General features: G+C 41.0%; 1 protein-coding gene across 1 annotated transcript; it reads right to left on the bottom strand.

The window, feature by feature from the left end:
• Positions 1-19,289: 19,289 nt before the first annotated feature.
• Positions 19,290-58,143, bottom strand: RAD23B (RAD23 homolog B, nucleotide excision repair protein; the record flags this gene model as incomplete). Its single annotated transcript, XM_084238597.1, has 10 exons — positions 19,290-19,403; positions 22,715-22,885; positions 23,652-23,779; positions 25,344-25,476; positions 28,202-28,329; positions 33,019-33,074; positions 37,054-37,328; positions 39,967-40,046; positions 42,176-42,257; positions 58,078-58,143. 10 exons carry the CDS (start codon positions 58,141-58,143, stop codon positions 19,290-19,292), a joined length of 1,233 nt encoding a protein of 410 aa, XP_084094723.1.
• Positions 58,144-72,089: the final 13,946 nt, after the last annotated feature.

Genomic DNA, 72,089 nt, shown 5'->3' with positions numbered 1-72,089 from the left:
CCACACCTGTCAGCCCGGCTCCCCCCAACCAGATGCAGGGGAGCAGGGGCAGCAAGGGCTCTGCTAATTCCTGCTGATCCTAAACACTGGCTGTGCCGCCTGCTTGGGTGCAGGCGCTGGATGGACTGAGTTCTCCACACTTAACCCTCCCAGCAGCCCAGGAGGGCACGAATCAGCAAGGACTGTTTCAGGCCACTTGGGACAAAATGAGACTGTTAGTGCAGGAAGAGCCTTAGCTTCAGGCACAGCGGGATTCAGGATGTAGGTGAAGGTCATCAAAACATTTTTTCTCCAGTTAACCGCAAGCTCCATTCACAAGTCCTGCAGGCAGGCTTGGCCCCTCCAGCTCTGCTCTCCCCAGTTCTCCATGGGTGTTGGTGGGGAGCCCAAGGCCATGACCAGAGCTCTGACAGTCACTCCGTAGGACTGCCTTGGGCATGAGATCGCTGACACCATCTCTGTGGCCAGGGACAATGATTCAGTCCAGGTCACCTGCCCTCCCCTCCCCAAGATGACACAGACCAAGGGCAGGGGAGCAGTGCATCTCCCCCAAACTGGATGAAATGGAGTCAAATACATTTACATGACATTGAGGGACTTTGTCCACATTGAAAAGCCTGCTTGCAGGGCTTTTTGACAAAACTGAGACCTCAAGCCAGCGGTTCTGGGCTCACCCAGACGGAAAGTGCAGAAGCCGACGTATGAACCCAGATCTACATCTGCTAAGCATTTGCTGTGTCCTCTAAGGTACTGCTGTGCCTTGAACCCCAAAAGTCAGGAAGAAAGGTCATCTAAGGTCATTAGTTGGTGGGGCAGGGCCAGCTGCACAGACATGTACAGGGCCCTGTGCTGAATTTAATGTCTGACTATCACTGTCCTGAAATTCATGATAATTTTGAACAATGGGTCTGGCACCAACAGTTTGCACTGGGTCCTGTAAATTGTATAGCTATTCCCAGATGGGGGTTTAGGTAGATTTCTGCTGCTTCTAAGTAGCTGGAGTTTCTGGGGTATAAGAGTTCTGGGAGACACTGTGGACTCCAAGCCTTATTCTTCTACACCTTGCCCCCTGGCCCCGTGGGTTGGATCCTTGCCTGGTTTCTCTGTGAAACTTTCGGCTCCTCAGATGCGATCTGAATTTTAACCTGAAACCTTTCCAGAGAACTTCTAGGTTTCAGCCCTGCTCCTTCCTCCAGGATCCAGAATCCAGATCCCTTTCCCAGCAACCTGAGGCTGCTGAGAATAAACACAGCCAAACCTCCCATGCCGAGGGCAGCGGCTCACCTCCTGGGACTCCTCCCACCGCAGCTGCTGGCCATCAGCCTGTGCCTCAGAAGTGAATTCATGACCCAGAGTTCTACCCTTCTCCATCTAACCTCATCACTGCCCCAAGGATTTCTGGCAGTCTCCAAAGCTCCTCTCACAGACAATAAGCAGCCTCAGCCAGTCACTGCATAACATCCACCCTGTGGCCGCTCTCCCACTGCGGGGAGTGCCCCAGGGGAGCCTCTACTCTCCCAAGACTTCTGAGACCTTCACCAAGAGCACTGCCTTGGAGTCTTCCAGGGGTCAGTGAAGGGTCAGCTTCCATGTAAAGAGGGAAGGGCCTATTCGATATGTCAGCAGATTCCCAAGCAGCCACACAACAGCCGAGAGTCCTGGGGAGACTTGCTGAAACACACTCCTTTAATCTTCCTGCAGCTCTTCAACACCCATCTACACCCAGGAACATACAAAATTTGATGTCGGGGCCCAGCCCAAGCCTTCAATATAGAAACTGATATTCTTATTTGTTCCATTAGTTATGTATCCAATCCACATGTGATGGTTCTCTGTTCCAGGCACTGGCCTACATACTAATTACAAAGGAAGCAGACCCAGGAAGGGGTTAATAACTATCTTAGTCAACTCTGGCCCCATAACAAAATACCATAGGCCAGGTGGCTTAAACAACAGACTTTTGTTTTGGAGACTGGGAAGTCAAGATCAAGTTAAGATTCAGTTTCAGATGGATACCCTCTTGCCACATCTTGACATGGCAGATAACAAGCACCTGCCAGTCTCTTTTCCCCATTGAGGACCCTAATCTCATCATGAGGTGCCATCCTCATGATCTCATCTAAACTAAAGATGAAGCCCTACCTCCAAATACCATCATACTGGGGGTAGGGCTTCAACACATGAATCTGACACAGGCATGACCATTCAGTCCAGAGAAATGACTGTCAGCTTCTGGAGTCAGACTTCCTGGGTTCAAATTGCAGCCTGACCTTATAGGACCTTGAGCAATTGTGTCTCAACATCATCTTCTAAAGTGGGATATATTGTATTAGTGTTCTCCAGAGGAACAGGACCAGCGCTCCATCGACTGATCAATATACAAATAGAGATGTATGAGTGGGGTTATGGGGACAGATAGAAATTGATTCATTTAAAGAACTTGGTTCACAAGATTGTGGAAGTCAAGTCCAAAATCTGCAAATTCAGCTGTTAAGAAGTTACAAGCCCAACTTCAAGAGTTGTCTGCTAATTCCTTCTCGCTGTGTGGAGCTCAGTTTTTGTTTTATCCAGTTCTTTAACTGATTGGATAAGGCCCACCCACGTAATGGAGATGACCTGCCTTACTCAAAGCCCACCAATTTAAATGTTAAATTCATCCAAAACATGCCATCACAGAAATTTCCAGAATAATGTTTAACCAATTATTTAGACATCATAACCCAGTCAAATTGACACATAAAATGAACTATCATAGGTGGGATAATAATACCTATATCCTGTAGGTCTTCCTGCAGGCAGACCCAGCATTATTGGGTTCCGCTGTGTCCAAAAAAAAAAAGATAATGAAATCCTAAAACTTTCCCCTACCCCCATACCTGTGAATGTGAGTTTATTTGGAATAGTCTTTGCAGATGATCAAGATGAGATCTTGATGTATCCTCCTAAAAGGGAAATTTGAACGTGGAGACAACACAGGGAGAAGGGCAGGTGGAGATGAGGACACATGCAAGCCAAGCAACACCAAAGACTGCAGCAAAGCACCAGTAGCTGGGGAGAGGCCTGGAACAAGTCCTCCCGCCTCCCTCAAGAGACCCCACCCTGCCAACACTTTGATCTTGGACTTCTGGCCTCTAAAACTGGGAGATAACACATTTAAGTTATGAAACCACCCACTTTATGCTACTTTGTTACAGCGGCTCTAGTAAATGAATATACTTAGTCTCTAGAAAGAGCACTCGCCTGAAAGAAGGCCTGAAAGAGGTGTTTTGCTGGGATTTCGGTGGCCCCTTGGGCCCTCAAGTTCCAGACACACAGATAACAGCTGCAGTTACAGCCCTGAGCCTTGCCGTTGGACCCTAATGGCTGGAGAGAGACCCCAGTGGACACAGGCACTCCAGGGGCATCAGCAACTGGCTGAGTCGCACTGTGCTGTCAGTGACGGGAGTCCCTGTGGCAGAAAAACCATGGTGCATGTTGTTGTTTCTGATTAGTGTAGGAAAAACACTGTCACCAGGAGTAACTTGCTCCCTGAGTCCTGCCCAGTTTCCTGGCTCCTGTGTCCAGGTGCGTCTCCTGGCGGCCTGGCACTCCCCACCTGGGGGTGCTCCTCAGCCTCCCCTCTGCTGCTCTGCTCACTCGTAGCTTCTGCCCAAAGTTGTTTTCACTTATTTGCTCTAAACTCAGGGCCGCACCAAGTTCCTCCTTGCACCTCCTCCCCACTCCAGACCCCAGTACCTACCACCAACCCTTGTTAGAACTAACAGGCCCCCAAAACTCAGCCACCCCTCCTTCCATCCCCTTATCCCCTAAGCTCTTTTTATGGTATTAAATAGAGTTATGCAGGTGCAAGTCTCGTCCCCTTTTCCCCCTATGCCTTGAAGGCACCAAGTTCATTCCCAGTTCAGAGTGTCTGTGTTTTTTGCTTCGTATTTACACTTCCCACAGGTCTTCAGGGAGCTGCCTCCTTCTCGTGTTCCAGAGACGCCCTCCCTCCCCTGATCATGCCAGCTGAAAGTGCCCCACCCCAGCTGATCATCATCAAAGAACCCGCCATTATCTGAGATGATCGTATTCGCTATGGTACCAGTTGTGATCCAGCAGGAGAATAAAGCCACTTCCAGTGGTGCAAGAGAACTTAGAAGGAAACCAGTAACAAGGTGTTAGAAGAGCAAAGTGGAAATGGAGCCACCCAGGAAACTGCAATCAGAGTCCGCTGGGAGAAGCTGGGACCAAGGCGGTGGGGAAGAGGTGCCGTCCCACAGAAGCAAAAGCTCTGGAGGAGACATAGACACTGCCTAGGATACCAGTCAAAGCAGAGAGACCAGGGCAGGGTGGGGGGCATTTTTGCGCAACCATCCCAAGCCCGTTAGTTTCATTGTTCTTTCTCACAGACAAAAGAGGATTTTGGGGCCTCCCTGGTGGCCTACAGGTTGAGTCTCAGCCCTGTCACCGCTATGGCTTGAGTTCGATTCCCAGCCAGGGAGATAACCCACATATGGGGCAGCAGACCCCTCCTGTCTCACCCGCTGCTCCCCTCAGTAGTGTATTTCAGTAGATCCCCGTGTTCTACTCCCCACTCTGTCTCTGGTGAATCATCTCACCCCCTGCCCCTCCGGCCTATACCCCAGATTTACGTAAAAAAAAAAAAGGGAAAGAAGACTTTGGAGACTTCAGTAATTTTACAGGCCCTTAATGCTGAATCAGGGGACAGAGCAGGGGCGGGAGACAGCAAAGAGGAACTCCTAGCTCAGAGTAATGCCACTCACCACCAGTGCAGAGGAGCTCCTTTTCTGCCCCCTGCTAGACACAGGTGTCTGCATTGACATATGCGCATGCCCTGTGCTCTCTGGGCACAGGTGGCCACAATCATAGGCAAAGGAGGCCACTCCCCTTGCCTCTCAGGCCAGGCATCCGGAACCTAGGAGGCTTGCAAGACCACAGGTGCCAGCCAGAGAGGCCAGTGGCAGGAGGGTGGAAGAAAGCCTGAAAACTATTTTCCCTACAGGCATGGAAAAAGGAGGAGGGATACCCCCATTTTCCCCCTCCTTTACTCATTCTGGAACCTCCCTTGGGCAAACCAACTAGGTAAGAGAGCCTTGCAAAAGTAACTTTGAAGGGAAGCCCTCTGTGATACAGAATGGAGCAAGAGAAGGATCTGAGAGCAGACAGGCAATTGACAAGCACCTCCCTTCCCAGGTTCATTCACTGAACTTGCTGCTAAAATGCAGATTCCTTTAGGGAGGGACCCATCATATTTACTCCCCCCCCCCACACAGAAGTGTCTGAACATAGGAGCTTTCAATAAATATTGACTGATCGGGGCTGATTCCTATTTCTTGAAGAACAGAGCATATTCGCAGCTTAGTTTAGACAGTCATTAAATATGAATAAAAAGAGTCAACCCAGTTTGCAAAGATTAAATGAGAAAACATTAAGTACACAGGCTAAAATTATAGGCAGCACATAACAAGGGTTCCACAAAGGATTGCAGGCACCATGAACTCATTTGTTTTCCAGTTGTACTTGGCCATAGTGTTCAGACAGACCATGATTTCCTATGGACGAGTTGTGACACCCAACACAATAGTTTTTAGAAATAATCATAGTAAAGCATGCTTTGCCACGCCAGTGCACGTTTACTGTGGTGATATTTGATTCTTGCTCAATATCCATGTGAATTAGAAAAAAACCAGGATGAATTGAGAGCTCATACATTCCAGGAACTGTTCCTTCCCGTCGTCTTTACAAGTCCCCTATGAAGTGGATGTTATTCTCCCCACGTTGCAGAGGAGGAAACGGAGTCGCAGAGAGGTTATGTACCATGCCAGTGGTCACACAGCTGGCAAAAGGTAGGACCCGAATCACCTGGCTTCAGCCCGCAAGCTAACCCCTGAACATGAAGCTGCTTGGGTTGGTTCTGTAACCACACCAGGCTTGGAATGATGCAGGGCTCTCGAGTAGTAGGTGGCAAAGCTGGGGAAGGGGTACAATAAACTGTATCTTTTCCACATCCCAGCCCACAAAGTTGGCTCTCCCCTCATGCTGTAGTACGAAGGCATTGAGCTCAGAGCTCCGGCTTTCAGTGGGCAGCTGCCCACAGGACTCAGCACAGCAGGCACTTAGGACTTCCATAAGGTAGCTGAGTGGCATGGGAGCAAGAATGGGGATCCCCTACTTACATCATCTTTGCTTGGAGTCAGACCTGCCAGGCCAGTGAGTCAGGGTGAGGGGTGGGCGAGGGGGCAGGAGCATGCCCGCCGGTCGCTCCTGGAGAGCAGGGCATCAGCTTGTCTGGCTTTCATTAAAGCCACAGCAGAGACCCGGAAACGCCAATAGCCCAAATCAAAACAAGCACGTTATGAGCCAGTCCCACACGCCAGCACGGAGGAGCCTCTCCGAGAAAACAGTGAGGTAGTCAGCTCACCACTTTCTGGAACTGCCCACACACACCTGGGGTGGCGAGCGGCACCTGAATGATTTACAGCCCCCAAACCTTTGTGGGAACACAGGCAGTAAGGCAGATGGGTCAGAAGTTCACATCTGAAAGGCCTAACCTCTGGTAGGATCTTGGATTTGACTTTGGAGCAGGGAAAGGACATTAGTGGAAATCCACATAAGCTCTGTGGTTTAGTGAATAGCAAGGTGCCGCTACTAACGTGTCACTGTGTCATCGTTATGTGAGATGTTACTGTCTGAGGACCCTGGGCCTAGACACCGGCCTAGAGGAGGTTGCTGCCTTAACTTTATCTAAAAATGTAAAGTCATTCCAAAGTTTTATTAATTTTTTTAAAGATTTATTTTTTTATTTGTACAAGAGCCAGGGTATAGGCCAGAGACAGAGCGGGGAACAGAACAGGCAGACTGACTGAAATACACTGCTGAGGGGAGCAGCGGGCGAGGCAGGCGAGGTCGGAGAGGTCTGCCACGCCTTGTGGGTTGCTCTGAGGCCAGCGGGGATCGAACCGGCACTGCAGAGGCTGCGGACAGCTTCACAGCTCTGCGCTCGACCGCCTGCGCCACCAGGGAGGCCCAGTTTTATTAATTTTTAAAAAAATTCTCCAAATGGACTCCCAAATCCATCACGTGCTACGCAGTCTTGACTAAGTCTTGCAGCCGTTGGTGCCCCGGTTTCCAGTATGCCAAACAGGGAAGGAATAAGGACTGCCTTAGAGGATGAACGGCATGCAGTCCCACTCAGGTGGTAATTATTCAATAAATGTTGGTTGTTATTATCTGCGTAGTCCACACTGCGATCTTGGGGTGTGATAGACTGGGAACAGTGCCCAAGTCCCCACCTGCAGAGAGCCGCCTAGCCTGAGGCTGTGACCTCAGTGACACAGGTGTTGGGAGGTGGCATCTAGGTCAACCAAATGTGGGCCTGTTCTGCCAGCCACACTTGCTCCAGCCCCCCTCACCTCCCCCCTCCCCCCCCCAAGACTGAAGAGGCTTTCTCAGATCTGCCTTAGTGCTGACTTCTTCCTCCACCCCATTCCTTACAGGATTTGATCCCTAATAAGCATCTTGCCCCCTGAGCTCTAACTCAGCACTTCCTGAGAACCTCCCCTGCCAGGGCTGGGAGTGGTCTGAGAAAGCAGGTGGTGGCTTGGGGTGCAGACGCTACTGCACCCCCTCAGCTGGCAGTGGCAATGGCCGTTGAAGCACAGGCAGGTGCCAGCACAGGTGGCACCAGTGTTGATGAAGAGGATGGTGCAGCTGTGAGTGGAGGGGGCCAGCGGGAAATGAATGTATGGGGTGATTGCAGGGCAGTAAAGTAACTCTAAAGGTGGCAGTGTTTGATGGCTATTGCTAAGCACTGGCCCCCACAGAAAAGTAAGGGACAGGGGAACAGCAGCGCAGGGCTTCTTTAACTGCAAACAGGGAACCGGGTCACCTTTTACAGAGGGAGGGGCGATGAGCCCAGGACCGCCCCAGGCAGCTTAGTCTGGTGGCTACACTTCAAAAGGAAGCTCATCAGGCTAGGGTTAGGATGGGGCGCCTGACCTGTTAATCTTAGGACAGAAAGCTCTGAATGCCTCTGTTCCCCACACCTTCTGAGCTGGCAGCGTGGACCAGCCCTCCACGCCCTCCAGCACATGCAGAGGCCTCCCTGTAGGGAGCCCTATGCCCCTCATACCCCACCTCTACCTCCCCCAAGTTTAAAGTAATCCTTATATCTCTTTTTAAATTTTCAGTTTTACTTTTCACATTTAGGCCTCAGTCAACCACAGACACTAAAGACACCTACATGGATGTCATGCCAGCAAGGCACAGGACAGGTTTTCTATGATCCGGGCAGATGGGAAAAGGGGGAGTCCTGGAGCCCTTGGTGACTTTTTGAGGCTTTTAATGGTCTTTCTACACCATTTGTAGTAAGGCAACCAGGCCCAGGGCAGGCAGGACCTGGAGGCTGGCAGGCCTCCCTGTCCCGGCGAATCTTTAATTTCCCTGGGCTCTCCAGCCTTCTCTCTTCACTGGCCTCCCCTGCACTGTGCCCTCTGCTGCTGCCCTTATGGTCTCTTGGCTCAAGTGTGCCCACTCTGCACGCCCACACCATACTCCAGATGCTGCCATCAGGCACGTGTGTAAGAGCACAGGTGTCAATCATTGATGCTAATGGCGGGAGGACAGAAAAAACCTGATCGCTTCCATTTACCCTATATTAAGGTAATTTTTTTTTTGTCCAGACAAGTCAGTTTCCCTAATACCATTAAATTCCATCCTTTGTTCAAGGGTTTCCTTGCATTTGTTTGCCTTGTCCTGTGCTGCCGCTTTGGCTCTGTAACTACTGGAAACGCGAGTTGTGCGTGATCAGGTGGCTAAGGAGGGGTGGATCTGGGATGTGAACCCATGTGTAGGGACAGCACTGGACACAGTGCAGGTTTTCTAATATCCAGCAGACCGGGTAAAGGAAGAGTCAGAGTCCTCAGTGGTTTTTTTGCGGGTCTTTTATTGGGGTTTACCTGGTACACAGCAGGCAGGGCTGCTGGGGGGCCGGGAAGCTGGCAGGCCTCCCAGCCCCCAGCAAATCCTCACTCTATCTGGGCTCTCTGATGATCTCTGCTTCTGTTTCTTTGCTTCTCTCTCGGCTTATTTGCTTCTTTTGGCTTCTACTGGCATCCTCATGACGCCACCTTTAAAAGCCCCCGTCTCAGCCCAGGTGAATCCCATCTTCCTATGCCCACACCCTACTCCAGGTGCCCGCCATCAGGCATGCATTCAGGACCACAGGGATCCATCATCTCTCCTGATGGCGGGAGGGCAGAAAAGCCTGACATTTTTCCTTACCCTATACCATGTCTGTTAATTTCAAAGACTGGGCACTTTGCACTCCATCAGGCTGTCCTGGGGTTTTCTCTTTCCCAGGAAGAAGGGGAGTCGGGCATGGTATTTTGATTGCACTGGCTTCATGCCCCAAGCCTCAGAAGAGGTCTCCAGCGCCTTCCCAGAAGGAATGGACATTTCCCCGTGGCTCCCGGGACCAAAGGGAGAAACCACCCTTTCTGTCCCCGTGCCCTTCCCAGGGAGCGCCCAGCAGGACAGAGAAGACCCATCCCAAGCTCAGAGCCCAGGGAGACAACACCCCCCAGCCCAAGCAGGCTTCCTGCTACCTGTTCTGTGGCTGCAAAGAAGAACTAAGATGCTACTTAATTCTCTTTGGCTTTTTGAAAACAGATTTGGCCACATCTTTCTCCCTATTTTGCAACCATCCCAGGCCAGATAGGTTCATCATCGGTTCTCACAGATGAAAAGATAATTTTGGAGGCTTCAGTAGATTTTTACAGGCTTTTAATGCTGAATCAGGAAACAGAGCAGTGTTCTCTTCCCCTCCCCTCGCCCCTCGGCACAGGTGCCCCCACTTACATATACGCAGCCCCTGCTCTGTGGGCGCAGGTTTCCACAATCACAGGAGGTTGCAAGACCACAGGTGCTAGACATAGAGGCTAATGGCGGGAGGGCAGGAAAAAAAGCCTAATTTTTAACTCATTTACCGTACATTCCCCTACTAAATACAAATAAAAGACACCTCACCGCCACCCTCCTCCAAGAAGTTAAAAACAAAGCCTGGTTGGCTCCCCAATGAAGCAACAGGATGAAGACATTCATTTTTGGCTTGTGTTTCTTTGGGCTAATAAACTTCCTTCTTTCCTATAATAGAATCATATACAAAAGCCCAAATGTAAAGCACTCTAGAGTAGCTTTAGAGGCAGGTGGTCTGCTCAGCCCCCTTCCTGTGCCTGGCTGCAACAGGTGGTCAGTAAATCTTCATGGAGTTAATGAAATAGGTTCTTTTTTTTTTTTTAAGATTTATTTATTTTTATACAAGAACCGGGGTACAGGCCAGATGCACGGGAGGGTGAGAGGATTTACCAAAGACAGAGCGGGGAACAGAACAGGCAGAGTGATGAAATACACTGCTGAGGGGAGCAGCGGGCGTTGACAGGCGAGGTCTGCTTCGCCATGTGGGATTCTCACCAGCCAACCGGGGTCCAACTGACGCTTCGGAGGCTGCGGACAGCTTCACAGTGTGGCACTCAACCACCTGCGCCACCAGGGAGGCCCTGAAGTACGTTCTTGGGGTCTGTCCCAAGCTGCAGTTTCATAAGTACAAGTGTGAACCCCCAACATGGCACTTACGTGCCTTATACATATGACCTTGTCCTACCTTAACCTCCTACCTCCTAGACCAGTCTACTTCCTTGCCTACGCCACATAAGTCTCATCATTCCCAAATTTACTCTTTCTTGTATCTGTGACTTTGGAGGAGCTGTTCCCTCAGCCCAGAATGCCTTTCCTCCCATTTCTCCTGAAGTGTGCACTGCTAGCAAAACTAGGCAGCCCAGCTCTGCGAAGCCTTCTTTGATTTCTTGCCTGTTCTCTTGTAAGATCCATCTTTGTGCCGAGTATGCTTTGCTGTTGCTGTAGTATCAGCATGTCAACCTCTGTCACACAGCTCTTTAGGGTTTGGTTTGCACCTTTAGTCCTCAGCTTCAGTCTAGTATCCAGTCTGGCTCTTAGTACTCAACAAATATTACATAATGAATGAACTGATCAGTTCTGAAATCGCCACACACGATCAACCCTCTGGAGGTTTACCAGTAGAGGAGCCAGCCCAGGACACATCTCCAGAGCAGCAATGGCAGACACTGGGTGATGTTAAGCCCTAAAACAGTGTCTCTGTCTGCCTCTTTGCCTGGGAGTTGGCACACACTTCACCTTCTGAGCCTGTTTCTTCATTGAGGTGGTACAGTTTAGTTCTAGTCCCTCCTTTCCCCAGTACAGCCTCAGCAATAGAGGGCCAGTATGGACTGGGCTTTCCAGACCTGTATCTTCCCTTCTCCCCCTAGCCAGACTCCCCGCAGATGGCTTCAGCTCTTGCAATGTTCCAGGGATGCTGGTTCTTCCTCACCAGCCTGGGTCTATTATCCCAAGAGGAAACGCTGCACGGCTCTCCCTCACCACAAGGGGGCGAGTTAGGGCACGGAGAACATCTGTTCACCTTTCAGCCTTGTTCTGTCAAATCCTGGCACCTTCCCATCACTCACTTGGGCTTTTCACTTTACTTTCCATTTACAATGTCAGGCCAACCTCCTTCCACCCCAAAACTGTAGCCAAGACTTAAAACTCCAATTCCTTCTAGTTCCCTTGTTAGCCATGGGTGCTGAACTGCTGCTGCTGCTGGTCATGGCAAGTTTTCTTTGGGCTTTGATACAATGTCCATAAATCAAATGTGCAAATAACTATGATCAGATATAGGTTTGTGCCCTACATGTTCAGAGAGTAGAATAAGGGAGCAGTTGGTCCTCTGCTGACTCCTATGCAGGAATTTTCACAAGGCATGTAACACTAAAGTGGGTTTTAGAGGTTGAATAGGAGTTCACATGACAAAGTAATAAGGGAGAATTTCTAGACAGTGGCCAGCATGTATAAATGTGTGGAGATATAGAAAGGCCTAGGTAATTGAAATCCTGCGGTAGGTGGTAGAAAGGGAGTCAGAGAGAAACAGGCTGAGGATGTAAGTTGGAGCAATTGTGTAAAGGGTGTTGGAAGGCAAGCCAAATTTAATTTGTTATCCTGAAGATAGGAGTGGAGGGAAGCATGGCAGGGGGCATCAAACAGGCTCTAGATGTTGCTATTTCAAACAGCAGTAAAGAAGTGATCCCTCACCAAACCCACAGCGACCTTCCCAAGCAGTGTTTTCTGGATCACTTAAAAAGTATTTAAGTGGAAAAATGATCACCCAACGGAACAGTTCTCAAACTTCCTTGTCTTAGGAGCTTTCTCCTCTTGAAAATTAAAAAAATCCGGGCCTCCCTGGTGGCACAACCTATGAAGCTATCCGCAGCCACTGCAGCACAGAGTTCGATCCCTGGCCAGGGAGCAACCACATGACAACAGCAGACCTCTCCTGACTCGCCCACTGCTCCCCTCAGAAGTGTATTTCAGTCAATTTGCCTGTTCTGTTCTCCACTCTCTGGTGAATCCTTTAACCCCCTGCACCTCTGGCCTGTATCCCAGTTCTTGTAGCATAAATAAATCTTTATTAAAAAAAGAAAATTTAAAAATCCAAGATTTTTGTTCACATGGGTTCTATTCATCAATTTTACTTAATTGGAAATTAAAATTGAGAAATCTAAAAAAATAATTCAGGGCCTCCCCTGGTGGCGCAGCGGTTGAGCGCTGGGCTGCAAAGCTGCCACAGCCTCTGCAGTGCCAGTTTGATCCCTGGCCACCGGTGAGGGTCCCACATGGCGCACAGACCTCTCCTGCCGCCCGCTGCTCCCCTCAGCAGTGTACTTCGGTCCTTCTGCCTGCTCTGCTCCCCGCTCTGGCTCTGGTGAATTCTCTCACCCTCCTGCACTTCTGACTGTACCCAGTGCTTGTATAAATAAATCTTTTAAAAAAAATGTTAATTCACTTAAACCCTTTATGTGGTAATTTTTTTAATGTTTATAAAAAAATGCTAACTTTCATGGGTAATATTTTATTTTTACAAATCTCTTTCTGGTTTAATACACTGGGATTCCCACATCTGCTCCTTCAATCTGTTGTGGTATCATATGTCATATCACGTGTGGGAATTCACTATACACCTACAAGACAGTGAGAATGAAAACAGCAGAGTCTCAGTGTTATTATGAAAATAATTCTGACCTCACAGAGGCCCCTAAAAGTGATGCTCACACCACATTTTAAGAAGTGCAGGTCTAATGACAGCCAGGCAAATCTGGGAGCAAATAGCTGTTAAGACAGTGAAGGATTACACAACACCCCCCACCCCCAACACACACACACACACTCAGCTCAGAGCATGCAAGGAGGCAGGAAGAAAGGGAGCAGCCCCATGGGGTGACCGGAGCCAGTGGACAAGGCTTGCGTCCTGCTCCGCCTGAGTGGCTGAGTAGTCTTAGCCTGACAGGCCCATTAGCCCAGGTATAAAATGACAGTAAAGCTTGTTTAAGTAAACACTTAGCAATGTGGCACCTGGCCTGGCAAATGTCAGCTCCCTTCTCTTGGGCCGGAATAAAACATTATGAAAACAGCATTTTAGTAGCTACTCAAGGCACATCTGGGGAAGCCTGTAACAAGGATCAGAGGTGGACCCCAACATGTGGTCACCTTGAAAACACAATACATTTGGACAGCTGCTCAATTCAAGGTCATGGTGTGACATGGCTGCCAAAGCAGCAAGCTCAAATTTAGGTGATACTATAGTATACACAATAGGAAGTAGGGGTGGGAGCACCTTTGACAGTTCATACTTAGACTTCCGCGGCCGAAAGTATTGTGTCCATCAGGGTGGAAAGACTTGACAGAAATCATTCCAAGTGATTTTTTTCCCCCAGTGTTGAGAAGACTTAGTCAGACTATAGGAGGTAGTCAAGGAGAGACATAATCACTTGGACTCAAGTCTAGGCCTGAATGAGTCCAAATCCTGATGGGCCAGTCCATCCCAACCTGGCCCCAGGTGTGATTCCTGGGAGTGCAGCTGCTACAGTTATGTGAACACTGCAGGGAGGGGACACATCGACACACCAGGTCACCCTGCGATGCAGAGTGAGGCAGCATCTCTGTGGTATTCCCTCCCCAAATGCCTAACTTGAGTCTAGTCATGAGGAAACGAAAATGGTAAGTTTATAAAGATCAAGGAAGAACTGAGAAAGTTCTAAATGTAGTATGCCATCCTAGATTGGGTCTTTGTACTCTGAAGGATCTTACTGGGACAGATGCAAAACTGAAATGGGTTGCAGAACCAAGGATTACATCTAAGTGGAGCTCCTCCCCTCCTGCAGTTTTTCATTAAGTTTGCAATTGTGTAAGTTTGAAAACATGGTGTAGGAATTATAACACCCAATTAAAGATATGAAAATATTTTATAACTAAAATATCAGTGAAAAATTTAATTTTCCTTCAGGTAATTTCCTTAGAACCATAGACAAAGTCAGTCAAACCACTGTCACACAACGAGCAGGCCTAATCGATGTCAGAAATTTGAAAACAAAATTTTAAAAAATCCTCTAAAATACGAACTACTATACTAAAGTTGCAGGAAAAAAATCACTCCAAGTTTCATCAAATCTTTCAGGAACCACCTAGTTGCCAAGCTGATCCAAGGCACAGCCTCACCATTTGCATTTATTCTCAAATTTTAATCAAATTTGAGGCCGTTTATGGAGTTCTTCTAATCTGCTATTGCAGGCAAATAAAACCCAGATTAGCTCTGATAATTTACAACCAGTTTAAGAGCAGTGTTGGACTTTGTTACAGAGAGGGAAGGCACAGTAACCCAATCTAGGCTCCCTACCAAATATCCCGCGAGACTTTGGGTGGTAGTCAGCAGCCAGGCAGTCCCGCCACCGTCACGACAGGGAGCTCGGGCAGAGCTACTATGAGTACTCACACAGCAAGCATAGCACCCGGACAGAACATTAGGGAGAAAAAGACAAGGCTGCTTGGGGCAGGGTTGAGGACAGTCTCTCTCTAGACATCTGTAACTCATTCTGAGCTACGTGGGAAGAGGCTGATGAGGAAGGCCTAGATCCAGGCCTAGATCAAGAATGGAAAATAAAGTCTGAGCGAGGCAGGAACCCCGTATGACTTTCCTAATTTTCGCTCCTGGAAGACAGGTCAGGTTCTGTTAAAGGATCCATTACTATTTAAATGGTTATGTCATGCAATTTGCAGCAACATGGATGGCGCTGGAAGGGATCATGCTCAGCGAAATAAGCCAGAAAGAAAAAGAAAAATACCAGATGGTCTCACTCATAGCAGGAATCTAGAAAACTTAAATAAGGGACCAGGAAAATGAATAACTATAAGAAAGTGAAAATCAAAATCAACAAAAAACTATGAACCAGAGACACTCTATGCGGGATGGGAGGCGGAGAGGGGAGGGATTGGGGTCAAAATAAGGGGGTTGCAATTGTATGGGGAATATAAAAATAAAATTTATTTTAAAAAAATAAAATGCAGCTAAGGCACTTGACTTAGAAAATGTAAAAAAAAAAAAAAAAAAAAAGGTTCCAGCACAACAGCAGACCACATGCCCACCTTGGAACCACAGCACCACATACAGGAAGCGCCAGTCACCACAGACATCCCTGTGGCCCTCCCATTCTCTCAGACGTGAAACGCCTACGCGGGGGACCACTGCCTTCCAAATCTAGGGAGGGCCTTTTACAATGAATTGGTCATTATCATTGTCCCTCGTTCCCCAAACATCAGTGTCCTATTTGCTATAGGTCTAGGCTCTTTGCCTTGCCACTGTCTCTCCTTCCCATCTCCCATCCTCAAACCACCCAGGCTCTTCTGAAAATCTGCCAGCCACCCACCAAGTCCAACTGCTATATAATCTTCCCTCCAGGATCCAGCCGTGCTCTTCTTCAGTGTGGCTAATATGCTCCCTCCAATGTCCCCAATTCTGGTCCCAGGGCACAAGGATTCTCAGATGCACCCATTTTTCCTGTTTTGGTTAATTTTGACAGTGCTTAGGGCTGAATTTCATTATCTGACTCTTAGGCAAGTAGTGCAGCAAGTGGTAGCTGAGATACAATGCACATGCTGGGCTGGCACGTCAGGCACACAATGCTCCTGACAGTAGGTGATACTCCTCCTCTGGAAAAGGCCTGTGAAGGTCAGATGCAAAACAGACTAAAGCTAAGATGTGAAGTCAGGAGGCCAAGAATGTCAAAGACAGAATAAAAACCCTATCAGTTAACACAGGGTGTGCCAGCTAATTCAGAATAAGTCTTTTCTGTCAAGAGCCAGTTAACAATTGCTTGGCTTTGTGGGGCATAATCTCTGCTGGAATTACTCAATGAGTCGCTGTAGCACCACAGTAGCTACACACAACATGGAGGTAAATGGGAGCACAGATGTGTTTCAACAATTATGGACACTGAAATATGGATAATTTTCACATCATAAAACATGTATTTTCCTAACCATTTAAAAATGTAAGACCATTTTTAGCTCATGGGCCATATAAGAGGCAGTGAGCCAAATCTGGTACATGGGGCTGTGGTTTGCCAGTCCCTGAGAACAAAACAGAACAAAGGGGACACGGGAGAACATGAAAGGACTTGCTGTACCCGAGACTCACAGCTCACCAAATACAGACGTGGTCAGGAGGTACTCACTTTCTGAAATTACTTACTTTTTGGCTGAACGTTTGTAGCAGTCTGAGGCTGGCTGCTCTAAGAAGCATGATACACGACCAAAATCTCTATTCAAGCCCTCCTGAACCTTGACTTACACTCCATCAAGTATCCCTTCTCTGTGATGTTTGGGTTGAGAAAAACAAGAGACCCAATAAAACCAATCTAGAGTCTGGTCTTCTATATGCTACAATCACCAATTACTTAGGAAAACAGAACTAACAGTGATAAAGGTATTGTCAACTTTCAATCTAATATTCTATATGGTAAATCATTTTAAAAAATGAGAAATGCAATTTTGATATATTGAAAATATTTTATAATTAATTCTCTAGAATCCTAGCCATCTAGTACAGGAAAAAAAATTATATTTGGTGGAACACTTCAGTTTTTTAAACAATGTAAAGACATTTGGCTAGAGGATGGCAGTAAGAATTTAACAAACATAAACTTAAGCTTCCTCACATTTTCCATAGATCAACTAAACAATAAAAATATTTCAAGAAATAGATGACAGAATATCTTAGATGCAAAATTCCAAAGTCAAACAGCCACTGTATTACATTAAGATTTACCAGAACTGTTTTTGTAAATTAAAACAGCAAAAGGTCACAAAAAGCCTATTTTTTTTTTTCATAGTGTCTTGGCTGATTCTTTAAGCAAATAAACAAGGAACTGTAAATAATGGTCAAAACTTGGCCTGAACTGTCTTCTGGTAATTATTAACACCACTATTTGTAGTTTTGTTGTCCAAGGACAAAAGCTCCATGCCACAAACTTCTGCTGTCACTTTCCAGAGAAAAGAGGCTGCTGCTGGTTTGGGTTTTTCCTCCTTTTTCCAGTTTTCGCTATGCTCTGAACAATTAGGTAGCAGATAGAATGTCAGAAAATAAGAGCGTTCCATTATTCAACCAGAAATGCCACCCTCTTCCCAACTCTGCCTGGAAAGATGAACATAATAATGAATCCTTATTTTATTCTCCTGAGACATTTTGCATATCCATTATAAAACATACAGGTAATACAAAGTCCAAAGGCCTGTTGTGTTTATGGAATAAATACATGAAGATTAAACTACGTAACAGTGAGGAGAAGCCATGGTTTCATTTATTTCATAGGAGATAGGTCATGAGTGCAAGACGTAAAAACCTAAGAGTTGTCATCTGCTAGGCATTACTGCAAGAGATGTGCAGGGAGAAATCTGTGCAAATTCATCTTCTTAGTATCAGATCGTAGGAAAAAAGCCAATAGTACTTCTTTCAAGAGTCTTTGTTTATACTCAGGGGAAAAAAAGATTTGAAAACTGAACAAATATACATCTGCCCGATTTATGATCAAGTAACAGTGCCAATGAACGAGATTCTAAAGAAAAAACTGATGGAAAAAACCCAAATAAAAGTCAACACTGCTATTAAGATTTTTCTTTTAATATGCCATGAGATACCTTGATTGTATAGTTTCCAAAGTACTTTTCCAGCTCCAACCCTTCCAAAAGATTTCACCAGTCTTTCCAAACACAATAAAAGACTCTGGATTATAGTTCTGTCCACCATCTCTTTCTGAAAGTCATATAATCCTGATGACTTTAATGGTCATACATTCTTATAAGGAAAAACATTTACAAATATCAGAAACCCAGTTGTGAAACATCTGCATTATTTTTTAACTGAATCAGCATTTTGTGGGTTTTTAAAAAAGGCAGCAGTTTGAACTCATGACTTGCTGACAAACACATTTCTGCTGAGGGAAGAGAGAGTGAATGCTGCATTTCCCCATTGGCCCCAAAGTGCTAATTTCACGAAGGGATACATCAAAAGCAACATGCAATGGTGGTTTTAAAACTTTTACTGCAATATAACAATGAAGTAAACAGTAATTAGACACCTACCAATTTTTTCCCAAAACAACCCCATCCCCAAAAAAATGTAAACAGGAAAATAACTCTGCCTATTGCTTGTACAGCTTTTCAAATCATGTTAGAAAGGTCTCACATTCAATGACCAGGAAATTTTAAAATAGCAGTAATTATTTTCATTTTAAGTAAAGGTTCCTTTCTCCCCTCTCCCACCCAAGTATTTAACATGAAAGAATGGGCTTCCTCACATATTAGATTTATACTTATTTGAAGCAGTAACAAAAACCATCAATAATTTGGTATTTCTGTATATACTTGCTTCAATTTTTTTCACCCAATTTCACAAACCATTATCCAGTGTTGCCACGAAATAGAGACTGTAGATCCAAGGTAGCAAAGTTCCTTTCTGAAACCAATGTTAAGTCAAAGAAATATAAAGCCGGGCATTACACTAAATTTCTGGATCTAGTACACTAAAAAGAGTGAAACCTAGGAGAAGTTACCTACTGTTTTATAGAAGAAATAAAGACCTGCAAAAGCTGATTTTTTGGTTGTATATTATTTTACACACTGTGTGGATTTGCGTCATCTGCTAATTGAAGCAGACATGCACTGTATTTATCCCTGCCCTATATCCTAGATCCCTCCCTCCCACCCCCAACAATCTACTACCTTATACCAAGTATTGTGGATATGAACCCAAGTCATCCCAGACAATCCAGTGAACAAAGTTAGTGTAATGCACTGGTGTGAAGTGTGAGATTTAAAAAAAGTTCCTTTCAATCTTCATCAAAATTTTGCTGTAGAAGAAAATTGGCAGCCAAGTTCTCATTCTTCTCACAAGCAAAATATGCCTGTATCACAAGTCCTTCAGGAAATCCTAATGCCTTTAACTGGAAAAGAAAAGAAAATCTATTATGGATTCCAGCACAGCACTGAGGAGAGATCATTTGAAAATACACCAGTATAAAAGACAGGAAAATGCTTTTGAAAATTTCACATGCATTCACTCCTACGGACATATGGTTAAACCTATGGATCAAAGAAGAAATCACTGTCCAGTTCAAGGGGCTGGAGGGGACAGGGGCCTTTACAACTACCTACAAAATTCCTTGTTCTAGATAAAGGTAGTAGCTAACAAATACTGTGCTATTACTCTTTGGCATCAACACTAAAAACTGGCTCCTAACACTAATGGTTTAAAAATAGACATTTGTAAACCAAATGGCAACATATGAAGGATAAAGATCTGGATGAGAGCAACAGGAAAAGAGTTTAGCCACCTCATCTAAGTCACTGTCTTTCCCTAGTCCATTATCACTCTCAATGTTGTCCTGTGAAATAGTTCACAAAGGAAAAATAGGTAACAGATTACTACGTGATATATTTTGAGATCAAGACATACGGCACCCCATTTTTATCAGCTTAATTTTTTACAACATTTTAAATGGTGAAACCAGTCACATAACTTGGTCTCTTAGTCTAGTAAAAATCCCTTGTCACTCAATAATAGTTGCTTTTACACTCAAGTCGGCTAATTCATGTTTGCCAGACTATTTATGAACCCCCTACTCAATTGTCTCAGTTATATGAGTTAGACTGTATCAAGAAATAACCTTTAAAAAGTGGGCAATGTCCTAAATTCAGTTACCAGACAAGTAACTAAAAAATGATTTCATTACCTAGGTCTTGTCCAGATTAAAGCGGGGCTACTTAAGTAAAAGGTAGATAGAGCACGATCCAACTATATGCTTCTAGAAGACCCATATTTTAGATTCAAAGACACAAATATGCTGAAAGTAAAAGGACGGGGAAAAAGATACATACCATGCAAACAGTTACAAAAAAAGCTAGCGTGGCTATATAAATTTCAGACAAAATTGACTTTAAGAGAAAATCTGTTACTGAAAACAAGACATTTTATGATAAAACATCAGGAAGAATTCAATATAAACATATATAATAAAGTCCCAAAATACACAAGAAAAGTGACAGAACTGAAGGGAGAAACAGACAATAAAAGTATGACATGTTCGTTTTCTTTTAAAGATTTATTTATTTATACAAGAACTGGGGTACAAACCAGAAGCGCAGGAGGGTGAGAGGATTCACCAGAGACAGCGGGGAGCAGAACAGGCAGACGGACCGAAGACACTGCTGAGGGGAGCAGTGGGCGAGAGAGGGGAGGTCTGCCGTGCCACGTGGGTATCTCCCTGGCGGGCCGGGAATGGAACCCTGCTGCAGAGGGTGCGGACAGCTTCACAGCGCTGTGCTTAACCTGCTGCGCCCCGGGGGAGGCCGAGATGTTATTTTTTAATAATTTTTTAATAATGGATACAACTAGACAAAGATCAACGAAGAGATAACAGTGTTGAACTGTAAATGAACTGGTACTGATAGGTATTTACAGAACACTTAGCAGCAGATTGCATATCCTTCTTAATTATATAAGGAACATTCTCCAGAGAGAACATGTTAGGTCATAAAACAAATTTCAATGCATTGAAAAGGATTAAAATTAATCAAATTCTCTGACTACAATGGAATGAACTTAGAAATCAGTAAGAGGGAAATTTGGGAGATTCAGAAATAACATCCTTAAATAATCAATGGATCAAAAAATCACAAAGAAGGGCCTCCCTGGTGGCACAAGGCATTAACACACATCACTATGAAGCTATCCGCAGCCTCCACAGCACAAGTTCAATCCCCAGCCCATGGCACAGGAAACCTTTCCTGTCTCACCCGCTGCTGCCCTCGGCAGTGTATTTCAGTCAATCCGCCTATTCTGTTCCCCACTCTGTCTCTGGTGAATCTTCTCACCCCCTACACCTCTGGCCTGTACCCCAGTTCTTGTATGCATCAATAAGTAAACCTTAAAAAGTATAGCAATCAGACAAGCTAACACTCAAACTGATATGGAAATGCAAGGGAACCAGAAAAGCCAAAACAATCTTTAGAAAAATAAAAATGGAGCACTCATTTTCCAATTTAAAAATTTACTACAAAGTCACGGTGATCAAGATGATGAGGTATTGGCATAAAGATAAACATAGAAATCAATGGAACAGAACTGGAAAGTCCCTTACATTTATGATCAACTGATTTTCAACAAGGATGCCAAGACAATTTAATGAGGAATTCTTTTTAATAAATGATGTTAAGACAACAGTTATCTGCAAAAGAAAAAAAGGACTCCTAATGCCTTACACCATAAATGACAAGTAATTGAAAAATGGATCACGGACCTAAATATACAAGTTATAAATTCTTAGGAAAAAAGGTGGCAACCTTTTAAACCTGAATTAGGTAATGCTCCTATTATGACACCAAAAGGAATTTTTTCCAGACAGAAATCTAGAATTGATAGCCAGACCCTAAAGAAAAACAGCTGTTTTAGAACAACTGTGGTATCATTTATTCACTTTATAAGTTAGGTGAGGGTGGAGACATATCAGCATGATATATAAAAAAAAATACAATTACAAACCTTAAACACTTGATATGTTTACGTCACAAATAAGGTCAAATTATGGTACTAACAATAGTTTCTAAGTATTATGTTAAAATTCACTTTTTATCTGATTTCCATCTCAAAACACTTTATAAGGCAGGGCAAATATTAGTGCCCATATTAGCAATAGGGCCAGAGAAAATAAACCACTTAGAGTGTCATAAAAATTAGGTTACTACAATGCCATGCCCTGCACTGATTCACCTATAAAGACAGAAAGAGATCAGGGTACCACGTTCTGAATGTTTACTGTGTATGTTTTTATATAATTCATATACATATCTATTTTACATTTTAGTGACAGAAATTAAGTAAAATTTGAAACGTAAATTTAAAACATGGTAATCCTGAATTGAGTATATATTTTAAAACCACTTTTCTTCATGAATTTTAAAATATGAAATTTTTAGTTTCTTAATTTATATTTATTTCATACTAGTCTACTGTATTTACTGCTAGTTCCTTGGATTCACAAAGGACAAAATGAGAGAGCAGAGCTGAGAAGATACTGTCTACTACAATCCCTATAGCAATGCTCTGCTTGGCTATGTCCAAAAGAGCTATCTCCCATGACAGAAATGCTTTTTAACTGTGAAATCCAATCAGTAGCCACTAGCCACATATACTACTGAACATTTGAAATCTGGTTAGTGACTAAAGAAATAAATTTTTAGTTTTACTTAAACTTACCCTTTCTATAGCTTCTTTTTCCTGAGGTGTTACTTGAATGTAGTTCATAGGACCACTTCCAGCTTCTGCAATTCCTCCACTACCACCTCCACCTCCTCCTCCTTGGCTACCAGCTTCTTGAACTGGTTCATTTAACATCTGAATAAAATGCTCCTGGTGTTGGCTAATTTGCTGTGATGATTTGAAGAACAGAGCAAAATAATACATTGGTATAAAGTAACTTCAGGAAAATAAAAAATCTAAATACAAATAAGAGGAATCCTCATTTTCAAATTGCAATATATTAGAATTATTCTGGATTATCTAGTCTTTGTAAGGAAGTAATTTCTTGTACAGTACTGAAAACAAAACAAAACAAAAAAACCCCAGTACTGCTGACTGAGGTATAGTAAACAGTGATGAAATCTAAAGAAATCAAATTCTCTTTCATAAATAACCCCTCACTCCCCACTAAAACAAAGTTAAAAAAAAAAAAACAAAAACAAAACTACTTAAGTGCTACAAGAAATAGACTAAACATATTTAAATTATATAAATAAAAATATACATTCATATAAAAGCCATACTAGTAGGGAACACAACTTTATACAAAGCTGAAATGAGCTGACATTAAATAAGCCTATAGCTATGCTTTTTAAGAGACAGTACTCTACAAGTAAGATACTTGGTGAAAAGATTTTTGAAAAAGCTAAGCAGTTTCTTTGCTGAAGAATTTGTAAGTTTTTTTGATAAAGTGCTTCCCCAGCTTATTATTTAATCAACTTAAATTAACCCAACCACCACCCACAACTCATTTTTCAGCATGCCTGTCTCTAGCAGAGTCTACTGAGTGAAGCTTAGAAGAATGGTTTATAAAGCTGGTGGAGAGAAGACGATGGACTTTTCCAAAACGTGATATACTCTACATCCATCTCGGAAATTAACACTGATTAGTCACCTGCAGTAACTGAGGATTTTCTCGACCTATCTGTTGTAATAATGCTGGAAGTAGGGATGGATTCTGTTGAATAATTTGTCTCATCTGTTGAAACTGAGGCTGATTCCGTAAAAATTCAAGGGGATGTCCTAAAATAAAGACAAACATTTCAGGTACAAGTAGCAATTACATATACAAAGAACTGGTTTAATCACAATTTAGGCAGTAAACATTTGCAGGTAAAAATTATAATTTGAATTCTCAGATTATACAAAATGACAGTATCTTCAAACTGTACCAACTTGCAAGTCTTATATTACAGAAGTTATTCCATAAGCAAAGGTTAAGAGTGCAGAACACTGAAAGAAAGTTTTATTACAACTGCCCTGGGCACTCAATATTATTAAATAATTCTGAAACTAGGATCCTGTATGCGCACTATCAAAAATTACTAAAATTTGTTCTTGTTGCTTATGTTTCTAAGATAAATATACAAAGACTGATAAAAATAAAAAGCTACTTATTTTATAATATAACGAAAACCCTCAAAGAGAAAAACTTGAGCTTGAATTCCTAAGAAATTCCAAAGCAAAGAAGTGAAAGATATTCAATACAAATTGTAACTTTTTATTAATACAAGTAGTGTTACAATTGTAAAGATTTTTGGCATTACTATAAAATTAACATTTGTGATCTATAAGAACGAGATAAATGAGCAGCAAGACAATCCAGTAACTTGTAAATTTTTAGGGTGGTTCTACTTATCTAGTTATGCCACAGGAAAAGAAAAATTGTGTACAAAATTATGTTTTTGAAATTACTATTAAGTAATGAGAATATTTTCCAGTTGTTACTTCCTAAATTATCCAAACATTCAATTAAAAAGAATATTCTTCATATAACACTAGTTTCAAACATGAAGGACATGAGCCTCAGAGACTCAGTTATCCAATAAATGCTGCTGTATGGGACAGCACCCAAAGTTCAAACAAAAGCTATGCCTCCTCTTTCCATTTCTATGCTGAATATCAAGAAATGAAAAGTCTCTCCTCTGGGAGAGTACACACAAAATGCTTAGGGATTTTTGTCAACCAGAGTTGACTACCATAACAAGAACTACAAAACATGGCTTCTTCAAAGTCAACAGTTCAAATGACTTTATCGTAATACAGAAGAATGAAGGCAAACACTACATAACTCCTGCGTCTACTATGGGCTCTAGGCTTTGCTCTGTAAGCAAATCTTGACAATGAAAATGAGAGTGCTAACCAGTAAAAAGACCTCAAGCTTTGCTTTCACCCCTACATGCAAGATTTAAAAACCTCTCACGTTTTATAATTTTGATTGTTTAATAACCAGTAAGGACCTACTGGTTTTGAAATTATACATACTTTTGTGACTTTTATAGGAAGAGAAAGAGATGAGTTAAGCAACACATTCTAAACACTGTAAGCACATGAACACTAAACACAAACTGGGAAACATCTCTTCCTTAGAATAAGCTAAGCAGAGAATGTCCTTTGCCCAATGACATTTAATGTAAGCAAGGATATCTTCTGAAGCCACTTGGAATTTTTTCAGGGCCCTTCTCTATGAACAGAGAACTTGTTATCCAAATGCATTAGGAATGACTCTCCCCTCGAAAGTATTTCAGATTATTTTACACTAAAAATTCAGGATCATTTCCTCCCCATTCAAAACATTCTACTTTACCTCCAGTACTTGTTGTTGTAGTCGTTGCTGTTGTAGTTGCTGCAGCTGCAGCCACTGAAGACTGAGGAGACACAGTACTAGCTGCTGGAGGGGGGTCAACCACAGCCTGACTTTCTCTATCTCGAGGGATTCCCTATAACACAATTTCCCATCATTTAAAGTTAAATATTATATATACAGAGTAAAAGACTTATTAATCTAGCAGCACTGTCCAATAGACTATTTCATAATGGAGAGCTCTGTATAGTTGCCTTCTAATTAAAATACCCATTAGTTGTATGTAGCTACTGAGAACTTAAAATGTGGCTTTTGTTACCAGCGATTCAAATTTTTAATTTACTTTTAGTTTTATTAAATTTAAATAGCTATTTGTCTATAATAATACTTAATGGCTACCCTACTATATAAACAGTGTGTATCTAAGGTATAAATGATCTTATAATTTATAAAATGTAATGAAATGATGTTTATATAGTGACACGTTACATCTAACACTAATCTTCAGCATTTAAAAAGCTAATTGTTTTAAATATTAAAATATCTATATGAATCACTACAACTAGACAGGTATGGTTTTTATGCTACACATTATTCTGAACTTCATAGAAACTTTCACTGGATACTGTTTAACATTTGAAAGGCCTGCATTTATAACCCAATCCTTAAGATCATTCACAAGAAAAAGTCTTGATATACCCACGGTGGTTCTGAAATGACTGCTGGAGAAAAAGTCTAATGAAGGCAGAACAGGTGATAACAAAGGTCAAGGAGGATCTCCTCTAGAAGACCAATGGTTCTGACAGAGTGTCATATACAAAACACTAAAACTATTCAATATTTTAAAAAGTACAAAAGAAATTTAATGACTTAGGTGTCTTTATTCAAGTCTGTAGCACTTACATATGAAGTTACAAGAAAATGGCACTAAAATTTGGGAATACTCTGCATTGATACAACTTATTTACAAGATTTTTCATATACTCTTACTGAAAGTCTCTTTGAAACCCTTATACATTTTAGAAGCAGGAGAATGAAGAAGGAAATATTGCATTTGAATAGGAGGTAGTAAATGCTTCCATCTCCCAATAAGCCAAGAGACAAAATCATTAATATACAAAGATAAAAGGTAATGAACAGATGGGTGCCTCCATCAGATGTCACTTTAGGCAACCCTTCTGTCTATGAAACACAGTAATAAAAATATTTAAACTCATTTATGAAGTTATTGTTCATTTATTCATTTGCATTTGATAATTTGAAAATAGTCATTCATTTTTATACCTCAAAATTTCAAATCCATTAGATCAAAGTAGTCGATGCTATTAAACTTATTCATAATTCCAAATCAAATATAAGTATCACCCACAACAACTATCAATTCAGTATGAGTCGTCAATTCAGATAAATTGGTAAGTAAATAAAATGCCGGTATTTAAAGATTCCCCACAAGAAGACAACAGAAAATTCAAAAGCTGAAATGATATGCTATGAAAAGGTTCTGTGAATTTCACAAGCTTAGGCAAATAACTGGTGGAGATGGAGGATTTATTCACTCATGACCATTACTCTCCTATAACTACTATCTGAAAAAGGAATTTCTAGCAGAAATACAACCTGGAAACAAGGAATAGGTTAAACTGTAGAATGTAGTGTTAACTGTAATCCTAAGAGTTAGGATCCTGAATTTCTAGGATGATATTTAGAGTCATCCAGACTTTAGAGAAACTCCAAAACACCAAAGACAACTAGGGAAACATTGTAAGACTAAAAAAAAGTGAATCCAGTATTATTTCAAAATTCTACACTATTACTTTGGCCCATGCCACATCTATAAACTAACAGACATTCATTGTCATAAAATAACAAGATATAAACCCACGTCTACAACAACTTATTTCTCAAAAACCTTTATACTAGCAAAAAACAACTTATTCAAAATATTTTGACTTCTACTGACTATAAACAAGCTAACAATTCAAATGCCAGTGGATCTAAGCAAGGAACATCATACATTAAACTAAATACATCGGGGCTCCCTAGTGGCACCAGGGGTTAAGAGGCAATCTCTGAAGCTATCCGCAGCCACTGCAGAATGAGTTTGATCCCCGGCCAGGGAGAGACCCACAAGGTGCAACAGACCTCTCCTAACTCGCCCGCTGCTCCCCTCAGCAATGTATTTCAATTGATCCACCTGTTCTGTTCCCCACCCTGTCGCTGGAGAATCCTCTCACCCCCTATACCGCTGGCCTGTACCCCCGTTCTTGTATGCGTAAATAAATAAATCTTGAAAAAAAAAAAAAAAAAAACTAAATGCATGGTGGAAGGGAGCAGGTGGGAAGACAGTTGGTTCATGTGAACAACTGAGTTATCCAAATAAATCAGATAACTGAATTTTAAGTGAAATCTTCCAATTTTAAAAAGCTAGCAAAAAAATTACAAAAATTCAAAAATTACAAAAATATAATTTGACTTTCCAACTTTTGCTCTATATAGTACATCCAAGATTATGCTGAGAGTCAAAAACAGGTATAAAAATGTTGGATTAGAATAGAGAAAAAATGTGCCCCACCCTATCCCCCTAAACACAGCTGTCATCCTTGAGGTTGACAAAACTAGGCTAAAGGCACTGCTCCAGTAGACAGCCAATTTTATAACTCATGTTGTTTTTTGAAAATCCTTGTCAAAATCCTTTAGAAGGTTACAGTTTATCAACACAAAATGTTAGCATGATAAGAAAAATAAAGGCATTATGTAAATTATTCTAGCATGTATTATTTACCTGTAAATTGTTACTGTTCCTTTAGAATCAGATTTGCTCTTAAACAACTAGAATAAATAAAGTAAAACACACTTCTCACCATTAAAAGATACTCCACTGCTCTGTCAGGGTTGTTGTAACTGGCTCTCAGGGCTGCAATTACTTGCTCTCGTTCATAACCCATTGACATGATCTCAGTTACCATATTCTCATAAGACTGACCCGTCACTGTGTGAGGGTGGAAGGAGGAGAAAAAAAAGAGAACATTAATCAGTAAACATTCACCACATATTTTATACATGTGTATGTGTGTACATATATGTAAACAGTGTCTTATTGCTATGAATACAAAGATGATCAACAGTATAAACTACAAATAATGTGGCTGGTAGAACAATCCCACTCTCCAAAATCCTTGGAATCTATGAATATGGTTAGTGTACAAGGTGAAAAAAGAGCTAAAAATTCCCAATCAGCTGACTTTAAATAGGGAAGTTACCTGGACAATCTGGGTGGCCCAATTTAACACTTTAGGACAAGGGTCTATAAGAGTAGGAAGGAAGCAGATGAGAGGGTCAGAGAAAGAGATGTAAGAAAGAGAACACAAAAAGCAGGGTCAGAGATGCTATACTGCTGCCTCTGGTGTTAAAGCCAAGGAACATGGGCAGGCTCTAGAAGCTGGAAAGGACAAGGAAACATTCTCCGCTAGAATCACCAGAAAGGTGCACAGTGCTACAGTACTAACTTTTGCCGGGTGAGCCCTGCATCAGCCTTCAAAGCTAGAGAAAAGTTATAAATTGATGTCTTATACTGTTAACTATTTTATACTGTAACTATTACAGCAGCAACAGGAAACTAGTATGATTAGTAAGCACAACAGAAATATCAGGTCTAAAGCAGCACAAACATGAAACACAATTAGCAGGTATGGAAGAATAGACAGATGAACTGATCTTTGAAAACAAGTAGGACGGCCATTTCAAGAAGCCAACTCTACCATAATTAGTTTTCCTTTGATACCTTTTATTATCAAAGCAGTTGGGGGGAAGGATAGCAGCTAGGAAAGTAGAATTTCACACATCAGACAAAGCTGGTATAATGCCCTAAGCACTATTATCTAAGTGAGCCACAATCTGTGCTAACTTTCCACGGATTCTCTGCAACCCTCTAGCAGCTGAAGACCCCCACTTGTTTTTTCATGGGAATGTCAGATACTATGTAATACTCTGATGAAAAGAAAACAGTATTCTCTCCCCTTCCCCTGTGCCCTTCAATTCACCTCACTCAAGCCATCTTTTTTTTCCATTCTGGGTATCATTCCCTTTTTCACATCCTCAAGGAACTGGACCTTTTGGCTATCCTCTCTGTTGTTCCTCTCCAACTCTTTCCTCTACACTTAATTACTCTGAGCAGCAGTAAACTATGTCCTATCCATGCTAGAAATAAAAACACATCTACCTTAACCCACCCCAATTCCTCTTTCAGGAACTGGTCCCCGTGACTGCTTTCTTCCCTTCACACATAAAGCTGCTTGCACATGCTCTTGTCCACCACACATTCTAATACCAATTATTAGTCACACTGGATCTCTAAAAAATTCCTCTAAATTTATTCCACCATAATCCACCTTCTCCATTTCAATAAACAGCACCTCTACCCATCCAAGTGACTGAACTTGAAAGCTCAGTGATTTCAATTCCCTTTCCTCTCCTTCCACATGTACTACTGTATCTTTTAGGACCTATCTCTATATTATATCTAAAATCTACCTGGTTCCCTTTTTCTCCACTGCCTTCTCTGGAGACCAGTCCACCACAACCTCTGGTCTAGATAATACCTTGCTTCCTTTCTCTTGCCCCCAAGTCTGTAACTCAGTCTTCAGTCAGCCACAAAGTTTTTAAAAAAGGAAACCTTATTCCATTTTAAGTTCTCAGTCCACAACACCCTCCCCATACCACACTTCGACCACAACATTCTCTAGTTTACTCCACAGCCATGCCTTCTTCTGCCCCACAACCTTTACTCACACCAAGTTGATGGTTTGTGCCTTTATATAGTCTAGCTCTCAATTTAGAAGTTATGGTCTCAGAGTTATGGTCTTAGTGTCAAAAAATGCTAGCTAGCCATTTTTACTTATGGAAACTATTCATTTTCTTAATAGCATTCATTTAATTTAGTTTGTTTCAATATTTCCTTTCCCCCACCTGAATACAGGTTGATATGTGCATGGGATCATGCCATTTTGCTTTCCTGACACTTATATGACAGTTAAATGGTTTTTTTGGTGCAGAATTTTCAATAAAGGCATTTAAAGGCAATGAAAGAATAACTTACAAAAATATCACTGAGCAATTTCAGCATTTGACATCTTGTTTAGAGTAATGAACTTTCCTTTCCCATTCCATCAAGGACTTTTTAAATTACTCATTGATAGAATCCTAGCACCAAGTCACTCAAGTGGCAATATGCTTTCAGCAGTCTAATTCCCAGATACAGAAATCAGTATCAACATAAAATTAAGAGCATGGCGTGTCAGAACTACACTATATATTTTAACATTATGTTTCTCATTTAATTCTCTCAATCACTCTATGAGAAAGGCTTTTCCCCCCCTCCTTCTAAAGGTATAATGGTGAGAGAGATCAATCATATGATCATGGTATCCGGCTGGAAAGTCATAATGCAGAGACACAGAGATCACCTGACTTCGAAATTCCCATACCTAATCATTATGCTGTCCCTTCTAAAATCATCCTGCCTATTTAAGTAATAAAAACTCATAAAGAAATGCCCATATGCAGTTTGATACTGCTTTAATCATGACAGTACAAGGACAAATGACTTGCAGAAAAAGTATAGTGATTAAGGACAACAAAAGCAGTTAATGAGTCTAAAGAAGTTGTGGTAAAGAACCTCACACGTCATTAAGAATGAGTTTTGGAATTACCGCCTAGGTCACAAGAACTTATGATGGAAACTAACAATGACCTCACTAGATCTGATTTTTTTCAAAGCCCACTAGGGCAATAAAGAGAAGAGGATAATGCAAGATTATCAGTGAGGTAAGGACCTGAAATAAGGTCACTGAAACAATACTCCAGAAACATTAGGAAGAAGGAGCAACAGGACTCCTGGCTTCAGTGGGCCAAGAGAAGCAGAGAGTCAGGATGATAACAATGTTTTAGAAGAGGGTGAATGATGATGCAAGGAAGGGAGGGAATGAATGAGAAGGATCAAACAGGAAAATAAACAATGAGTCAACAAGGACCCTAAGGGGTCTGTGGAGATGGCAGGTTTTCCAGCTGAACAGCTGAAAAAGTTGAGTGTGGAAGGCACAAGGGAGAGGTGTAGCAGCATTATTTTGGGAATCCTTAATAGTACATGGGTGGCATTTGCCATCCCTGAAGTTTGAACTTTTGAGTTATGCCCTAGACTAGAACCAGAAGAAGAAAACAACCCCCCCCCAACCCCAATACACACACACCTCTAGGTAAAATTAAAAAAAAAAAAAAAAAAAAAAACATTAAAAAGCCAGAGAAGGAAGTCAAAAATATAGCTCCAAAAAAGTGGTACCAAACAAACCACAGTAAAGTATCAACAGAAAGACTGGTAAATTAAGGATTAATAAGCTAAATAAGCTAAGGGATCCTGAGACCACAAAGTTTCATATGGCTGCTCCAGGAATGGTAAGACATTAAGGGAAGACATCACCATCAGAGGTGCAGGTGTAGTGGCAGCTGGTGGGGCTCTAGGCTCCTGCTCTGCAGCGTCATGAGTACTAGTAAAGCAGCAGTGTGTTGTGGTGGCCAAAGGCTTCAATAGCATCAGGGGCAAAAGTGCAGCCAGTTCCAGTTCTGAGGCTACAGAACATCTTACTGGTCCTCTGAGTAATCCTCAAGACCTTTCAATATCTCTGCAACAATTTCCTAAGTAAGCCTTTCCCTGTTAGAAACAGAGCAATGTTTTCCTTACAGGTCCCTCTCTCATACTCATATGGCAGCAAAGCAGCCCCAAAAAACAGTTCTTTAAAGATATAAATGTGGGTTTGGTAGCTGATTATTAAGTAACTATTTTGCCACTGGATGCAACAGCTAACCATTAACCATTTCCCATGGCAATGAGGGCACCATGGATCTCACATCCTGTTAGGTCAGATGACCAACCCCAGAGCTTATAAAGTACTGCTGAAACCCAGCTGCTACAGCAGCTAAACAGAAACCCAGAACTGCATTCCACTGAAGTGGCTGTTATCCCTGTTTCCCTCTACCTTCCAGCCATTTCAGGAACTGAAAAGCTTCCAAGGGTAGGAACGGAGTTGTCAGTCAACAGACCAATAATTAAAAGGCACAAGAGGAATAGTACCAGAGATGTTGCAACAGGAAAATGGGATAAAAAAAGCAGAACTGATTTTGACAGATGAGATGTGACTGGAGGGCAAGGCATTACTCAATGGGAAAAATTAAAGGTTGGGAAAAAAGGGCATTTTTGCTGCAAGTACAATACAAACATGCTGAAGATGGAAACCTATAGACCACAAGTTGGAATGAAGGCTGTTTCATCTTTCTTTAAGATGAAACATGATGTAGATTTAGTAACATTTTATGCCATTTCAAACACACTTTGCAGTAAGCCTGCACAGAGATCAAACTTTGCTAAGACCTCATTCAAAATTCATATTAAGAAAAGAAAAAATTGTTTGCTTTAAGGAAAGGAGGATGTTTAACTCAATACAATTTAAAAGAACATGTAAAATGCAAATTTAAAAGGTGTTTAATAACACTAATAATTATCTAAATCAATCATTCAGCAGCTTGAATAAAAACAATCATAAAAATTAATACATTGCCACCATTGAAAAAAAACGAAACTTAAAACACTTCCCTATCTAACGTGGTTATTCACAATGTGGATACTTACCAAGTGCACTTGTTGCATCTTCAAAAAGGTTTGATCGAGATGAATCTCCTGATGTACTGTAAAAGGTTTTCATAAAATCACTAATCAGAAGGTATTACATTAAACCACCCTGCCTGTAGGCTAAAGAACTACTAAATAATGGTAATCATTTTTGAAACCAAGGAGGGAAAAAGGTATTAAAGTTTAATAAATGTCCAATCTATAAAGTCTCTGATTTAATGAAATACATAAGTTTCTGGCTACTGAGTTTGTTTAAACAGTCTTCTAGATTAAACTCCTACGTTTTATCCATAGCATTGATAGTTGGGAAGAATTTTCAATCTTAATACTCATTTTATTCTGCAACTGCTATTTTTTAAATGCCCAGAAATATAATACCAATATATAGCACATGTTGAAACCACATGAGGCTGAAAAGACCCAGAAGAATCTATACTGTATAATTTCAGTTAGATCTTATAATTAAAGCAATCAAGTTAAGGGATACAGCATAAGCAAAAAACGTAAAGGCAGAATAAATACTAACTACAACCAAAACTAATGAGTTTGAAAGGACTAAGTTTCTGTAGGTAAACTTACAGACTGGAAGACCAGTCTGAAAAGTAAAACAAACAAGATTAGAAAAACCATGAACAACAGATCAAAGAAAAACAAACTTAAGATTACAAAACTGTTTAGGTAGCAGTTATCAGTTCAGAGTAAAACATACACACAACACGAATTTATACCTCTGTTCCCATTTAAAAAAACTAAACAGTAGACTTCAGTCCTGAGAAAAACCTTCTAGTTTAGCAAGTTTGAATTCTAGTTTGAATTCACATAATACTCAGTTTCTCATTAATACAATGAAGTCAAAAACTGTACGCATCTATCCCAGGTGTTGTGGAGAGGATTACTGCTAATAAAGTGCTTAGCAAGAGCCTGACTTCATGACACCCAATATGCTTATTATAACAATCCTTTCATGTTATATTTTCAGTATCTTCACTAACTAGAAATACTAACATATGCACAAGACAAAATATAAAAAAAAAAAAAAAAAAATAGGCAAAACTAAGGTCTTGCCTAAGACCCTCTACCCAGACAACCACTATCAGTTTTTATGTAACTTGTATCTTGCTTTTGAGTTTTTGTTTCAAGGCAGCACATCTGTTTTTCCAACCAACACACAGTAGTCCACTTAATTTATGAAATCAAACTCTCAATAAGGAATTTTTAGTTTCAATTTTAAAGTCAAATTTATTAACCTTTTTTCTTTTCTGATTATTTTGGTTATTTAGCTTAGGATGAACTTCTCAAAGGATTTTATTTTTCCCATATTCTCTCCTCTATGTTAGGGTTCACCTTTACATATATGAGTTATCTATCCTTTCCCCCTCCAGATGCTAAAGTTTTTATCCCCATAGCATTTTTCCCACAGCGACATGAAGTAACATCTTTATCTTACATATTATATTACTGTATGTGTTTAGGTCTATTTTTATTTAATTTTTTAAAAAAGATTATTTATGCATACAAGAGCTGGGATATAGGCCAGAGGTGTGTGTGTGTGGGGGGGGGGGTGAGAGGATTCACCAGAGACAGAGTGGGGAACAGAACAGGCAGACTGACTGAAAAATACTGCTGAGGGGAGCAGCGGATGAGTCAGGAGAGGTCTGCTGCGCCATGTGGGTTGCTCCCAGGCTGGCCAGGGATCGAACTCATGCTGCAGAGGCTGTGGATCGCTTCATGGTGTGGTGTTTAACCCCTTGCGCCACCAGGGAGGGCCCCTAGGTCTATTTTTAGACTACTCTTTCACAGAGCATCTTTCTAATAAGTCTTTCTAATAAAAGTCCTATTAAATGTTTTATCATTATCATGTATAAACACATTTAGTGTCTTGCAGACTAGTCCTCTTCACTACTGTTCTTTTACTGAACCACTGGTACATGCTATTTTTAAAATTTCTTTTTAAACATTACAGATTAGACTGAGGTATACTATAACTGCCATTCCTCGATCTTGACTCTGCTTCACCATTTCTTCCCTCCTCATGTACAGAGGAAACCTATTAAATCTATTAGGATATAGCTACTTTCCTATTGTCTTTCTACATTAACAGCATACCCACAGAAAACATGCATTGCTATTTTATGGCTTTTGTTTGGTTTATGGTTGCTGCTTAAATTGCTTTGCAATCTGATTTTTTTCCCACTTAGTAACAGAGCTTTGAAACCACATTCATCTAATATGCATATATATGGCATACTTTAAATGGCCTGTAGCATTGGATATGAGGGCTTCTCAAACTTTGGAAAACTGAAGAATTCAGCAGAAAAGCTTGTTGAAATATAGTCCCTGAGCTCCACCCTAAGAAATAATAGGGCAGAGTCTGAGACTTCATTTCAAACAAATACCCAGTGATGCTGATGCTGCCTAATGACTACCACATTTTGAGTAGCACTGTTCTCTAAAATGAATGTCAGGTCCAGTCATGCCCTTACCAATGCAATTTGCCCTCAAATACAATCAGTACAGTCCTTCTCCTTCTGCACAAGTGGAATTTGCAATGTAACAGGTGGTTTTTCTAAAACGAAAGTGATCTAAGCAAACAAACTAGGTGATTGAGATCTTTTCCTAACACAGTTGACGGGAACAATCACAGAATCACACTTATAGGCACCACAGTGAAGGGTCATGACTACATTCTTTCTGATTACTGTTACACACGTCATAAACTTCCTTGTAAGTCAGTGATTAGTTTCAGTTGTTGCAATTTTCCACTGTGTCAGGTTCTGATTCAAGAACTCTAACTATTGCCACTAAGATTTGAGTTATACTGAAGTCATGAAATATCAACAGAGCCAGTATACACTGGACAAAATATAATCCATGCTCTCTTAGATAAAGGAGGGTTCTCTTGTACTATTTCTAGCCAAGTGAAATGAAAGCATTTGCTATGGCTATTGTATTGCTTGGGAGAAAAAATTTGTCTGAAACTGCTCAATGGTCCAAACGCCAACTTCCCACTAGAAATTATTTCTTGGGGCCTCCCTGGTAGTGCAGGGGTTAAAGTCTCAGTGCTATCAAGCAATCACCAGCCACTGCTGCATGAGTTCAATCCCAAGCCAGGGAGCTAACCCATATGGCGCAGCAGAGCTCTCCCATCTCACCCACTGTTCCCCTCAGCAGTGTATTTCTATCAATCTGCCTGTTCTGCTCCCCACTCTGTCTCTGGTGAATCCTCTCATCCCCTGCACCTCTGACCTACACCCCAGTTCTTGTATGCATAAATAAATAAAGTAAATCTTAAAAAAAAATATTTCTTGCTCCCCAAATATCCTAACACTTTTCTTGATTTGTTTTAAAGAAATGAGCGGTAAAAGCTTAAGTTTGTACCTAAGTTCACAAGACACAGATAACACAGTGAAAAATTCAGACAATCCGTATGTTCAACAAAGGGGTAAGCAACAGCTAACACTTATTCAGCACATACTGTGTGTCATGTGGTATTTCACTTCTTTTAGGTTTATTATTTTGTTTAATTCTATAACAACTTTATGAGATAGGACCTATTGTCATCCACATTTTACATTAAGGAAAAAACCCTAAGAAATTCTAAGGTTTCTTTTGTAAAGTTTCTAAGAGCTAATAATGTCAGACCCAAACAAAAAGACACACAGCTAGAAATATTTACCAACATGGAAATATTTATGGTATGTATGAAAGAATATAGATTTAATATAAATGATACTGGAAGGTAAGATCAGCTACTGACACTCTTATGTCTAGTTACGTCATAATTTTCTTCGGTTATTTGTTTTTGTTCACTTTTCTAGCAAAACAAATAATGATTTTAACCCTCTCTCCCTTCCTCCTACAAGAAAAAAATAAAATTGATGCGTGGTATAGAAATCTGGATTATGGACATTTAAGCACATATAGACTGTAGTTACAAAGTCAATTTGATCAAGATAATAATTCAAATAAATACATGCCTAAGTTCTCATTATAAACATATTTTGAGAATACAACTTCCTTGAATTCAGTTCTTACCTGTCAGTTGATGTTGGACTGGTAGCCACTACTGGTGTTTCTGCTGGCTTTTCTGCAGGTTTCTCTTGTTTAGTTGTACTAGCAGGTGCAGGTTCAGAAGATGCTGTTGTTGAAGCTGGAGTGATGGATGCAGGTGGTGTGGGAGTGGGAGCCAAAGCAGGGGTGGAGGGTGGTGCCTGAGCCACAGTTGGTGTTGTGGAGGAACTAACTGTGGTAGTGGTGGCAGCATTTGATTGCTGAGTTGTAGCTGGTGCTGGTGTCGTTACTGCTTTTGGCTAAACACATCAAAAAGCAAAAGAATAAATTACGATAAAATACATGATTGTCCAATCTCTAATTAGACTGCATTGTTACAGGATACTACAAACATTAACACACATGTGGACTTACAGCTTGGAAATAATTTTCTAACATGACATAATAAATGATCAATACTAGTAATCTCAATCACTCTAAACACTTTAAAAGCAATGAACACATCTAATCTTATCAACCTCAATGAGCTTTAGCCCAGAACTGAACAACATGAGCATTTTAAAATACAGAGAATGTATTTAAAACAACAACAACAACAAAAAGCAAACAGGGGCCTCCCTGGTGGCGCAGGGGTTAAAGTCTCAGTGCTATCAAGCAATCCCTAGCCACTGTGGTGGCCTGAGTTCAATCCCCAGGCAGGGAGCTATCCCACATGGCGCAGCAGAGCTCTCCTATCTCACCCACTTCTTCCCTCAGCAGTGCATTTTCTAACAATCTGGCTGTTCTGCTCCCCACTCTGTCACTGGTAAATCCTCTCATCTCCACACCTCTGCCCTACACTCCAGTTCTTTTATACATAAATAAAATAAATCTTAAAAAAAAAAGGAGGGGGGCCTCCCTGGTGGCAGAAGGGGTTAAGATGCAACCTATGAAGCTGTCCACAGCCACTGCAGCACGAGTTCAATCTCCAGCCAGGGAGAAACCCACATGGTGCAGCAGACCTCTCCTGTCACGCCTGCTGCTCCCCTCAGCAGTGTATTTCGGCCCGTCTGCCTGTTCTGCTCCCCACTCTGTCTCTGGTGAATCCTCTCACCCTCCTGTGCCTCTGGCCTGTACTCCAATTCTTGTATAAAATAAATAAATCTTTTTTTTTTAAAAAAAGGGCAACAACAGCAAACACATTTCCCACCCAATAAACTTCCTTATTTAAGTTGCTTGATTCTAATGTCAAAGTATTTGCCACTTAAAAGTATTACCAAAATAACTTTCTTAAACTGAAAGCAGAAGTATGACTACTGAACACACCAGGTATCCTGCTGATTTTAGAAAAGGGAGGAAATCCCATCTGGTTTCAAACCAGTAAGTACAAAGAGGTTAACATAACATTTTGAGATGTAGATGTACTTAAACATAAAAATAAAGGCTAGATAAAGTTATAAATATGCTCAGCACTTTCTGAGCTAAAAGCAGGACAATAAAGGCTCCTACAGAGCAAAAAAGCAATTACATATTTGCAAAAATCATAGTATTTGAGGTTTATTTTTTTCTAAGGCCTATCAATGCTATCTATTTAGCTAATAATTTTACTAAGAACAAAGGTAACTTTTGATGGAAGATAGGATTAAAATGCAACATAATTTGTTTCATGAACATTATTATAATCCTATGTAAAATAAGAACAGCCTCGGCTCCAAATAGCTATTCTTCAAATGCATGCAGCTATTCTGAAACCTATTCTGCTTAATTTTTAGTTATGTTCTAAATAGCGAGTTACTCTAATACTAAAGGAAATAAGACCAAAAGCAAATAAGTATCCAAACACGTGGCTATCACATTTTCTATAATGCACTATGTATGAAAAACTAAACAAGCCAATGAAATGTTATTCAGCACTAAGAGTGACAAAAAATCTGGTTCATGCTGCAACATGGGCTTAAAGACATTATGTTTAGGAAATAAGGCACTCACAAAAGGATAAATACTATGATTCCACTGAGATGAGAGGAACCTAATGTAGTCAGATTCATAGACTAAATAGAATAGGAATGCCAGGAGCTTGGGGAGGGGGGAGGTGGAAATGGCAATTAGTTTAATGGGTACAGAGTTTCAGTTTGTGGGAGAAAAATGATGTTCTGAAGACTGATGGTGGTGGATACCTAACAATGTGAATGTACTTAATGCCACTGAATCTTACACTTAAAAAATGATTATATTGGTAAATTTTGTGTTAAGTATTTGATCACACACACAAAAACTAGATGAGACAAAGTTTCCTCATTTGATTCTGCTTCTCTATTTCTAAAGTTTAACATGCAATGAGTAAGCACTTAAATACAGCAAAATCAATAGTTAAAGGGATTGTAAAAGCTTAAGTCCACACATGTTAGCTAGTGAGCTGCTTTTTATTTTTCAGTACAAGTGCATGCAGCAATTAAAATTTATTTGTTCAACTATTTTATTCTGCATGTATCAATTATTTTGTGACATGAACCACCACTCCTATTTGACTTAAGACTTCACTCCAGACTTCTATGTCTTTAAAGAAGTTTATGTATGAACAAAGCCTCTGTAAGTCACAAAAAATGTGTTGTTAAAAACTTCCTTACATAAACAGTTCAACTTTTTTTTAGTGGCCTTTTCATTTTTTTATTTCCCAGTTTCTGCACTCTATTCCACTCACTTGTAAATACCGATAAAATGAAGAGTCTACATGGTTTTTCTGCCTTGAGGAGTCTGTCAGGTCTAATACATAACTTAGACTTAGCAAGTTCCTTGAAGGCACCCTTATTAAAAACTACAAAATAACCTTTAATGACAGTTAAGTACACATTACTATGGGTGTGCATATACTGTATTCACTTAAAAGGCTGGACTTGTGATCAATCTTTTATTAAGACTCACATGCAGAAAGATAAACAGAATGAAGCTGACACTTACCTTTGTCACCATAACCACGACAAAATTTTTCTCATCGATTTTATATTCTTTTAGAGCAGTATCATCATTGAGGATTTTACCTAACACATTAAGAGAGAAAAACATTATTTAAGGTTCAGCTACCTTTGTCTCACACGAGTTAAAACAATAACTGCCATCAACTTATCAATACTTTCCTAAGGAAAAAAAAAATCAACTGATTAGCTGAAATAAAGATAAATAAATATTAGAGATAACATGATTAGTTGAAAAGTAGTCAGGATTTGACTAAAAGATATCAAGCATATACACACTATATAGATAGCCAAAGCAAGTCTTTAAAAAATATTACTTGTAAGACTTGCTGGGTAAAAGAACTTTTAACCAGGTCAGAAGAAAGGGGAGATCGTGAAGTCAAAACTCAATATTCCAACTGCCTCCAAATCAGGGAATAACCTATTATTTTTCCTGATGGGACAAGGAGACTTCCTCCTTACACAAACGTTGGATACCAGGCAAAAGAGTAATGTTCCAATGCTAATGCTGTGAAAGCAAGATACTCATGATAATAATTACTTCAGAAAATGCAAGATGGTATAGAACTAAGCAAAGCACTGAGAACATAAGATTCTGGGCATGCAGAAGGCCAACTGTAGGCTAGTATTCCTTCAGGTTTCCTTTCCCTGGAATCTAATTTCTCACTTAGAAAATGTGACCATAGCAAAAGCTGCAAGCATTAAGACAGAAAGGAATAGAGTCTCTATAAAGGAATAAAAAAACATGACAAGGCTAGGAACCAGAAATTCTAGTTTCACATCTACCATCATTACCTGCCTTTTTAGGCTTTTTATTTCACAGGGGCAGTTTTTCCTCTAGATCACCTCGGTTAAGAAAATATTATAAAATCAACAGCCAGGAATAGACAAGAACCAGGCCTCCCCTGGTGGCGCAGTGGTTGAGCACTGGGCTGTGAAGCTGCCTGCAGCCTCTGCAGTGCCGGTTCGATCCCCAGCTACCCGGAGAGGGTCCCACATGGCGCGACAGACCTCTCCTGCCACGCCTGCTGCTCCCCTCAGCAGTGTATTTCAGCGGTCTGCCTGCTCTGTTCCCCACTCTGGCTCTGGTGAATTCTCTCACCCTCCCGCGCTTCTGACTGTACCCAGTGCTTGTATGTATGTATGTATGCATAAATAAATAAATAAATAAATAAATAAACAGATAAATAAATAAATCTTAAAAAAAAAAAAAAAAAGACGAGAATCCCTGGTAATCTAAGACCTACCTTATTGACAGTTACAATGACAATATATTTCTTCTGAAGAACAAAGAAAATAATTTTCTCCATAAAATCTGAACATCAAGTCTATCCTTCTGGCTACTAAAAGGCTAGTTAAATTTGCATTTTCTATTTACAGCCCTTGCTACTATTTTAAATTGGGTCATTCTATCTTTGTTTGTTTGTTTTATAGAGGCACGTTTTTATTTGTTTGTTTTTTTGTTTATACATTCACTGGGTACAGTCAGAGAGGGTGAAAGAATTCACCAGAGCCAGAGCAGGGAGCAGAGCAGGCAGAAGGACTGAAGTACACTGCTGAGGGGAGCAGCGGGCGGCAGACGTCTGCGCGCCATGTGGGACCCTCCTCCGGGGGCCGAGGAGCAGCCTGGGATCGAACTGGCGCCGCAGAGGCCACGGGCAGCTTCGCAAACCAACGCTCAACGGCTGCGCCACCGGGAAGGCCCTCTATCCTTGTATTTTTAAAAGCTTTATATAATACGAATATTAATCTTTTCTTCTCCCTTTATTTATAGTGCTCTTTGAACATACAAGGTTTTCTATGTTCTCCCATCAATTTTGATATTTTAAAAAACAGATTCACTGAAATGATTATTTCACAGGAATAATTAATAAGTGCATTAATGAACCTAAGTGAGTATAAAGAGTTTCAATTCAAAAGATAAAGTTCAGATTAATTAAAAATACAAATGGTAGTTTTATATGTTGTTTGCAAAAGACAAAACTAACATCATTGGATGTAAATACATAGAAAGCAAATTTGAAAACACTGAACATCAGTATCACATTCAAATGATTGCTCTCCCCCTGCTTCGATCTGCACAATCATGTTTCTGACACAATCACTTAATATAGACTCCAATTCACAAGAATTTCCCAAACTAAAAGAATGTCACTGTAAGAAAATGGCACATTAATTTCAAATTTAATTCATACCTGCATAAATTAACTTTTGACCTGCTACAGGAAAGGCATCTTTCCCCTTTTCAGATTCAATCTTCTCTTTTAGTGCTTTCACCTATAGGAAAAACAAAGATTTTTTGTTAAAATCTAAACAAGTGGGAATCCGGAACCCAAATAAATAATGCAAGATGAAATTTTCATGTATTTTAATTTATGCTGCTCAAAACTTAAAATATCATCTTCCTCATACAAAAAGACCTAGTAACCCACATTATTAAACACAACAGGTATAAACTGTTTCACCATCTATTATGCATATATAGATTTTTAAAAAGTTACCAATTGACTTGATAAATCTATTTTAAGTAAAGGTTTTTTTTAATATATTTTTAAAAAGATTTATTTATTTATTTGTTTGTTTGTTTGTTTGTTTATGCAAGCACTGGGTACAGTCAGAAGAGTAGGAGAGCGAGAGAATTCACCAGAGCCAGAGAGGGGAGCAGAGCAGGCAGAAGGACCGAAGTACACTGCTGAGGGGAGCAGCGGGCGGCAGGAGACGTCTGCGCGCCATGTGGGACCCTCCTCCGGTGGCTGGGGAGCAGCTGGGGATCGAACCGGCGCCACAGAGGCCGCGGACTGCTTCACAACCCAGCGCTCAACCGCTGCACCACCGGGGAGGCCCTAAATAAAGGTTTTGATATGAAAGTTTTAATTCTTTACGGGCTTATCTGGCTTATCTTCTATAGAGTAAGAAGGTAAAGCTCTCTAAACTAAATGGTCTAAGAAATAGCTCTCATCTACAATCTGTGAAAACTTCAATGTAGTTACATGTGAAAGTTAAAAGACAAATGAAGGGCCTCCCCAGTGGTGCAGCAGGTTGAGCTACGTGCTGTGAAACTGTCTGCAGCCTCTGCAGTGCCGGTTCGGTCCCAGCCAGCTGGCGAGAATCCCACATGGCCCAGCAGACCTCTCCTGTCATGCCCACTGCTCCCCTCAGCACTGTACTTCTGTCGTCTGCCTGTTCTGCTCCCTGATCTGTCTCTGGTGAATCCTCTCACCCATCCGCGCCTCTGGCTTGTACCCCAGCTCTTGTATAAAAAAAAAAAAATCTTAAAATAAAAAATAAAATAAAAGGCAAATGAACCACTTTAAAAGCGCGCAATATTTTATTATAATAACCCACAGGGGCTTTAGAAGGATTGATTTAAAACATAATTTGTGAGGGTAGAACCTGATTATCAGTATTTTTTAAAATTATTTATTTATGTATACAAGAACTGGAGTGCAGGCCAGAAATGCAGGGGGGGTTAGAGGACTCACGAGATAGAGTGGGGAGCAGAACAGGGAGAGCGACTTAAATATACTGCTGAGGGGAGCAGCTGGTGAGACTGGAGAGGTGTGCATTGCCATGTGGGTTAGCTCCTTAGGACAGCTTCACAGCTCTGAGACTTAAAACCCCTTGAGCCAACAGGGAGGCCCTAGTTTCATTACTTTTAAAGACAAAAGAATCAAGGGGACAAATTCCACATCCTTCAATTTCTCAGAATACTTGTTTTAATGTCTAAGCTGTTAGTTTTAAACATTATATGAAAAACTGTCTTATAAAAAGGGACAGAGGGCCTCCCCGGTGGCACAATGGTTGAGTGCTGGGTTGCAAAGCTGCCCACAGCCTCCGCAGCGCCAGTTCAATCCCCGGCCGCCAGCTAGGGTCCCACGGGGGGGGGGGGGGGGGCGCAGACCTCCCCTGCTGCCCGCTGCTCCCCTCAGCAGTGTACTTCGTCAGTCTGCCTGCTCGGCCCTCCCCTCTGGCTCTGGTGAATTCTCTCACCCTCCCGCGCTTCTGATTGTACCCAGTGCTCGTATAAATAAATAAATAAATCTTAAAAAAAAAAAAAAAAAGGAACATTCTTTCTTATAAAAAGCAATGGTCTATTCTTTGAAAGTAATAAAGTAATGTTTACACAACTTCAGAAAGTTCATTAACATACTCCATGTGACAGAATACTCAAAACTCTGGGACAAATAGGAATACCATCCATTCAATTTTATAGTTGAGGAAATAGCAGAGACATTAAATCATCTCCCCAAATCACACTGCTAACCAAATAGAAGCTGACACCCAAAACCAGCTCTTTGACTCAAAATATTGTGCAACTACCATACAAATCGCCCTTGCTACACTGATCTTTCTGATATGGATCAGGAGCATCACCTCTATTTTGTTTCCCAAAGTGGCAATAGTTTCAAGACTTGCAACCTACTATATTTTCTTCTGTTCTTAATTTCAAAGGTAAAAAAGTAATGATTTTTAAAAAGCACCCTGAAAATCTGAACTCAACATCAGTAAACTGGATATAAATTCCATGTCTCTATCCATATTAGTACAGCCAGTCCTCAAATAACTTGGTCTTAACATTGATGAGAAAACATTAGACAAAATGACTGATGATCTGGTTTTTTCACATGTAGTTTTAGCTTAAAGTTGCAGTTTCCAATGACAACTAGCTACACACTATTCTTCTATTAAGTGGTAAATCATATGTGAGGTGTAGTTTTGAATAAAAAAGCACAAGGAGTCCATAACTTTTTAAATAACTCGGTTTTGCCCCTCCTTCAAAAAAATTTATGTTGACGGGTTTGCTTTTACCTGTGCATTCAGTTAGCATTTTATGGGACTGAGAAATAAAAGTTATTATCTAAATTCTGAGATAAAGTAACCTTTAAAGACTATATAGCTGAACTTCTATGTTGCTAATGGAGGCCAAAGGAGCGTAGATTATCCCAGGGATCCCTAAAGGTTCATTAATACACTTATCAGGTGGTCTACAAAGTCAAAAGACATTATTTGCCTTTATTCATTCTCATTTTCTCACAATTATTCAGCTGAGTTTTCCAGAAGGTACAAAGCATGTTGTGTTATCACAAAAATGAGTGCAGGAGCAGCTGAGAATCCACCTATCTTCTATTAAGCCGAACATTAAATAATTTGCAAAACAATGCCAGTCCTCTCACTGCTTTTTGTTTTGGAAAATAATTTTTCACACAAAAATGTACTAACTGTAACATCTAAAGATGTCTTATTTTAAAATATACATTGAAATTATTTTAATTTCTAATACAGTAAATATCAATAAATACAAGCCACAGTTAAGTGTTGTTCTCAAGTCCTCAATTAAGTGTAAAGGGGTTCTTAATAATAAAGTCTGAAAATTACTATCTTTTTTGCTAAATGATCTGCCCAAAGTCAACTGAGTGGTATCTGAGTATGGCTAAAGACTTTATCATGATACATTTCCTTTCATGCTTTTTTGTTTGTGGGAGAGAAGGAATGTAATGTTTTTATTTATTTATTTTTAAATAAATTTTACTTTTATATTCCCATACAATTGCAAACCCCTTATTTTGACCCCAATCCCTCCCCTCCCCACCCCTCACCCCCCATAGAGTGTCTCTGGTTCATAGATTTTTGTTGATTTTGATTTTCACTTTCTTATAGTTATTCATTTTCCTGGTCCCTTATTTAAGTTTTCTAGATTCCTGCTATGAGTGAGACCATGGGATGTAATATTTTTTAACTGTGATTGCTTGGTAAAATGCACACATGAATTACAGACCATGTATCTCTATGAGAGAATCCAGTTCTTGGGAAGGTACACAGATATTTAACAAGTAAATTAATGCACCATAGAAATATGTGAAAAATGGAAATAAAAAACAAACATAAAAAATGAAGCAGAAAACAAGGAACAAGCAGGAATCTCATTTACAGACAACTCAGGATGAGTCAACGCTTAACAGACAGATTTAAGTGATTATCTCTCTCAATTTAACTTGTGTGTGTATATATATACACAGATACACACACACTTCCTACCCAGAATCTCCTACTTTCACTTTGATCTTAACTGCCAGCTCTATTAAAAACAGACACCAATGTCACTGCTTCTATCTTTCCCTTCCTAATATCACATTCTTGCTTGTCTTTCTGTTGCTTCTGCCAGGCAAAATTTCAAATTGAATTTATCCATCAGTACTCAACATAAAATTTATTACTTCAGCTTCTCTGTGGTGTCATACTGTCCTATCACAATTAGCTGACAAATCTCACCTCCAACTAATTAACCAACCAACTTCCTGACCATATTTACATCCAGCCTTCTAAAATGCCATTGGAGAAAAGGTACCCACAAATGCTTTTTCCTGGTTAGTCCTTTTCTCCACTCTTCAAGAGGTTACTTTAAACCTGTACTTTCCTCTAAGTCTCATACTCAACACCCCACATCCCACCCCTGAAGATGACCATTTTCTACTTCAAAACAAATACAACATTAGAAGAACTCACCATAAACTTTCTGCAACCTACAGACACTGAATTCTTTCCAACTGTTTTCTGGTTCTCCTAGCAGTTTTCTCCAATAGTCTGCAATTATAGATTCATTGTTTTCTACCCTTACTCCGGGTTTATTTTCAACTTCTCCCTCAAAACCAGTTTATTTCCATTCACACTTTAACAGAGCCAACTCTATGACCTTCAAAAAGCAAAAAACCCGTACAACCCTTGTCTTCTGCTACACTCTCTTCCCTGTAGTCTCAAGCATTTTTCAAAAAATTAACCAAACACTTCACTTATACAAGAGTACAATATAGTGCTGATGAACAGAAGGACTCTGTTTTCATTTTGCTGCTTAGTTTCTCCAGTAGTGCCTACTCCCACTATTCTATGGAGACTGTTCTCACCATATCACTGAATTTAGCAAACTCATAATCAGATACTTCTTAGTTCTTTATCTGTCCTGTCTCTCTTTTGTACACTGTCTTCCTTTGGCGTCCACAATGCCAAACTGTTCTAGTTTTCCTCCCTTCTCTTTTCTCTGAAATCTTATTCCGTGGCCAGCCCTTGAAGTGTTACTCCTGGTTATGCCCAAGGCTGGCTACCTTTTCTTCTCCATAAACTTCCAGAATAAACCATCTTATCTATTCTTACTTTAAAAAAAAAATAAAAGATTTAGTTATGCATACAAGAACTGGGGTACAGGCTAGAGGTGTGGGGGGTGAGAGGATTCATCAGAGACAAAGTAGGGAGCAGAATAGGCAGACTGAGTGAAATACACTGCTGAGGGGAGCAGTGGGCAAGTCAGGAAAGGTCTGCTGCACCATGTGGGTAGCTCCTTGGCTGTGGATTGAACTTGTGCTGCAGTGGCTGCAGTTAGCTTCATAGGTTGCATCTCAACCCGTTGCGCCACCAGGGAGGCCTCTATTCCTACTTTTAATAACACTCCAGATGTCATCTGCATGCCTCCTGACCTTCAGTTATGCAAACCCCTCTCTCCACCTGGTCTTTCACTGGATGTCCCATAAGCATTTTAATCATAACGTGCTTGCTGAATGATGGCTTCTAGACCAATTTGTCTAATTCTTCCCTAAGTTGATTATATTGAACACAAACTAAAACAGTTTATAAAGAAAACTTATCTTTCTAAATGCTGCACAGAAAGAATAGGCAGCAATTCTACACATGCATTCCCTTGGCAAGTTTATGGCCAGCAATGGATGTGCTCATAAATCACGTAACTGGGACTTGTCCGATACCAATGCCCAGTTCCAGTAAGGCATTTCAACCAAGTTAATCTAGACAAAACACTACAGTCCAGTAAATAACTCGGGCTACCATATCCAAGGTTAATAAATCAAACTTTTCTTCCAGCTACACACTTATCTCATGAAGTTATGCAGTGAAAGAACAGAAATACTCCATAGCTAACATTAAACATAGTCGACAAGCCTTTTATTCTTTTTCCCCAAAAGCAAGACAATATCATGGACTCTTTCAAAAGTACCAACATAAAAGTTGATCAGTTACTCTTTTTCATCCCATTCCCTTGTGAGGGGCTTGTCTCTTCTCCCTATTTCTCACATCAAATCATTTATCCAGTGATGCCAACTTAACCATCTATTTTCCAAAGTGAACACTATTTTATTCCCACAAGACTACCCTAGTTCAGGCCAAGTAAATTCTGTTCAAATTTAGATTGTATGTTTCCAATGTCAAGCAAAATGATATTATAAATTATATTCTCACAACAACAGTATGCTGGTTTGCTCTGTCAGTTTTCTTTTTTCTTTTTTTTTAATAGAAGTGTTATTTTTTTTTCCTTTTAGATTTATTTATTTATTTATACAAGCACTGGGTACAGTCAGAAGCGCGGGAAGGTGAGAGAATTCACCAGAGCCAGAGCCGGGAACGGAACGAACAGACCGACGAAACACACTGCGGAGGGGAGCAGCGGGCGTCAGGAGAGGTCTGCGCACCATGTGGGACGGGATCGAACCAGCGCTGCAGAGGCTGCATCACAACCCAGCGCTCAACCGCTGGGCCACTGGGGAGGCCATGCTCTGTCAGTTTTCTTACACGGCATTTTTGCTTAAGATTTCTAGAGCTACCACTTGTTGATTAGATCAGCAACAAGATATTCATGAGCTAATCCAGTTTCCTCAATGTTAAAGTATATTTTCCTTATTACAATTACATACTATGAAATAAAACCTGCAAGCTTTGTGATGGGTAGCCTTGAAATGTAGAAGGGTGATAAAAAATTACTTTATGAACAGTCCACGCATCCATTTAATGTAATACAAGAACGATGGGGCCTCCCTGGTGGAGCAAGGGGTTAAGACGCAACCCATGAAGCTAACTGCAGCCACTGTAGCACAAGTTCGATCCCCAGCCAGGGAGCAACCTACATGGCGCGGCAGACCTCTCCTGGCTCGCCCACTGCTCCCCTCAGCAGTGTCTTTCAGTAAATCTGCCTGTTCTGTTCCCCACTCTGTCTCTGGTGAATCCTCTCACCACCACCCCTCCCCCGCATCTCTGGTCTGTACCCCAGCTCTTGAATGCATAAAAATAAAATACTTAAAAAAAAAAAGATGACTATACATGCAAGGTATTCACTGAATGCATACACATAAAATGAATGAAACATTAACAACCATCATTAAGAGAAAAACAATGACAGTTGCTTAAACAAAGCATAGTGTATTCATGTTTAAGTAATACATTTAGATATTAAAAAAAATGAGTGAGTCTAAAACCTTCACTTTATACTTTATAGTGAACCTAGATTATTTTAGCAATTTAACGGAAGATTTAAGTTTAAAAGAAAAAAAAATCATACTGTACCCCTCCCAAACCATTTCTTGTTATTATTACACAAGAAAACAGTACAATTTTGGGAGATTTCATTATTTAAAAAGTCTAAGGCAGTAGTTCTAATACTACTAGATGGTAATACTACCAGTAGTTCTAATAGTTCAGCAGATTAAAAAATAAGAGCAACTAAATCTGACAACTAACCATTAGCAAAGGAGAGAGATTCCCAAGTCAAACAGGCTTATAAAAGGATCTTATCATTTTCACTATAGGCAAAACTTTTCCCTTTTTGGTTCTTTAGGTAGTAATTCCATGTGAGAAACTGACACAGGCACTAAAGAGTATTTCTGAATTTCTTTCCTCCAAATAAATCCCCACTAATTCTGAAAATAAAGTTGATTATAAAAATATCAGTAAGGCCTCCCTGGTGGCGCAGGGGATTAAGCACTGCACTGAGGCAATCCGCAGCCTCTGCAGCACGAGTTCGATCCCCACCCAGTCAGGGAGAACCCCACACGGCAAGGCAGACCTCTCCTGCCTCGCCTGCTGCTCTCCTCAGCAGTGTATTTCAGTCAATCTGCCTGTTCTGTTCCCCACTCTGTCTCTGGTGAATCCTCTCACCACCTACATCTCTGGCCTGTACCCCACCTCTTGCATGCATAAAAATATTTAAAAAATAAAAATATTAATAGACTTCAATGCAATAGGAAAATCTCTCCACTGGACCCAAGGAATTAAACAACGCAGTATAAGCTAAGGGGGTTGCAATTGTATGGGGAATATAAAAATAAAATTTATTATTAAAAAAATAAACAATGTAGTATAAGTTTTTATTAAAACAATAACTGAAAGTGAAGCATAAATAATGTGTGAATAGACAGTAAACAAAAGCAATCAATCCTCAAATTGTGTTCATGATCCAAAGGTTATTATTTTATATATAATTTGAAATCCGAAACTATTTTTTCCCCAGAGAAACCATGGTATTTAGGCTTCTAAGTCAACCTATAATGTATTCTATTATAAAATATATTCTTAATGGTATGATTTCATCAAAACTGAGAGATTTTGAAGATTAAGTATACAGAAAAGCAGGGATTCTAAAGATACCTACAACTTTTAAGAAGTTTTAATATAGGCAGAGGAATGGAGTGTTCTAGTGCACAACAAAAAAAAGGTCACTTACTTTAACAAGTGAGTGGAGAAAAGGAGGAGAATGAAAATTTTTATCTACCTGTTTAGGTATCTAGGACCTGTTCATTTATTAGTCATTTGTAGCTGCTCTATTGCTAAGATAGACAGGGTTACATTGTGTTCAAGACAGGACAAGTGGGCCTCCCAAGTGGCCCGCAGCAAGTTGAGCGCTGCTCTATGAAGCTGCCTGCAGCCTCTGCAGCGTGGGTTCGATTCCCGGCCGGCCAAGAAGATTCCCACATGGCGCAGCTGACCTCTCCTGCTCCCACTCTTTGTCTGGTGAATTCTCTCACTCTCCTGAGCCTCTGATTGTACCCCCGTTCTTGTATAAATAAATCTTTAAAAAAAAAAAAAAGGACAAGTACGAAGTAAGAGAACACTCCCCTAATTTAGAAATTCTATGATGTATTTGAAAAAGAGAGAGGAAAAATAAACAAAATCAAAAAGCTACTGTTAAGTTTTGCCATGAGGAACAGAAAAATGATGCAGTGGCCAAAATGGAAAGTGGAGACAAATGAGGATTCTATTAAGAAGGTAAAAGTGTGTAAACCCTGGAAATGGAGAAATTGATGTAGAAGAGAAAAAGACAAGTAGTGGAGAGACGCACAACACAGGGACAGGGTATGGGATATGAGGGAAAAGTAGAGGGCTAGGCTTAACACCATCTACAATAGCCATCTTCAATAAAAGGAGCTAGCAGGTAGTTCTGCTAACTTGTGAAAGTTCTGTTCCAACAGTTTCTATATTCTCAATCTAAAATCTAGGGTGATAAATCGAAAATAAGGAGATATGAAATCTGCATATGGCAGTGGGAGAATAAAAGAAGTAGTGAAGTGTATGATGGTCAGGCTATATAAGTGTCTCACTGAGGCTAATGTTCACAAATTTACACGAGACAGGTATGTTTCCTAGCTGCACAGGTGCAAATACATAGTTGAATTACATCACATTTGAGGTTTCCCAAACAAGAATGATGGAGTGGTAACATCATGCTGCCAAATAATGTCATGGTTCTCTTTATGTAATACCTCATATTTATATACCCTCAAATTCAATGCTATCAGGTTAGTACTTCCAGTGGCAGTATCCCCACTTTACAAGGGAAACAGGTACACAAGCAGGTAATATAGCAAGTAAAACAGCCAAGATTAAAACTCAGGCAGCCTGGCTCAAGTAAGCCTAAACTAACTCGTTGCAATGGAGCAGATTATGATCGCTGATCCTATTTTAGCTGGGCAAGGGTGGAAGTGATAAGGTGAGGGTAGGGCCAGTATGCATCAGAACAAAACAAACAAAAAAGCAACTATGGATGATCAAATGGATTACAGATTTCATTCGAATTATAATCAGAGGCAAGGTAAAGTGGGATATTAACGACAGATTATTGGGGCATCTGAACAACAGTTAATAAAAGCTAATTACTAGTCATGGGTCTGAATTTCAGTAAAGCAGAAAGATTGATTACTGGATGAGAGACTTAGAAACAGATGACCAAGATATCTTCCACAAATATTGAAAGTACTAAGACACTGACTGTATGATCTCAGGGAGTTATTACTCAGGTTGGTTTTCATTACAAAACATGCACTTATTACACACATTTTTTCACAATTCTGGACTGATTTTTAATGCAAATCAATCACATTCTGGGAAGCTCAGAATCACTGACCATTTTCACATTTTTAACCTAAACAGCTAACCGCTACTATATCAGGAAAAAGGAGATTTAACAATGGAGAGATTTAAAAAGAAGAGATTTAACAATATAAGTCCATGTTACTATCTCTACTTCCTCTTCTTCCATTCATTCCTCCTCCCTGAAAATTTTCTTCTCTTGGATTCTTCCTACCTAAAAAGTTGCTCCTTGACTGACATTTTCACCATTTCAATCTAACAATTCAAGGTTAGAGCTGCCCAGGACTGAGTCCTAGGTTGTAGCAACTTTTCACAAAGTTTCCTCAACTCTAGTTAATCACATACAACAGACAATTTAGGCATCAGGGCTTAGGTTTTTCAAAGAATGAGCATTGAAAAAGACTGCTAGATGGTCTCATTCAGTCTCATGCTCATATATATGCTGAAGTCAAGCATATATACTATTTGACTACTTTCCTACCTCTATCTCCAAACTTCTCTCTGGAATTGAGATTCAAAACAATTATTTTCATCATCTCCACTTGAATGTTAACAGGTATCTTGGTTTGTCTTACATTACCACTCCAACCCCCAAAGCAGCTTCTCTCCCAGACCTCCATGTCTAGGGAAAAAATACAAAAATTCACACAATTTATACAACCAAATTCTAGGTTTAATACTGATTTCTCAATTTTCCCCATTCCAACCAATCAAAAAAATGCTCTCAACTCTACAACTCTCAATCATATCCCAAGTGTACCACTTCAAATCTACCCATTTCACATATATTCTCCACTCCTATTTCTCTGGTCAAAGTCTCAACTGGTTAAGATTACTGTACAAGTCTCCTAACTGGTCTTCCTGCATTCACTCTTGCTCATCTTTCTACCATCCATTTTGTACTAAGCAAGTGACTTTCTTTTTTAAAAGATGTATTTATTTATTTATTTAAACATACATACATACATACATACATACATACATACATACATACATACAAGAGCTGGGGTACAGGCTAGAAGCACGGGAGGGCAAGAGAATTCACCGGAGACAGAGTGGGGAGCAGAAAAGGCAGACGTATTGAAATACACTGCTGAGGGGAGCAGCAGGCGAGACAGGAGAGGTCTGCCACACCATGTGGGTTTCCCCCTGGCTGGCCGGGAATCGAACCCTCTCTGCAGAGGCTACGGACAGCTTCACAGCACTGCGTTCAACCTGCTGTGCCACTAGGGAGGTCCCAGACAACTGACCTTTTAAGTTATAAAAGAAATAATCTTTCTCTCCTGCCTAAAAGCACCCAATGGCACCCTATTTTACCTTGAAAAACCCCAGTTTACTTTAAAGTCTTATAAACTCTGGCCTCTTGCTTTTAATTCTCAAACCTCTTAGACCTTCTACCCCTCAACCTACTAGGATCAGCAAGACAGGTCTTTTTTTTTTTTGATTCTCCAAACACATTCTTTAAGATCTTTCCCTACAGAAAAAAAATCTCATCTCAAAATGCTTACTATTATTCAGATTTAGTTTAAATGACAGCTGATTCAGAAAAGTCTTCTGTGACCAGTCAATTTAAAAGCAGCCACCCACTCATGCACTATCCCATTACCTCACCTTATTACAATTCTGTATGTATCACTTACTATTATGTGGTTTTAAAAATATTTTTCATTGACTGATTTTACTAGAATATATGTACCATAACAGCAAGAGCTGTCACTTAGTTAAGTACTCAAAAAAAATTAATAAATCAACATGCAAAACTGAGGGATTACTGATTTGATAGTTCATCAAAATAATTAATTCAAAAGATCTTTATTAAATGCCTACTGTTTGTCAGATACAGAGAGAAAACATACCAGATATCCCAGGTACTTCCTACCATTATGCTAAGAAACCTTCATTTCACTTCTGTGATATAGCATTTTAATATCAACTACTTAATGTTTTAATAATCTAGGAAACTTCTATAAATAAGGTACAATCTTCAGCATGGCTGTATTAAAATACATAAACCACAAAAGGCACAATTCACTCATAAATGACAGCTAGCAAATATTGTATGCAAAGCAAATGCTAGAACAACTTAGTTTATAGCACAATTGCCAATATTACATAAACCACAAATTGAGGAATTCTTTGCAGATTATACAGTATATTAAATATAATGTTTACAGTAAATAAAACTACTGTAGCTCTGGGATTCTTTTTCAAAAATCTCCAATGTTTACACACAGCTTTGATGTCACATATAGTAATCTTATTTCAACTTGTGCATTTCAAATCTCATCTAAAACTTACTGGTGGTTTTTTGTCAGTCATTCACAAAAGAAAGCTGCTTTACTGTGGATGTCACAGGCGAGAAGGGGAGAGAACCTTTTTTCAACAGGTTCCATCACTAGCAGTTGCCATTATGACTCAAACTTTGATAGTAGTATCTGTTGTGTGTTTTTGTTTCCTCTTCAGTCATTCAAATCACTTGTGGCAAGAGCTTGTAGACTGAAGGATTAAATCTGTATACCATATACTCTTTTCTCATCATTTTCAGTGAACAATAAAATCTGCACTGTATTACAATTACCTTAATTTTTGTCCTTTAATTCACCTGTTCTTAATTATTAATGGGCTAATTACCAAAACAAAAAACTAAGTGACTATGGATCTGAACTTAAAAACTATGCACATTCCATTTCCCTTTAAATGACCACCATACTATCAAAACCAGAATTATAAACATTTTTAAATGAATAAGTCTATTAGATATCTCAAAATACTTTATTATCCATATCAATTTCTAATGTTTTACAGTAAATCATCTATTCAAAACAGAACACAAGAACATTCTTTTAGTCTTCCCATCCCAAACATTACACCTTCTCATTTTGTTTTGATATTGTTTGCATTTTTATAAGTGATGTAATACTATTAATTAAAAAAAAACCTATCTTTATAATAGCTAACACTAAATGTAGTGCATGGTTAGTGGTCCAGTAAACAATACAAATGTCTAATAAATGTTTAAAGTTTCACTAAAGAAGGGTGAGATGAGGGACGAACTTACAGCATTCAAAAACTAGAGCAAATGCAAATACCTTAAAAACAAATCCTCTTGCCTTTTCCAGTTAGTACAATCCCTATTCTATCTATAGTCACTGAGCTCCAATGAGGTCAGTAAGACTCCCAGAAGATCCAGAGTAAGTGTATGTCCCTGTACTCCCATCCCAACAAAGCTGACTAAACATTTACTTGTTCAACAAATGATTCACTCTCCTGATTCCTTTTCTCAGTTCTTTCTTTCACCCATTTCTGCTCCTGATGATTTCAAGCTCACAAGTCAGTTTGTACAGTGGCCACCTTAAGTTACTACATTTCCTTAGTTCCTTCTAGGTAAAACTCTTACAAGGACAAATTTGTGAGCAGCCCAAGTTGAGACCTCAGAGTCCAAAGTTGGTCCATTTTATGGGGTTTTCCTTTAAGTCTCACTAAAATCCTATTTTCCTTCATTTTAGATCTAATATTCCTGGCTACCCAGATTTCACAGCAAATTAGAAAGAGGATACTTAGAATCTCCCTATATTAATATAATTTTCATTGTTTCTGACTGCAATTCTACCTTCAAGTACTGTGCCAAAATGTTAATTTAAAAACCACTTGAAAGGTAGAATTAAAATTGTTCTATCTTGAAAAAAGTTCCGAAATTTAAAGCTAATATGGTGAAAATCTACAAATCTTTTTAATGTAAACAGTTCCATAAGTCAGAATGTTTTCTTTTCTTGCCCTAGACTAACAACGTTAATTGCTATATTTATACAAATAGCAACAAAGTTATGTTTATATAAATAGCAACAAAAAAAGTTGAAGTTAGTCTGTAACAATGCACCTTCAGAAAATATACTGTAGAAGTATATTTATAACTCATATAACTTAATACATTCCCTTGGAAATAAACTGGAAAACAGCAAATACAGGTAGGAGTCGATAAAAACATAATACTGGCTCCAACATATGTATACATAAGATGCTTAAAGAACTGCACAAATCTTAATATATACATTTCAGTGAAGCCTATGGAAAGTCACAACATAACTTCAACATCTGCAGCTACTTACAAAAAACTCCTTTAGGTTTCAACAGTCCTGGAATTAATTTTGAATATCCTAAGTTTGTAAAGTTTTTGCAGCACCAACATTTATAACCACAGAAACCAAAGTCAGAGAGACACTTTATGTAAAGTTTTGTCTGAAAATATTAGTGGCATTTTAACTTTTATTCTTTCACTCATATGTACACACTAAACAGTAATTTTCAAGAATGTTTTCCATTAATAATAGAACACAGGGTGTTGCCAATTACTTGTGAGTATATTGAAGTTTCTCAAATATAAACGCTATTTTCTGCACCTTGACGAATTCATCACACAACAGACTATACCCACAGTAAGTATTTTGAATTCAAACCATTTTGTGCTACAATTCCAAAAGGGTTGGGAGAATCTGTCTGTTAAAGAATTAAAGATGACGAAAACTTAAGAATAGGTATACAACATCATAACCTCAATCAAAGGTATCCTCTGATTAATAATTGACTCCATTTATCGACCACCTATTCAAATACCATTTAATCCTCACATCTCTGCAAGGAGGGTATTGTTCCCATCGAGTAGGGGATGGAACTAAGAATTTAATTTGTCCAAAAACACAGTAAACAAATTACAGAGAACAAATGGACTGGGGTCTACGGCCCCCGTCACCACCAAAAAGGAATCAACAATTTTTTAAAATACGGACGGGCAGAAAGTTTCTGGTTTTAATTCAGCGCTAACACGATCTTAAAGTGTATAGAACCACCGTTTCAGAACATAAGCACTAAATTTACACTCAAGGCATTTTTCAGATTCTTGGCATAAAGTTGTAATGATTTCAACATAGTGGCTCTTTTTGCAGTCACAAATACAGACGATGGCATGAGAATTTACCACGTGGACTTTTGAAGTGTTCAAGGATTTAACTGCAGAAAAGATTCAACGTTTTTATTTTTTCTCCCTGGAAAAACTATCACTTGGGGGTTGGGGGGCGGGGAAGATGCAGAACTCCAACTCCGACCATTACAAGACTTCCAACAGAGCATCCGCTCATCTGGAGTAGTTTCAGCCTGAATTCGAAAGGCTGTTGACCCAAAAATCTTCACCACCAACGAGGCCTCAAGATGCCATCTATACAGGGGTGTGGGTTCGATGGCGAGAAGACTGCAACTGAATATTCAAGATTTGTGCAAATAAAAGGGTTAGCATTTCTGGGGGAGGGGGGAAGGAGGCAAAGAATTCGTTTCTACCAACTCTCAACCACTCACTCTTCGTAGACGGAGCCCGATACTTTCTTTTAAGGTTCATTATCGCCGGTTACCACCTACTAGACCTCAGCGCCTGACCAGTCCACGCAAGGACTGGGCCACTGGTCCACGCAAGCGGCGATGCCTACATATCACCCCCGAGCCGTGCACGACCCCGCAGAGGCCGGCTCCACGGCCGAGGCAGTCCGGATCTCCCCTCCCCCTCCGGCCCCGCCACCGAGAGATCCCAGGCCTAGGCCCCCCGAGCCCCGCGGGCGTTAAGCGCCACACCATCTGCCCAGGACGGCCGGCCGGCGACCAGCTACCGCTTCCTCCTTCTCCGGCCACAAAGCCCGCGGCCAACTCCCCAGGGCAGGGGCGACAGCACGCCGCCGGGCCCCCGGGCCCCCAGGCCCTACCCGCGCCCCAAGTCCTCAGGCCTCACCCAGCGCCCCAGGCCCCAGCCCCGCGCTCGCCGCATCCTCTCGGTGCGCCCGGGGCTCTCAGCTCCGGCGCCGCCAGGCCCGCCTCGAGGCTGAGGCCCCGCCGCGCCACCCCCAGCCCAGGCCCCGCGGGCCCCTCGCGCGCGGCCGCCCTCGCCCCAGCGGGGCCCCGCGCCCCCCGCCGCTCGCACCGTCTCCTCCGGGTCGATGTCGATCTTGAAGGTCTGCTGCTGGAGGGTCTTCAGGGTGACCTGCATGGTGCCGCCGCGCAGCTCCGCAGTCGGGCCTGCTCCGGGTGCTGGCCGCTGGGCGGGGTCTGTGGCCTGGCGGGGCCCCGGGGTCGCCCGCGCGCCTCGCGCTCTCTGGAGGAAGGCGGTGGGGGTGGGGGCGCGTCACATTCGCCCCGCGGAACGGCCTCGCCCCCAGCCCTGGCCCCGGCCCGCGCCGCTGCCTCCGCGACTGCGGCCTTCCCCGCGAGCCCCGGCCGCCGTGCTTCCTCGCGCGCCCGGCGCCGGCCAGAGTCTGCAGAAGGCGCGCGGCGTACTGCGAAACCAGCAGAAAATCCGCTAGCTCACCACAGGCTGGTGGCCGCCATCATCGTGACTCGCCGAGACGCGCCCCCTCCCCCACCCGAGAAACCTGAAGGATGGAGCCGGGCCGGCCGAGCGCGCAGGCGTAGGGTGCGGTGGGACAGTGCGCAGGCGCGGTCGGGAACTCCGCCCCGGAATTGGGGCCGGGCTGACTGCGGCTCTGGAACGCCGGCGGCCTGGATGCGGCGTGCGCAGGCGCAGTGCGGGGGCGTCGCGGGAGCTCTCGGGGCTTCCTCGTTGCGTCTGCAGCCCCGGGTGTTCTCCCGCCGGCGGCCGTTCGGCCGACGTCCATGCTCCGCCCAGCTGCCGGGGCTGCGCAATCCGTCACCCGGGTAGCGCTACGTGGAGCGCCTCAGGGGCTGCAGAGCCTGGGAGCGCGGGTGCTGGGGGGCGGCAGGTCGGGGCGGGGTTTAGGAGAAAGGGAGGCGGTGCCCGCCGGGCGGGCCGGCGCGCGCTGTGGGGCCGCGCCTTTGTGGTGTCGGCTGAGCCTGGAGTCCTGAGCGCACAGGCTCCAGCGCTGGGCTCCCTGGGTGAGCCTTGGAGCAATTTAGGGGGTCAGGTTCTATCACTTCTCTGCCTTGCGATTACTCCGCTCATTTTTATTCACTTTCGGAGACGTGGAAGTTCTTAGGACGGGCTTTGTAGCCCCTGCCTCTCGCTGCAGCGCTCTCGGCTTGTCTTTGGTGCCGTCGTTGAGGCCAGACACATGTGCCTGCCTGAGGACCTGCCTCTGCTTTTGCTCTCCTGCTCCCAAGGCTTCTCTCCCGACTTGCCCGCGGGGCCCGCTGTCTCGCCTCGTGCAAAGCTTTACTCAGAGGCCGCCTAGGTGCTCGGCTGTTCTGTGTCTTAGGGTACCTTGCGGTACAAATGACTTGAAGTGGTTCCCATGTTAAGCAAAGTTACAGGTTGCTAAGGACATCCCTGGCCAGCTTCCTCGTTGATAACAAGGTCACGCCTTCGTTTAGGGTGGATTCTAGGAGCTCAGATACAATTGCATAGAACTTGCTGAGCGCCCTCCCTCTCCACTAAAGTGGTATTTCCCTTTCCCAGCACCTATTTCCCCGTATTGTCACTCAGTACCTAACCCTCTGCACCCTGTCTTCCTGTATTTCCACTGTTAGTCACCATGTGATCTCATCCCCTCCTTTGTTTTGAAATAACTCCAGCCTGGACCTGTCCCCATAGCCAAAGCCAGACTTAGCCAATTGCATAAGCAGTATTTTCGCTTGAAATGTAATCAGCCTCTGAAACTTAACAAGGTCAAACAGAACCATTGATTTTCCTCTCGCCCCCATCCCCGGACCGCAGAAACCTGCTCTTCTCCCAGCTTTCCCCCATTTTAGTTCAGGGCACCACCATCTACGCAGCTGCTCAGACCGAATATCTAGTCATTGCAGATGAACCTCTTTCTTCCTTTCCTCCCCTACAGCTACCACATCTAATTCGTTATCAGTTCCTGTCACCTTTATTCTCCAAACCATAACCCAAGCCGTTTCCATTTCTACTTCTGCATTTCTAGGCTAATCCATCATTATCCTTCTCTTGCCTCCCACTGGTCTGTCTACTTACACTCTTACTCTCCAGCTGTCAGTGTTCTTTTTCAACCATAAATCACATCTACTCTTAATACTTAATTACATACATTTTGGAATAAAATAAATTCTTTGCCTGGCTTTGGAGAATTCACAGGCTCTGACTTCTGCCAAATTCTCTGGCCTCATGGCTTTCCCTCTTACTCCCTCGTAATCTCGGTCATTCCTCTGCACCACCTTTCTCTCACCCCTCCAACTGGCTAAACTGGTTCTAGTCTCAGGGCCTTTGAGTTTACTTTCATTTGAAAGGCTGTCTTTCCAGATCTTTAAATTGTACTCCTTTTCATCATCAGGTTCCAAGCCAGTCAAATTTTACTTCCTTGGAGAAGACTTCTAAATATATTAACCCTTTTCTCTAGACAAGGCACTATTCTAGACACTACATGGATAACCTCATTTGAGTTCCTCAAAACTATAGTATGGGTACAACATTATATGTTGGTTTAAATTATTTCATGAGGGCCTTCCTGGTGGCGCAAGGGATCAAGACGCAACCTGGGAAGCTGTCCACAGCCACGGCATCAAGAGTTGGATCCCCAGCCAGGGAGCTGACTCACATGGCGCAGCAGACCTCTCCTGTCTCGCTCACTGCTCCCCTTAGCAGTGTATTTCAGTGGATCTGCCTGTTCTGCTCCCCACTCTGTCTCTGGTGAATCCTCTCAACCCCCCCCCCACCTCTGGCCTGTACCCCAGTTCTTGTATGCATAAATAAATAAATCTTTTAAAAATAAATAATTTCATAAATCTGCTTGAAATCATTAAATTATTATTTTAATTTGTTTATTCTCTGTCTCACATTACTACTCACTCCCCATGTCTGCTTTTTGGGGAGAAATTCATCCCCTTATTCACAGCTCTTTCCCCAACACCTGAAACTGTTCTTAGAACACAGGAGATGCTCAGTCACCTGTGTTGACTGAACCCAACTCAATTGTAAGATCCATGACACTGGGTATTGTGTCAGTCTTGTCCACAATGGAATCTCCAGAGTCTAGAAATGTGGATGTTCAATATACAGTTGAGTAAACTAAGTCGCTTTAGTTAACACTGACTACAGTTGTGTGAAAACATTTTAAGAACTGGACTATGCTATACAGAGTTATAATATTAAAACGTTTCCTGCCTTACCACTGTTATCTGCAGAAAAAAGGGAGTGAGAGATGTCTCTCCACGTATTACTATTTTTTTTTAAATCTTTTACTAATGGTAAAAAAAAGTTAAATAGTCTAGAAAAGGATTAATTGAAAATAAAAATAACCATTGTTTTGAGTGTCTTTGGAAATTTTAAAGATATATACAAGTATATTTCCATGAATAATTGCAACAACAGTAGTTTTTCAATTGAAATATTTATCCAGTAACATTTCCTAAAGTATAGTGTTAAGATAAAAAGTTGGTTTTGTTATGTTTTCTTTTAATTTCTAGAAAAACTGTATACCAAACATACCCACACATGGCATAATGGTGCTGTTGTCTGTTTCCTTTTAAGATGGGGCTGCCTAAGTCCAGAGTCCCAAGGTTCACATGACACCATGATAGCAACTCCACTCTCACTACAAAGGTCACTGAAATGAGAGCACTTTTTAGCAAGGCTCCATAGGGTAGACCTTGGGTGTGGCAAGAGGCATCCACATCAATTCTACATATATTTCTTCTTGTCCCTAATGTGTAACAGTAGTTCCACCTCCTCTTCCTCATAAGAATCCAGTACCCCTCTTTATGGGTCCATTAATCTAAATAATGGTTTGTACTTCAATGGGGCCATTGCTATGCCCACTAGCAAAATACCTCCCTCCCCCCCGCCCCATGACCTGGACTTCCAACCCTCAGGATTCAGAGTCATGGGAACAGAAAGTTAGCAAGGGGAGTGGTAAGCAGGACTTCTTCCCCATCTTGCTTCCTAGATACAACTAGTCTTCCTATTGGGGACACAGTGCCCTGTAGTATTCTCTGACTACATGTGTAGATTGCATCCTGAAGAATGAGACCCTGTTACTGGTCAGCATTTTTTCTGAGATGTGCTTCGACTGTACCCTCAGCCGGTCATTCAGTCACTCTCTGAGACTGGCTCTTCTAGAGAAGGTGGTGTGTGATAAGGCCAATGGTTCACGTGATGATGGGGTCACTCCCAAATGTCCTTCCCTGTGAAGTGGGTTCCCTGGTTGGATGCTATTCTGGATGCGGTTCCATGCTTGTGCATCAGGCTTTCTATAAACTTCTGTATAGATGTGTACAGGCCGAAGCTCTGCTGGGAGGAACTGTCAATCTATACCAAGAACAAATGTCTGTTCCTGTCAGAATAAATTGCTTGTCCTTCTAGCATGGAAAGGGCCCACTGCAGTCAATTTGATACCTCAAGGATCACTGTCATTTTGGGAATTCAGCACTGGACTTTCTTTTGGGGAGCTTGGGCATTCAGAGATGATGGTTCTTGAATCAGCCATAGTGAGAGTCCATCTTTGCCAGCAGGCTCACTCCATTAATGTGCCCGTCATGTCTCCACTCTTGCCTCCTGATCATCTAGTCTAGATACACGAGCCAGGCCTATTTAAAACATAGGTCAGTTTTCTCATGCTCAAAACTCTGTAATGGCTCCCTACTTCACTCACTGAAATCCCAAATCTTTACAAAGTCTTCCCTCCTTGCTCCTCCCCATTACCTTTTTGACTTCAGCTGCAATTTTGCCAAGTTCCCTCTGCTCCAGCCACATGCCCCTTGAACTGACTAGGTCCAGGCCTATTCAGGTCTTTTGTTTCCTTTCTCTGAAACATTCTTCTATAGATACCTCCCTTATTTTCCTCCAATCTTTGTGCAAATCTCCCCTTTTCAATGAAACCTACCTGTGCTCCTTAATCACCCTATTTAACATGATAAAATACCCTACACTTCCCAGTCCAGCATTCTCAATGCCCCTTACCCTGCTTTCCACCTTTCCTCATTAACCATCTATCTTCTGACACACTACAAATTTATGTTTCTTGTTTAATGTCTGTCTTTCCTGTTAGAAGACAGAGTTGTTTATTTTGCTCATTCCTGTCTTTAAGCACCAGGAAGAGTGTCTGGGACAGAAAAAGAGTTCAATTAACAATAAAGGAAAACTTAGCCACCCATTAAAAAAAAAAAAAGGAAAAAAGTGATGCCATGTATTAAATTAACAATTAAGAATTAATAATCTCTAATGATATCAAAAGTGTGTGGGAATGATGTATCCTTAGTGTGATAGTGAGTTTAAAGTTTGTTGCAACCTTTTGGAAAATCATATAGCCATATGAAGTTGAGGTGGTTCTTATAGAATTTCAACTCTTGTACACACTGCATGGACACCTTTAAAACTACTTTCCTCCACTTAGCTACCCAACTATGATCTGAAAAGTTGATTTAATGGTGCAGTTAGTCACTGGGGCAAAGGCCTGGTATTCACATGCTTTATGTTTAAACAGTATCATTTACGCAAACCAGCATTCTTTTTTCTCATTTGAACTGATTTTCTCATGAGATTTACAAGAGAGTGTAGAAAAATTGTTAACAATAAATTGTTTAAATAGATCTGTTTACTGAAGTTCAATATGCTTAAGTAGTTTGAGTTTTTTTTCCCCCAGCTCAACATTCTTTTTTTTTTTTTTAATTCAGTAGTTTTTTTTTCTTCCTTTTGAGCTAAAGCTGATTTTAATACACAATTTATTTCAGGTATATCTGATTTGTCTTTTGAACAAAAATTCATAGCCATCTTTTTGTTGCAATCATGTTTGTTTGTTAGTTTATTATCATTTATTCTCCAGTACTTTTGGGAAGTGAGTATATGCTAGGTCCTATGTCAAATGAGTCCCTGAATTTCTGCCCTCAAGAGATTAGTAGGAGAAAAATAAACAAAGGATTTGTGTTATGTGCTGGGATTGGGCATGCTTCAGGAGGGCAGTGAGAATGGCTGGACTTTGAGTGGGGTGGGAGATGGACACTGAGACTCAGCCTGTGGACAGCTTTCCCTCTGTCTTTCACAGCTGGTTCTCTATTCCATGTATGGGCCAAATGATCTGAAAACTGTATTAGAATTGGAATATTATCTTCTCATCAAGGACATTAGGAATGAGGGCCTCCCTGGTGGCGCAAGGGGTTAAGCACAGCACTATGAAGCTGTCCACCGCCTCTGCAGCATGAGTTCAAAACCTGGCCTGCCAGGGAGCTAATCCACATGGCTCAGCGGACATCTCATGTCTTGCCTGCTGCTCCCCTCAGCAGTGTATTTCAGTCAGTCAGCCTGTTCCGTTCCCCACTCTATCTCTGGTGAATTCTCTCACCCCCACCCCCCACCCCCACCCCACCCCTCACCTCTGGCCTGTACCCCAGCTCTTGTATGCATAAATAATTTTTTTGTTTGAAAAAAAGGACATTGTGAATGAATTGATATACTTATGTGGGCTTTTCTAAAGAAACCTTAGAGCATTAAAAACTTTTTTAACTTTCAATGGAAAGTATAGGTTTGGTTTTTTTTCCATAAACCCATGTTTATCATTTATGGTTTTATAACACACTCCTGTCTGTGTTTTGTAGAGCTATTATACTATGTATTAATTAAGAAGAGCCCCAGGACTCAACATGTTTGAAGTTTAGATAGCAATTGTTCCACTGATACATCTTGTCTTGCATATTCATTGTTGAGTGAAATTGGTTTTAGAATTTTTAGTTCCCATTGGTATTCCTAGTCTATTTCGTTCCTTCTTGGCTTTCTTCACAGCCAGTTCTGAATTATAAAGTAGAGATAGCCCATATTGCAGTTTACATAAAAATAAAATTAAAATGCAGGAGGGCTATGAATGGGGTGGGCTGCTAAACATAGTAAAAACTGCACCCCTTATTCTTCCATATAGCTTTCATGACAAAACCAGTAGCTCTGAGAATGTAGGAATAAAGAAGACTGCTGGTCAGAAGACAGATTTTTAGCAGGAGGAAATAATTTGATTGAATTGTTGCCTTATATGACATTTAAGTCATTATATTCAATTGTTTGTCATAAATGATTTTTTTAATCTTTTTTTAAAAGATTTATTTATTTATTTATTTATACAAGCACTGGGTACAGTCAGAAGCGCGGGAGGGTGAGAGAATTCACCAGAGCCAGAGCGGGGAGCAGAGCAGACAGAAGGACCGAAGTACACTGCTGAGGGGAGCAGCGGGCGGCGGGAGAGGTTTGCGCGCCATGTAGGACCCTCCTCTGGTGGCCGGGGAGCAGCCGGGGATCGAACCGGCGCTGCAGAGGCTGTGGGCAGCTTCGCAACCCAGTGCTCAACTGCTGCGCCACCAGGGAGGCCCCTGTCATAAATGATTTTAAGTCACTTAAAGATACATAGCCTCTCAAGTTGGTATAATAAAGCAGGAAAGAGACTCCACTAAATATAAGATCTGATGGCATAATAAGACATTAGTTAATCATCTTTAATAGGGAAGTGTTAGCAGTAGATTAGTTGGTATCTATTTAGAAACTGTTGTGGGTTGAAGTGTATTGTCCCAAAGACAGGTTGAGATTCTAACCCCACTACCTGTGAATGTGACTAAATGGAAGTAGTTTCTTTGTAGATACGAAGTTTAGGTGACCTCACACAGGCTCTTGCTAAGCCAGCACTCAGCAAGGAGAAGGCAATGTTTCTCCTTGAACTGGAAATAAACTGAGGCCTCTAGGCCCAGCTGTGGGAGCGGAACACAAAAGCAGTCAAGATTAAAGGCGGTGATGGTTGGGAAGCCTTTATAAACTAATTTCTGTTCCTTTACTGAACTCTTTCCTGAAAATCCAAAACCGCCTAATATGTGAACGGGAGATAAAGTTCAATGGGAAGCACAAGGTCTCAATTGCTCAGAAGAGATTTCTGCCTAAATCAAGTGGAAAAAGCTCTACAAAAATAAACAAAAGCTTCCCAGGAGCTGCACTCTGACGGTGGCGCTTAATGCGATCCTGAGGACTCTCTTCCCAAGTGAAACTGTGGGATCAGAGAATCCCTGTGAAACTGGATGGCAGCCGGCTCATAAAGGTTCCTTTGGATAAAGCCCAGCAGAACAACATGAAACACAGGTTGCTTTTTATGGTATTTCTAAGATGCTTCGGCAAGGATATTAATTTTGAATTCCTAGAGTTTCAGTTGTAAACTCTTTCCCTAGAGTTTATAACTAAATAAAATGTCATTCACAAAAAGAAAAGAAAAAATGAGTTCAAACTGTTTGAGAGTGGCCCCTAATCTGGTGACTGGTGTCTTGATAAGAAGAGGGGAGTCTGAGTGCAGCCCCAGGGAAGGATGCCATGTGACAGCAGAGGCAGGGGTGGGAGTGCTGCTGCCAGGAGCCAAGGAACCCCAAGAACAGTTGGCAACCACAGTAAGTTAGGAAAAGATAAGGAAGCATCCTCTCTCAAAGCCTTCAAAGAGAGCCCGGCCCCACTGACAAAGGGATTTCAGATTTCTAAACTCCAGAACTGTGAGACAATACATTTTAAATCACCCAGTTTGTGGTAATTTTTTCTGGCAGCTTTAGGAAACTAATACAAACATCTTGATGTATACCGATATAAATTCCAGATGGATTGGTTAGCAAATACAAAAAGTCGAACTAAAGAAGCAGAAGACATGGGCAACTATTTGCCAAATTCCTGATCAGCAGCAATATCCAAGCTTAAAACATTCCCATAATAGAATTTACTATGTTAAGATTTCATTATCTTATCGCATAATAATGTAAACACAATAAAAAAAATGTGCAGCTAGCAATGAAAAACATTTCCAACATCTTTAACATATAAATTACTCGCACAAATTAAAAAGAAAAGCATTATGATTCCATTCAGCAAAAGGCAAAAGGCTTACATGGAAAATTCATGGAAAAAATACACTTAGCCAATGAATAATAACATGGGCCAATGTTTTTACATGTTCAGGTCTTTTTCTAAATGCCTGTTAATTATGAGGTGACTCTTGTCAAGTTCATCTTTTTGTGCTTCAATTTCCTTCTTCTGTGCACATGTCTAAGAATTTATCCACAAAGGATGCAAAGAAGTAAGATGGCTGGATCATAGACAATATGTATTTTAAATTTAATAGACCCAACAAGAAGTCTATCCAAATACATGTCAGCATGTATTTGTACTAACACTGTCTGAGATTACCGCTTGTCCCTGTCCCCACCGGCACTTCACAGGTTCAGCAGATCCCACTCCCATCTGATGAGCAAATTACACCTGCTTCTTAGAAATTTAAATCCTATTGATCCTTAAGGGTACATTAATTTCCACTTTCTCTTTGAGGATCTACTTTGATTGCTCAGTAAATCATATTTGCTTTCCCCCAATTACCTCATCATGTATCTACTCAGTCAACAAATACTTACTGAGTGTTTACTACATGCTAGTCATTGCAGATAAAACAATGAATAAACTAGGCAAAAAATCTACCTTTATGGAGCTTACCTTCTACGGGGGAAAGAAGACAATAAAAATAAGGTTAAATTCATGATATGACACAGTGTTAAGTGGCAAGAACTTGAGGAACAGATGTGGGGGATAGGAAGTATTAGGGTAGAGATAGGACAGAAATTTTAGAGATAATGTTTGAGGAAAACTCTAGGGAAAGATCATCTCTGCCTTTCTTACAGCATTTCCCACTTTCTAGTCTATGCATTCACTTTAATTTTTTATTGTGATGAAATACACATAACATAAAATTTGCCATTTTTAATGCACAGCTCAGTGGCATTAAGTACATTCTGACTGTTGTGCAACCATTCTTGTTCTACATCTCCAGAACTTCTTTATTTTTATTCATTTTTAAAGATTTATTTATTTATGCATACAAGAGCTGGAGTACAGGCCAGAGGTGTGGGGGGTTAGAGGATTCACCAGAGACAGAGGGAGGAACAGAACAAGCAGATTGACGGAAGTACACTGCTGAGGGGAGCAGTGGCAACTCAGGAGAGATCTGCTGCTCCATGTGGGTTGCTCCCTAGCCACTGGGGGATCCAACTCATGCTGCAGTGGCTGTGGACAGCTTCATAACTTGTGTCTAAAACCCTTGTGCCACCAGAGAGACCCCAGAACTTCTTCCTCATCTCTCCCAAACTGAAAATCCCTACCCAACAAACTATAACCCCCCCTTCTGCACCCCCCCCACCTTGTAAGCCCCTGATAACCATTGTTCCTCTTTCTGTCCCTATGAATTTGATTAGGTATTTCATATAAATGGAATCACAGATATATTCTTTTGTGTCTGGTTGATTTGATTAACATAATTTCTTCAAGGTGCATCCATGTTGTAGCTTATATCAGAATTTCCTTCCTTTTTAAGGCCGAATAAACTTCTGTTTTATATATAAATATATTTTATTTATTCAATCATCTGTTGATGATCATTTGGATTGTTTCTACCTCTTGGCTATTGCTAATAATGCTGCTAATGGCGTGGTTATACAAATATCTGTTCCAGTCTCACCTTTCAGTTCTTTTGGGTATTGACCAGAAGTGGAATTGCTGAATCAAATGGTAATTTTATGTTTAAATTTTTGAGGAACTACCACACCGTTTTCATAGTGACTGCACCATTTGAAATCCCTACCAATAATGCACAAGTCTTCCCATTTCTCTGTATTCTCACAACACTTCTTTTTTTCTTGATAACCATCCTAATGGAAGTAAGTGGTATCACATTATGATTTTGATTTGATTTCCTGAATGACAGATACGCTGAACATCTTTTCATGTGCTGATTGGCCATTAGTATATCTTTGGAGATAGGGTTATTCAAGTCCTTTGTCCATTTTTCCAAAGGGTTGTTTTGTTGTTGATGAGTTCTAGGCTCTATATTTTGAATGTTAGTCTCTTATCAGATACATGATTTGCAAATATTTTATCCCATTCTGTGAGTTGTCTTTTTATTCTATTAATAGTGTCTGTTTTAGTCTGTTTGTCTACAATTACAAAATACTGTAGACTGGGTGGCTTATAAACAACAGAAATTTCTTTGTCACAGTTCTGGAGGCTGGGAAGTCCAAGATCAATGTGCCAGCAGATTCAGTGAGGGTCACTGCCTGGTTCATAAATTGCCAACTCTTTGCTGTGTTCTCACAAGGCAGATGGAATAAGGAATCTCTCTGGACACTAATCTCCTCCACAAGGGCTCCATCCTTATGACCTAATCACCTACAAAGACCCCACCTCCTAATCCCATAACCTTGGTGGTTAGGAATTCAACATATACATTTCCAGGAAATACAGACTTTCATGCCACAGCAATGTCCTTTGGCATACAAAAAATAATCTTTATTTTTTTTAAATTAATATTTTATATAATTATTACATCATTTTTCATTTTTGCACAATGTATGCACTTTCATTTTGGTTATACTCCCCATACAATTGCACCCCCCCCTTATTTTGACCCTAGTCCTTCCTCTCCCCATCCCTCCCCCGCAAAATCTTTAATTTTCAAATAGCCAATTTTGTCTATTTTTTAAAAATCTGTACTTTTGTCCATGCTTTTGGTGTCATACTCAGAAATCATTGTTAAATTCAATGTAATAAAGCTTCCCCTATGCTTTCTTCTAAAAGTTTTATATTTTTAGAGGCTTCCCTGGTGGCGCAGGGGTTAAAATCTCAGCACTATCAAGCTATCAGAAGTCACTGCAGCATGAGTTGGATCCCTGGAGAGGGAGCTAACCCACGTGGCACAGCAGACCTCTCTTGTCTTGCCTGCTGCTCCCCTCAGCAGTCTATTTTGTCACAGCCTACCTCTCTCATCTTGCCTGCAGTCTCCTCCCCTCAACAGTGGATCTGCCTGTTCTGCTCCTCACTCTGTCTCTGGGGAATCCTCTCACCCCCTAACCCCACACCTCTGGCCTACACAGCAGTTCTTGTATTCATAAGTAAATAAAAATAAATCTTTAAAAAAAATAAATTTTCATAGTTTTAGGCCTTATGTTTAGGTCCTTGATTCATTTTGAATTAATTTGTATCTAGCATTAGTAAGAGTCCAATTTCATTCTTTTGCATTCTAGGTATCCTTTTTTATTATATTTGATAATTTTCCACACTATAAAGTCCGTTGAGGACATGCTGGGTCCTGTGATTCTTTGTATCCTTATAGCACCTTGCATATAACCAGAACTCAATGAACTGAAAAAAACACTACATGGGACTGTTGAATTGATTGTGTATTGGACTGAAGGGCCCAGCATATAACAGACATTTTAAAAATGTTTATTGGATTAATTGAAAATATTCTTACTCTGAGAGATTTCATTGTCAAAGGAAAAATTTTTTCAATTAAGTGCGGTTATATTACATAATACATATATGTAAAAAGAGAAAGACAGATACTGAAAAATAAGGTGCATAGCCATTTTCAAAACAAATACTTGCCTTCTATTTTGAAGATAGTGAATTAGAACTAGGAGTTCACCATTTTTCTTTCTTCTAAATCTTTTTGAAACAATCTAATTTAAAAAACAAGGGCTGTGGGAAACTGAAAAGGGTGATGCTATAGTTACACAAAAATGTTCCCAAATGGACATCAGGTTTGCTGATTCTCATGTCCCTGTGTAGTTCCTTTCTGTATTGAAACTGGATTTTAGCCAACAGAATACAGCAAGTGATACTGTGTGTAAGGGATGTAAGACTTTAAAAATCCTGGCAGCTTTCTAGTTTGCACTTGTGGGGGAGGGGAGTTTCCCCTTTACCTATCTTAGGTTAATTGGCTGCAGCCTACAAACTAGACTAAACGCGCTAACAGGCAAAAAAGAGCAAACAGGATTTTGTTCATGCAGGTACCACACATATACGCAGAAAAACTCAGCGATGAGTCACTCAAAGGGGTGGTTAGAACTTGGGCTTTGGACAGCATCTTAGCAAAGAACAATAAATTTGTAGAGAAGTGATAAGACAAAGGAAAAGGCTTTAAGCTTCCAAAGGCAGCAAACTGTGGGAAGGTAAATATTTGATGGAAACACAATGAAGTAAGTTTTGTTTGCGCAGGTCCATCTTGGTGTTGAATTTCCATCTTTTTTTTTTTTTAATGGCCCAAAAACTTCCCTGGGAGAGGGGGTTTATGACAGTTCTCATTTCTTTTTTTTTTAAAAAGATTTATTTATTTATGCATACAAGAGCTTGGGTGTAGGCCAGAGATGGAGGTTGTGAGAGGATTCGCCAGAGACAGAGTGGGGAGCAGAATAGGTGGATCTACTGAAATACACTGCTGAGGGGAAGCAGCTGGTGAGACAGGAGAGGTCTGCTGTGCCATGTGGGTCAGTTCCCTGGCTAGGGATTGAACTCATGCTGCAGTGGCCGTGGATAGCTTCAGTGATGACACTTAACCCCTTGTGCCACCAGGGAGGCTCGACAGTTCTCATTTCATAGTTTTCTGCTTTTACTTAGAGAAAGGAAGTTCTGGGAAGGCTTCTTCCTGCACCTGCTGATACTCATTTGCCTCCAGCTCAAAATAATCATATGTCAAAATGGTGTGTTTTAGGATATCATACTCTGGTACCCTACATTTCATGGTATTATTACTAAATTTAAAAACTAAGCCCCCATTCCTTGCCCAGCAGGAAAGTTTCAGAGGCTTGGCTGGGTAGAGGGAGTGGATGGGACCACCATGGGAGCCTGGACCGTGAGCTGATGATTTGAAGAGCTAATAATTCATTATGCTAATGCAGATCATCAGTCAGGACACACCCAAGACTAGTCACTCTAACCAGTAAATGATGCCTGGAGTATAAGTAGAGCTTTTGGATCTTCGTTCTGTGCAGCAGACCCCTCCTGTCTCATCTGCTGCTTCTCTTAGCAGTGTATTTCAGTAAGTCTGCCTTTTCTGTTCTCGAGTATGTCTCTGTTGAATTCATTTACATCTGTGCCTCCAGCCTACACTCTGATTCTTCCCATGACACTATATACTCTTGGAAGCTATCATTATGTATGCTGCTAATGCCTATGCAGTAGAGAGAGATGCTGCAGGAAGACCCTGGAGGATAAGTTACCTCTGAGGATGGGGACTAACG

The sequence above is a fragment of the Talpa europaea genome (genome assembly GCF_964194135.1).
Source record: "Talpa europaea genome assembly, chromosome: 7".
NCBI lineage: Eukaryota > Metazoa > Chordata > Mammalia > Eulipotyphla > Talpidae > Talpa > Talpa europaea.
Note: the sequence above shows the minus strand (reverse complement) of the source record. Positions and strands in the feature narration are given on the sequence as shown.